Genomic DNA, 72,089 nt, shown 5'->3' with positions numbered 1-72,089 from the left:
GCAGGCTCGGGTATTATCCCACTGACCGATTTTATCTTGGCAGACTTGGGTTTTATCCCACTGACCAATTTTATGGCAGGTTCGGGTTTTTATCCCACTGACTGATGTTATGCCAGACTCGGGTCTTATCCCACTAACTTTTTTTATATATATTTACGTGTTTCAACTCACAGCAGAATAAATACAGGTAAGTATTTGGTGTCTACATCTTTGTCTCAAATTTCTTCGAAACTCAGACAAAGAGTGGCAGGTGTAGACACCAAAATTTCAAATTTTTTTATTATTATTTATTCTTGTTTTATTTGATTTGATTTGATTTTATTTTATTTTATTTTATTAAATTCACAAAGTGATAGTTAGTTGTATTGTTATCATTTTCCTTTTTAAAACATTTTGCATTAAATTTCCGGAAAAAGAAAATTATCACAAAAATTAACCTTTTGATCTTTGCAAATTCGTTTATTTCAAATAAAATAAAAAAAGAATTTACCACTTTAGCTACTTTAACTTTTACCCTTGAAGAGTAAAAAGAAAGTAAAAAAAGGTAAGTAAAAAGTAAAAGCAAAAGAATAAAGTTAGGTGGAGGCCATGCAAGAGGGTTAAGTGTGATGGTTAGACATGAGACAAGTGTCTTTATTTTTCTTTTGACACCACAACATCTATAAGATAGGTGGTTAGGACACTTGGAAACCTAAAAAAATTTGAGGAAAAAAACAAAACAAAAGGAAAAGGAAAACAAAAGAGGAAAAGGGGTTTCGGGCAAAAAGGGGGAGAAGGAGGAAAACAGAAAAAGAAAGAAACGAAAGGGAGGTTTTCGGCTGGAAAAAGAAGAGAGTTGGAGAGAAAGAGGAAAACTGAGAAAGGAAGGAGGGGAGATTGAGGGAGGTGACTGAAACTGAAAAATCTGGAACCAAGAGAGGAGTTGGGGAAGAGAGCTTTGGGCAGTGGAAGAAAAGCAAGAAGGAAAGGAAGAAAGAAAAGCTACGGGGAAGGAAGAAAAAAAACCGAGAAGAAAAGAGGGTTGGAAGGGAGAGGGGCTGCGGGAAAAGGAAGGATAAAAAAAAAAAAGGAAAAACTGAACAAGAGAAGGAGGGAGCTTCGTGGGGGTTAGGTTGGGAGGAAAAGCAAGAAAACAGAAAGAAAAGGGCAAAGGAGGGTTTCGGCTGAGGAAGAAAGAAAAAGGGTTTCGGGAGAAAGAAAAGAAAAAAGAAGGCAGAGCTGCAGGCAACAAAGAGAAAGAGAGGGAAGAGTGATTGAGAAAGGGAAGAGAGATTGCGAGAAGGGATGGCTAAAGAACAAAGGAAGAAAGGGGGAAAATCTGGGAGAGAGCTTCGGGTAGAGGAGTAAACAGGTGGGAAAGGGAGGAAGACTTTCAGGAAAGAAAAGGAAAAGAAGAAAGAAAAGAGGGTTTTTGGAGCTGAGAAAGAAAGAAGGAAGAATCTGGAAAGGGTCAGAAAGGAAAGTCAGGAAAGAAAATGAGAGAAAAAGGAGAGAGAAAATTGCAGAAAAGTTTTCCAGAAACTGAGCCAGGGTTGGCGAAGAGGCCTTTTCTTGGCCAAATTCTGATCTTGTTCTTGCTCCTTTAGGATTTATTTCTATTTCTACATTTTATAAGTTGGTAAAGCTACAAATTTTGTTCAGAAAACATCTCAAAATAATGTCTCCAACACCTTCAAATTTTGGCTTCAAGTTTGCTCGTTGTCAGCCCTTAAACGTTCTTCATCAGAAATTTGCAGCTTCAAATTCGTCATTCGGACGCAATCTTTTCAACCACTCCTTGTTCAGTAGACTCCACAAGACATCAAAGGTAATCCCTTTTGCCTTCTACTTCTCATACAAGCCCAGATCTTCCCTAAATAGGCCAAAGATCTTGCTACATCTTGTTCATTATCCTACTTTGCTGTTTTCTTCCTAGAACAGCCCACTAGTTGGGTTTTGCCGCCTGATTCGTTACCTGATGTTGTATTTGGGAAATAACATTTGATGTTTGATATTTGGTGATATGGTTGCTTTGGTTCAAAGTGGGTTTGGTTGAGATGTTAGTGGTACATTTGGGATTGCGTCTGAGAACTCAGAATTGCAGATAAACAAATTAAAAGCCGTTCTTTTGGTATCCCTTGTGCATGGTCTGGGTAGGAAAATCGTTCGGGGATGCATAGTATATGGTTGGGTTTTGATGCTAAGATGCATAAAGTATTGTTTTGATTCGAAAGATTGCTGTTTGTTTGGATTTTGTTAGCCGCATATGACCTGAATGTTATAGTTACGAAGTTGCAGACGAATGAAGAAGAAAGTTTCTGCGAAGCATGCATGAAATATTTCCAAATATTGCACTTTAACCCTAGTTTTCTAAGTAATCCTGATATGGCCCACAAAATTGGAAAAATCAATCAATCTTGTCCTTTTAAAATGTTATTTTTCTTTGACATGCTTTAATATGATTTTTGGACAGATTATATGTGAGTTTTAGGAGGAAATTTGAAGTCTAATAATTTTTATAGATTTATAATTTTGATTTGGGTTTTAGCAAAAGATTTAGGTAATTCTTTTTGTTACTCCTCCCTCCGTCCCGTTTTGTTAGTCTTGGTTTTTTTTTCACACAGATTAAGAAAGTGTAATTAATTTGGTTGGAAACATAAATTTAGATTAATAATTTCCTAAAATACCCTTATGCTAATCACGAAGAGTGCCAATTAATATCAGTTACAGCTAATGGTGCCAATAAATATCAGTTACCGTCAATAGTGCACCCTGATTGTTTCAATTACCGCTAATAGTGCCAATAAATAACAAAGATAAACTTTTCATTTATCTATGTATTGGAAAAGCTCAATGTATTCAATATAGTGGGTTAGTATTTAATAACAATGTATTAATAACAAGATATTTAATAAGGGTATTTTAGACAATTTGAAAGATTACTACATTCCTTAATGGGAAAGTGGACTACAATTCGGGACAAACGAAAAAGGAAAACAAGACTAACAAAACGGGACGGAGGGAGTATTTAGTTTTAGCAAGTGGAACAAGTGAGTTTTGATTTATTTTTATGAATTTTAGCATTTAGTTTTGATAGACTTCATCTTAAGCCCTTAATTTTATTTTATTTTAATTTAGACCCATAATATTTATAATAATACTGATTTGACCCCTCAAACTTCTTTAATTCTTTCAATTGGGTCCTTATTTATTTTAATTTGTTGAATATGGGTTGTTTACTTTTATTTGAATGCTTTGATTGATTCAATTTCGTGTTTATTTCCATTTCTTGTGATATTTGTTAATTAAAGTGATGCTTTGACCTTTTTCTTTATTTTGGAGGGTAAATAAAAAAAATTTCATTTCATTGGACCACCGATTCAAGAGAGGTACACTCTACTCCTTTATTTTTTATTTTACTTGATCCTATGTACTCCTATGTGACTTTATGTGTCTAATTGCATATTTTTTAAATGTTTTTTATTTTATTTATTTTATTTATTCCTTTCATTTGTTTTAATTTTGTATATTCATTTTAATTTAATTTTTAGTTATTTGAAAGGCATTTAAATGCCAAATTGTAATAGTTAGGTTATTATTTCATTTCATTTCATTCTTTCCCCTTTTAGATTGTAGTTAGGGCCTCCAAATGTAATATTTAGGTCTTTATTTGCTTTATTTGCTTTGTGTGTTTACGTGTTACTCGCTTTTTTAGGATTTTGCATCTAGATATCATGTTTATGTGCTATGTGTTTATGTGATATTATGTGTTTACTTGCTTTTATTATGTTTTATATGAGTTGTTTAGTTATAATAAATGTATGTATGACGTCACCACACTAGTCCAACGCTAGTTGTGGCCCTTTTCTCATTTTCTCGCTAGTCCAACGCTAGTGGGAACTGATAGACATGGATTAATCCAACGCTAGACCCTTAGGGACCATCCACGCTCTAGATCATGTCTGTGTGACGATCACTACATTTTCATGCATATTTTCTACTTTTTAGGATCCTTACCATTTTGCATGATATTTCCCCCTATATTTATATCCCTTATCCCATATTTTCCCTATATATATATCCCACATCCCTATGTGTGAGACATGACATTAGACTTGCATTTCATTTAAGAAAATTAGAACTAGGTTATATCATTTGCTTGATTAAATAGGAGAAATACCCCTTGAATATGGGATATGGACGAGTATGACTTTCTAACTTTAGCATGCTCGTATTCCCTCGATTAAAGGGAAAATTAAAGTCACGAGTGTTAGTTCCCTGCACCCATTATGATGCATTCCCTTAGGTCATGTATATTTGTATATTATTATTTTCTTTCTTTTTTTTTAAGTCTCTTAAGTTGCATATTCGTGACCTCTTTAAAAAATCACTGTTGGGCGTCGCAATTAATGCGATTTGCACCAATCAAGCTATGAAGAGACATATTGACCCTTCCGATATACATTAGGTCTAGGTTTGCATTCATATAGAGACATCCAAAATATGATAAATTTTTAGTTTAAAATAAGAAAATTTTTTACTAAATCACGCAACTAGCCTTGGTTAGGTTGAAAGGGTGCATTGGATTTTATCCTTGCCTTCCCTTTCTTCAACCGTGACTCCCGAACTTTTTTCTCTGATTTGCGTAGACTTGGAGTCATTTAAAAAGGGTTTTCTCTACTTTTTTTTATTTAAAATTCATTTTAGATGATTTGGTACACCTTAACTCAATACCAAGTGGCGACTCCTATTTTGTTTAAAAACCCTTTTTAAACTATTATTTTTGGGTTAAAATCGTCGCATTTTTAAGTCCCATTTAAGCCCATTTTCTTCATTTACTTTCTAAAAATCAAAAACTCATTTTTCACTCAAAAATTAACCAAAAAACTCATTTTTATAAAACATGTATTTTTTGTTTAAAAATGGGGCGCGACACCTAACCCAATTCCAAATGACCCAAACAACTAACCAAATCCAATTCCCCTTTTATTTTACCAAAACCCAACAAACTAATAGGTGAACTAAAAATGTTAAATTCTAATTTCATCCCAAAATCCTGAATTAATTAACTAAAAAGCACACTTAAAACATAACAAAGAAGATTTAAGCTTAAAAGGGGTAAAAAAGATTTATTTACAGAAGTTTTTGGGCTGTAGTGGGATTATCTGGGAGTTGAGAGGTTAAAATGAAATTTTTAAAAAATTCATGCAACAACCCACGATGCATCTTCTTCATTCTTTCTACTGCAACTTTCCTTCGCAACTTTCTTTTCTTTTAGTTGACCAACTACCCGAAGCCAACAGGAGGCTAACAAGATCATGCAATTCATGGGCTTTTTCTCCATCATCCAACATCAAAGATTCACCAACAAAACAAGAAATATTTGGCAAGGAAATCATCCAAAACTCAGCATAGGAAAGGGAGAAGAATAGCTCATCAAACCAGCAACACAAATTTGATTGTTCATGTATCATGGGTTTAAATCTTTGTAAGAAACGTGTTAAATCAGCAAGGACATGAGTTATAGTTACATGACCACCTTATAGGGTTGAAATCGCAAACGGAAATCTGTAGGAAGATGAGCAAGTTCCACCAAATATGAAAACCCAGGTTGCAGCTTTCAAGAATGACGAGGACAACAGGTTTGGCCTCGAATTCGATGATGTTCTAGTGGTTTTTTCAATAAATGATCAGCACAAAACTTCCTCCCAAACACCGTAGATTATCCAGAAAAAAAATCTTCTCAAAATAAGTACTTATGAGTTCGGAAAATGGCCGGGAATGTCCCTGAATCTCCAACCCTGGCTCACCTTTTGCAGAAAATTTCTGCCCTCCCTTTTTTCTTGTTTTCCCTCTTTTTCTTTGTTGTTTTTCTCTCCCTTTGATCTCTCCACCGCCCATCTTCTCTATCCCCTCCCCTCTCTCTTTGGCTGCGTTTTTGGATCCCTTTTATAGGCACCAAATACCCAAAACCCTCACCTCAAAGGTGAGGATGAAGGTTGGTTTTTTTCCAAAATTTTGAGCCATTAGATGACATTTCTTCTAGAAAAATCTTGATAGAGATAAAAGGAATAAGCTGGCAAAGGATTGGGGAAGAGGAAAAAACAAAAACGAGTAGAAATGAAGGCCAAAAATGGCCTCTGCAATTTTGCTTCTATATTGTCCATGGCTTCTGGTACGAAGCCATGGTGGATGATTGAGCGCAATCTTTTTTTTTAAATTGATCTTTTCTTTCTTCCTCTTTTTTTTTTGTTTTTCTTTCTTTCTCTTTTCTTTTCTTTCCAATGAATTAATTAATAAAAAAATAATTTTCTTAATAAAATGGAAATAAAACAAAACAAATAAAAATTTAAACAAAATCAACTAAAATGAAATAAAAATGCCAAAATTTTGGTGTCTACAACCCTCCTTTTTAGTTCTTACTTGGAAGGAAACAAAATTTCCTCCTAATCCCTATGAAGATGATCCTATTTACCATTATATTCATTTATATATTTTCATGAGTAGAAATTTGTTATTGCGCAAGCTTAACACCTGTCATTACTTTTAAGAATTGGATAAAAAAAAAAGTTTAGGCGTATTGACACGAAGAAGTAAACGAAGATGATGCCCAGACCACAAAAGAACAATTTGAGGGTGGCAAAGGAGAAATCAAGGCTATGAAATAACATGGCTTGGACATGTACAAGGCTGTGAATGCCTACTTCAATGCAAATCTTGGGGCATACACAACTAAATAATCCTACCACCTATTCTTCAGATGGTCAATTCATTGTTGTTGCACAAGGACGCATGAAGAAACAAATTCTATTGCAACAACAAAATATACATCCTCCAAAATCTTTGAAGTAACTTTGTGATTTTTTTTAAATGTCCAATTTCCACATTGTGTGAATTTCTTTCAAGCATCAATTGGCCAGGTTGGTTTTTCTTTTGAGTTGAGATTGTGTTTCTTCAAGCAGTTTGTTCCTATAGCATAAATTTCTTCTTTTAGGAAATTTTCATATTCTTACAAGCTCATTTTTTTGGCTCCATCAGAAGAATAATTTTATGGGATAATTTCAGAACCTCTCTTGAGGTTTCTGACTATTACAGGTAGCTCCCTTTTAGTTTAAAAAATTATACCTACCTCCCCTATTATTAGCATTTAAGTAACAATATAACAATATAGATTCAGTATGCTAAACTTGTCCTTAAAAATCCTCAAATACCCTCTCACGAATTTCTTCCACGTTACAACTATTGCAAACAGCATGCATAACCACCATCATAACAACCATCATAACGAGATCAATAAGCCACTTCAATTTAGTCCCCATATTTTCACAATTTTAGCCCATCATTGCCGTCCCAAAGCTTTCCATGCAAATCAACTATGACAATTAAAGTTTACATTTAACCTAATTTTTAGCCTCAATTTTTTTTTTTTTGCCTAAATTCAGTGTTTGAATTGACTAATGTCACTATCCAAACTCAATCTAAAATGGCTGCAACCTTGATGATACTAAAATAATCTAACCCACTAAGAATACCAATACGAAGTAGTAACCAAAAGTAACATTAGAGACCACATCCCATGTCATTAGACAAATATGATTGCATTTTTTTATATCCCAAAATTTATTTGCACGGTTGGCATAATAGCGTAACCTTCTTCAATTCATGTTCCTTTTTTAGCTATCACTTTTATTTTCTTGTCTATACTCTATATCAACACCATCCTTTTCATTTCATTTAGTTTGACAATAAATCTTCCCTGGCAACTTGTCGTTTGGCCATTTCAATTTGACATCACCTACAAAAAAGGAAAATAAAAAAATTTTGATAATACTTACAAAAAAGGAAAACGAGAGAGAGAGAGAGAGAGAGAGAGAGAGAGAGAGGATCTATTTTCATAATAATGAGTATTCGGAATGTATTAGATGGTTGTATAAATGGCGGGCGTGAAAAAAGAGTGGATTATGAGATGCAGAAGAAAAAAAAAATAGGAGATAGAGTTGGATAAAGAAAATAAGAGTTTGTTTTGTGGCAGCCATTGCTTTAGAATGAAAGACTAGTTATAGTTGTAAGATCTTTTTTTAATTTGTAGGAATTATCTATAAGTGAAAGATATTATAATCATTTTACTGCATGAAGGGAGGTTAGTATAATTATTCAAACTTGAAGGGAGGTTAGTGAAATTGTCAGAAATCTCAAAGGAGGTTTCGAAAATTATTGCTAGATTTATTACAGATAATTATTTTGGATTGTTTACCTATTCAAGTATGGAAAAATGTATATAACAACAATTACTAGGAGCTCAAAGTTTTAGCATTAGAGTTGAAAATCCTGAATAAAGATCAAAGGCTTCACTGTAGAAAGTTTAATTTTGAGCATGTCTTATGTATTTCTCATTTTCAATCTTCAATAGGGGTGCCTTCTTGGGGACAAACAAACATATTTTATCAATGACAAATATATGTACCTTTGCAAAGAAATGTACACTTGAATCAATGGGCATGTATTTTATTGTTATCCTGTCTGCCCCTATATCATTGTGTTTGTATTTAGTTGTCATGTAAAATCTAATATGAAACTTACCAAAAGAAAGGAAGGAAAGAGTAGAGGACAAATTGTTGAACTAAAAAGTCCACGGGGTAGATTGCTTAATTATGTTTCATTGCACTAGCTATTTCATATGACTGTGACTACACGCTATAAAATTATAAACTCGTGTAAGCATATTTACATATAATTAATTTGACTCTTTTAAGATGGTTTAGAATGCAACAGCGACCTGTTTAAGTAAGAAATTTGACATTCTTGACTACCTAGACTCAATGTGGCTGACACTTAACTTTGTATCATTTTTAGTGATAGTACTATTTTACTTTGAATGCTTATTTTATTTGTTATGCTGGCTTGTTTATTTTTTTTTCTCGATTTCAATTACTAGAGAATACTTAACGTTTTGAATGGTTATGCTTAATTTGATGTATTTATAACATCCTAATTTTTTTCACTCAACAATGAAAGATTATGGTTATTTTGAAAGGTATCCTCCAAAAAAGCAAGAGAAATGCTATCACAAATATTCAAATATTGAGCACGATATTGTTGAAGGTACCACGTTTATTGTTATAGAGTAAGTTATGATAACCACGTTTTTTTTTCAAATCCATTATTGGTTTTAGTCGAAATAATATGTTCTTTAGTATGATTCAATAATTTCTCATTTTTTGGATTAATTGAGGTTTAATCAATACCACGTAGATACCGTTGTTAAGAGAAATAGAAACAGTGAAACATAGTAGCGTTGGCCTTTGCAAAAGAAACAGAAACCTGGTAGGGGTTGATTATTATAGGGATAATTTCAAAAACCTCCCTTGAGGTTTCTAACAATTTCACCCAACTCCCCTCAGGTTTAAAAAATTACACTTACCTCCCTTGATATAGTAAAATACCTATAATGCCCTCCATTTGGTAGACAATTTTAAATTTAAGACAATAAATTTACAAAATCCAAAAACAAAAATCTATTTTTCCATCTCTTGTCTATTTTCCCCCCTCCCTTTTTTTAGTTCATATAACCTCTTTTTATCATCTTCAATTTTATGGATATTAGCAAATTGAAATTAAAAAATTAACAGAGAGAGTAGATAATGTGCCAATTTAGAAGGAAATGAAGAAACTCGTAGTAATAGAGAAATAAATAATGAAATTGATGATTAAAATAGAAAAAAGAACTAAAGATGTGGAATTTGTCATATTTTGTTTGTTGACAAGAAAAACTTATATAAAATGTCAATAATTACATAAGGATTTTTTCCCATTGGATTAGAAATTTTTTTTTTTTATTTTATTGTGAAGGTTGAATTTATTCTCTACTTTTGAAATATTAATATTTTTAAGGTCATAGGAGGGTTGTAATGGTAGTTCTAAATCAAATTAACTGGTATTGAAAAGGTATTTGAACATTGATATTTAATTTTGGGGTATAAAATTGGTTGTCAATGGAGGTTGTGCGTGTTTTTTTCTTTTTCTTTTGTATGGCAAATATTGACATTGTATATGCAATTTGGGATCCTTTGGATGGTTATTTGATTTTAGAACTTATGTTTGGATAATTGTTAGGGATTAGACTTGTTGATTTGTACAAGGTGTGGAAGAAAATGATTGAGTATACTATATTTTTCTTTCTTAGTTTTGTACAAAAAGGCAATTTAGGATTTTTGTGAGAAAATCTTTCTTATTGGACCTATATTGTTACTAAATAGTAAAAGTAGGGGAGATATATGTAATTTTTAAAATTTGAGGGGAGCTCTCTGTAATTATTAAAAATCTCAGGGGAGGTTTGTGAAATTATCCCTATCTTATAATCAATTTAATTTTGCTTGAAAGTTGGTTCCAAAGCATAGACAAAGGGATGTTGTCATGTGGAGGCTCCATTTTTATGATGTATGAATGTGACATTATTAGATAGAGTATTCTTTCTCTCAAGGAATTGATGGAATATTCAAGGTACACAAAAATAGATTTCCATATAAATGAGAAATGTTAACCGCACTCCACTTTTGTTAGTCACAATCTCACCATTTATTTTAGCATATAGCCTAATACTAGGGGAGGAGTGCTCACGCATCGCACGGGTATTTAGTACCTGTGGTTAGAGAGGATTTTTTATTTGACAAATAATAGTACATTCTTGAAAGAAATAGTCATCAAATATAACAAAACTAATAATAGAACATTCTAATTGCAGCACACACTTGTACACTTTGTTTTATCAATGCTTTTACAATTTTATCATTTCAAAAAGACCCCCACAGATGTCAGTTGAAATCGCCCAAGAGCTGATATAAGTTATTTTAGACAAAGGAGTATCCTCCAACGGTTAGTTATAACAACGTGTTAATTGCACAACGTTTTAATATGTCTTTGTGTTAATTGCAAAATAAAAGCTACACTTCAATTAAATGTGTCTATAACACCATTTCAGTAATTATACCAACACATAAATTTATGTGAGTTGTACTCGATACAAAAATAATTGCAAAATAATTCCATATTTCAGAATTACCCAGATGTCTCCATAAATCAAAACTTTAAATGTACTAAAATGAGGGTATTTCGGTAAATATACATAAACACATGCTGCCCTCAGTTGTATCAAAAGTTTTTAAAAAAATTACACAACATTCCACATTTCCAAACAATTCTTATTCATGCGATTGAAATTCAAACCCCTTTTGACTACAACTCATTCTTATATAGTATAAGGAAATGAAAACCATATGATAAAAGTAATAGTGGAAGTGATTAAAAAAAAGGGAGTGCAATTAACAATCCCATTTTTTTAATTTCATTACAAGTGTAGAACGTGTAGTATACATATGTCAGCAAGGAATTCAGATAAACATTTTAGTGACTTTTTTTTTCTCAATTTTAGATCATGTAAGGGCAGCCAATCATGAGCTTATAGAGAAACATATTATTAGGATCTGTTAATGATTTTTCTTTTGATTGATATGGTTCCTAAACTAAAATTTAGAAGATTACCTTGATTTAGGTAATGTTGCATACTATCGAATAAACTAAAGAGTAGATAAATCCAAAACTTATAATATAAATGAAAAGATCTAAAATGAACCAAAAAGGCAAGTCATAAAGAAAAGATGAATAAAAATTAAAAACATGGCTTAAAGAAATAAAGTAAATCAGTGTCGCGCCCCATTTTTTATAAGAAAAATAAATAAATGGTTTAAAAAGTGAATTTTGATTTGGAAAATGAATAAAAAGCACGGGTTTAAATGGGACATGAAAATGCGACGATTTGACCCAAAATATAGTTTAAAAAGGGTTTATTTAAAAAAATGGAGTCGCCACTTGGTATAGAGTTAAGGTGTACCAAGTCACCTAAAAATGAATTTTCAAAGGAAAAAGTAGAAAAAACCCCTTTTAAACGACTCCTAGTTTACGAAAATCAAAGGAAAGGTTCGGGAGTCACATTTGACGAAGGGGAAGGCAAGGATAAAAATCCAAGGCACCACTTCGACCTAGCCAAGGCTAGTTGCGTGATTTAGTCGAGGATTTCCTTGTTTTAACCAAAGAATTTATCACATTTGGATGTACTACATGAATGCGGACCCTAAACCTAGGGGGGTATCGGGGGGCAAAATTTCTCTTCAAAGCTTGAGTGGTGCCAATCACATTAATTGTGATGCCCTATAATGACTCTTTGGAGAGGTCACGAATAATGCAAAGATATGAGACTCTAAGAAAAGGAAAAGAATAAAATAATTATAGAAATATACATGTCTTAAGGGAATGCATCATGTCGGGTACGGGAGACTAATGTTCGTGACTCAATTTTCCCTTTAATAGAGGGAATATGAGCGTGCTAAGGCTAGAAAGCCAAACTCGTCCATATCCCATATGCAAGGGGTTTTCCCTAATCTAATCAAGCAAATGCACTATCCTAATCCTATTTCTAGAATGAAATGCAATTCTAATGTCATGTATCATACATAGGGGTATATATATACATATAAGGGAAAATATAAGGGAAGGGATATACATATAAGGAAAGTGTCATGCGACATGGTGAAAAAGGCCCTAGAAAGTAAAGATATGCGTGAGTTGAAATGATCACACAATCATGTAATCATGATCTAACGCGCGAAGGGGTCCTAAGGGTCTAGCGTTGGACTAGCCCATATCTACGCTCTCTCACAAGCATTGGACTTGCAAGAGCTCGGGGGGACAACCATGACTAGCATTGGACTAGCCACGGTTACGTGCATTTGCATCCATCATACACACATATAAGTAATGTGCATGATTAAAGCAAGTAGACATGTGAGCACGTAATTCACATAACACATAAGCATGCATATCTAGATGCCAAAACCTAAGAGAGCGATTAAACACATAGCACATAGACATGCAAAACACACAAGGCAATTAATGCCCTAACTATTACATTTTTTGGGGGGAAGGCCTACTACAATCTAAAAGGGGAAATAGAAGGAATAAAACAATTAAATCCCTAACTATTACAATTTTGGCATTCGAGTGCCTCCCCAAATGACGAAATTGAACTAAAATTAAAGCAAAACTAAGCAACTGAAGAAATAAATAAGGTAAAAATGAAATAAACACTTAAAGTCATGCAATTGCACACATAAAACACATATATGCACGTAGGGTCAAATAAAGTCAAGAAATGAAGGATAGAGTGTACCTCCCTTGAGTTGGAGCTCTAATGGGGTGAAATGACTTATTTACCCTCCAAAAATAGAGAAAAGGTCAAGGCACCAATTTAATTTGAAACAATTAAAGAAAAATATGCAAATACAAACTCTCTTGATCATAAAACTCTTAAAATCATGAATTAAGTGCAATTTAAACAAAGTATGGTAGTTAATTGAAGCAAACAAGCAATGAAGTTGTAAAATTAAAACTACCAAGGACCAAATTGAGGAGATTATTCAATTGATTGGGTCATAGCAGCACTAGTTGGAAGCCAACGGGTCAAAGTGAAATTATTGAAATTTTCCATGCACACTCCATGCAAGTAACGTAGGAAAACATTTCACAATAAAGCTTCAGCAACTGATGAAGCTCTCGGCAAGGCTTTGTTGCATATTTTCATGCACAAGGTTCCGCAATTTCAGCAAAGCAGATTCATACAATAGCTTTAAATTACTCCAATTAAACATGGCTGGACATCCCTTAACAATGCCAAAAATTGAAAGAGTTTCATGTAAAATTTCATGCAAATTGTTTACGAAGATGGTTTCTGCAACACTTGCTGCATTTTATTTTCGGCACTTCAAACCCAAAAACCACAATTTCGATCCAAATCCTTTCAGCCAGGCAACAAAACTTTGGCTAAACAACAAGACTCATGACTTCAAATATCCAACACGAGCCAAAACACAGAAAGGAAATCACGCCAAAAGCTGGAGAAAATTGTGCAGAAATGATTCAGCCATCATGATTTGTGTCCCTTCGGCAAGCATTCGATCATGGCTTAAACATTTTTTTTTAGACCCCAAACACACAAACCCGACACCAAATCATTCCATTCCTTGCCCTTTACACCAGATTAGACATGCAACTTAAGTGTAAAGACTCGATGATCAGCCATGGAAAAGAAAACAGAACAGAAAATGCAATTTCTTTTGTTCTTGGCTGCGGAATTTTTGCAGCTATGAGTTTGTGTAGATTAAATGCAGAAACATTGCATAAGACTCACCATTCATCCACCAAACGCACACACATTTTCCAAACATCAAATTTAACAGTGAGGAAGCAAAAACAATGCAGTGAAGAAAGCATCGACGTTCACTCGAGATGTCGAATCAAAAACATCCGAGGAAACAATTCGATCTTCGGACCATGAAGCAAATAAAGAACTAGACATCTACACAGGGAGTTCCGAGATAAACAACATGCAACCATGAAGGGTCATGCTCATAATATGCCAATGGAACGACAGAGATCAATTCCAGACTTTGAGCAAGTCAAGAACCCCTCAGCGACAAAGGAAAAGGCCGCTGCTGCAACAAGATAAAGAACTTCAATTTGTTGCAGCAATTCTCGGCTCCTCATACCAGTTCTAATATATGTAACCCAAACTGACCCAAGTCAAACCCAACTCATTCAAACACGACATGCGAGGACTTGAAACCATGAAAAGAGTAAAATCCGGCAAGCTTTCGGTCACACCAATGCAACAAAATGACTTGAGTGTCTGCTAAACTTGGTCCCAAAAATCCTAGTCAAAACAGCACATACAACAAACGCCAAACAAAGCACAGCTTCAGTCATCATGGATCAAAACAATAAAGCCAGACTCAGAACAAAGGATAGCCAAGACCATCAGTTTCACGACCCTTTCGAATCCATATTTGCTACTCTTTCACACAAGCCCCAAGCCAATCAAAATTCGATTTTTGGGGCCATCAGGGATCAACGAAGTAGAAAAAAAAAAGCGGATGACATCCATTTCCCCCTTTTTTTAAAAAAAAAACTGATCTTCACAAATTCTCCATTACACTAGTTCAAAACACACGCAGCCACTTATAAACAGGAAAAAAAAATGAAATCTTTTGTGAACATGAAACGTAAAGGGAAGGAAAATAAGTAATGAAACTTCATAAGCAAAGGTCTTCAAGGGTCTGTGTTGAAAAAATTCTGGAATTTTAAAAGGAAGAGAAATACTTACAGTGATGGAACTTTCTCGGCGAAGACTGCAGCGGTCGTGAAGTTGCTCCAATGGCTCCTTTGCTCTTCAAGGAAAAGCACCCGACCAGATTTTTCTTCTCTCGCCATTGTTCTCTCGCTCACCCTCTCAATCTTTCCTGTTTTTGCTTCTTTCCCAGCTTTTCCTTTTTTAACCTAGCCCAAACTCTCTCTCAAAACCTAGCCTTTTCTTGCCCATCTGTTTTTCCTTTTTTTGATTCTCAGCCGTCACCCCCAAAAGTCTCTCTCTCCTCTCTTCTCACGGCCTTCCTCTGCTTAGCACTCCCCCTCTCTGGTTTCTTTTCCAATCTCTTTTCCCAGCCGTTCTCTCCTTTTTTTTCTTTTTTATGTCTTTGCTCAGCCTTTATATGAGACACTCACTCCCGAAACCTAGCATCTAAGGCTCGGAAGAACTCCCCTTTTTTTGTATTTTTTACAGCCTTAGATCTTCATAGTTTCTGATAAACCTTGGATCAAGCCAAGTGTTTTCTATTGAGATTATCAGACGGAGGAGAAAAAATGAAAACAAAGGAGCTTAACAAAATATTGCAAAGCCGAAGAAATTGCAGCACTGTCCGCTGTTTTTGTTTTTCGCCTGGAAATATAATATGAAGGAATGGGCTCGGATCCTGTGTGGCTCCTGGTGCATGAGCTTCTTTTTTTTTTTAGTTAAATAAACAATAAACTTGCATAAAATAAAATCTAACAGAGATAAGGCATATTTTTATGACCATTTTTTGGCAACTCTTAACACTGAAAAAAATCTTAAAATATAATTAAACGACTACATGATCAAAAAATGAATAAAAATAAAATAAAACACAAATAATAACAATCTAAAATGCTATAAAATGCTAAAAAGGTGCCTTAAAACAAAAATTATGAGATTAATAAATAAAATAGATAATACTAAAAAATAAAAATAAAATTAGTTAAAAATTTGGTGTCTACAGTTTGCCCCTCTTTGTCTGAGTTTTGAAAAAACTTGAGACAAAAAAGTAGACACCAAATACTTACCTGCAAACTAGTCGAACGACTGCCGTTTTTGAAATGAGAACTGACCCCTTTTAAGGAGACTGACTCAGACGAGAATTTTAAAACGGGACTGACCCGCACAAAAATTTAAACCATGGGACTGACCCGAATGAGAATTTAATCATGGGACTGACCCAAACAAAATTTAAATCATGGGACTGACTCGAATAAAATTTAAAAATCATGGGACTGACTCGAATAAAATTTAAAAATCATGGGATGCACACAGTGGGACAGACCCATGTTTAGTGCCAAAAAAGATGAAATGCACGCTAGTGGGACTGACCCATGTTTAGCGGCAATGCAAATGAAATGCACACTAGTGGGACTGACCCATGTTTAGTGGCAAAGAAAAATAAACTGCATGCTAGTGGGACTGACCCATATTTAACGGCAACGAAAATGAGATGCACACTAGTGGGACTGACCCATGTTAGTGGCAATAAAGATGAAATGCACGTTAGTGGGACTGACCCATGTTTAGCGGCAATGAAAATAAGATGCACACTAGTGGAATTGACCTATGTTTAGTGGCAATAAAGACGAAATGCACGCTAGTGGGACTGACCCATGTTTAGCAGCAATGAAAATAAGATGCACACTGGTGGGACTGACCCATGTTCAGTGGCGATGAAAATAAGATGCACACTAGTGGGACTGACCCATGTTTAGTGGCAATAAAGACGAAATGCACGCTAGTGGGACTGACCCATGTTTAGCGGCAATGAAAATGAAATGCTCACTGGTGGGACTGACCCATGTTCAGTGGCGATAAAATTGCACACTAGTGGGATTGACCCATGTTTAGTGGCAATGAAAATAAAAAACACGCTAGTGGGACTAACCGATGTTTAGCGGCGATAAAAATGCACACTGGTGGGACTGACCCATGTTTAGTGGCAATAAAAATAAGATGCACACTGGTGGGACTGACCCATGTTCAGTGTCGATGAAAATAAGATTCACACTAGTGGGACTGACCCATGTTTAGTAGCAATAAAGACGAAATGCACGCTAGTGGGACTGACCCATGTTTAGCGGCAATGAAAATAAGATGCACACTGGTGGGACTGACCCATGTTCAGCGGCAATGAAAATAAAATACTCACTGGTGGGGCTGACCCATGTTCAGTGGCAATGAAACATGAAATGCACACTAGTGGGACTGATCCAACGGCTAATTGTAAAATAAAAGAAATGCGCACTAGTGGGACTGACCCAACGGCTAGTGGCAGAGTAAAAGAAGCGCTCACTAGTGGGACTGACCCAACGGCTAGTGGCGATGCAAAAGAAATGCACACTAGTGGGACTAACCCAACGACTAGTAGCAGTGCAAATGAAATGCTCACTAGTGGGACTGACCCAACGGCTATTGGCAGAATAGAAGAAATGTGCGCTAGTAGGACTGACCCAACGGCTAGTGGCAGAGTAAAAGAAGCGCTCACTAGTGGGACTGACCCAACGGCTAGTGGCAGTGCAAATGAAATGCTCACTAGTGGGACTGACCCAACGGCTAGTGGCGATGCAAAAGAAATGCTCACTAGTGGGACTAACCCAACGGCTAGTGGCAGTGCAAATGAAATGCTCATTAGTGGGACTGACCTAACGGCTAGTGGCGATGCAAAAGAAATGCTCACTAGTGGGACTAACCCAACGGCTAGTGGCAGTGTAAAAGAAGCGCTCACTATTGGGACTGACCCAACGGCTAGTGGCGATACAAAAGAAATGCTCACTAGTGGGACTAACCCAACGGCTAGTGGCAGTGCAAATGAAATGCTCACTAATGGGACTGACCCAACGGTTAGTGACGATGCAAAAGAAATGCTCACTAGTGGGACTAACCCAACGGCTAGTGGCAGTGCAAATGAAATGCGCACTAGTGGGACTGACTCAACGGCTAGTGGCAGTATAAAGTAAAATACTGGTATGTGTGAAAAAACTGTATAAGACTTGCTCGAAAAATTATCCAAAGATTTGCCCATGTGTGATGAATTGGTCAGTGGGATTAAACCCAAGCTTGCCTTGAGAAATTTTCAAAAAGAATATGAATTTGATTTGTCAAGAAACAAGAAATTAAATTTGATTTTCCAAGAAACAATAACTTGAACTTGATTGTTGATTTTTGACTTTTTCTGATTTTTCGAGAGAATCTTTTCAAAAATAATTTGCCCCAGTGTAGGGCCCTTTTCTTCTCTTTCTTCGGCATCGATCCTCCACATCACCAGATGCTCTTTCGTCGATTTTAGCTATGAATACCTGTACAGGGGGTTTACCAAAATATAACATGCACTTTATTTTAAAATATTGCAACTATTACTCATGGAAAGAACAGCGTGATTGATTTGAAAGTCTTGCTTGATTCTTTGACGAAATTCCCAGGTGTATTAAAAATTTTGCCCCAGTGTGGGCTTATTTTGTGAAATCTTGCAGATAAAAATTTTGCCGCAGTGTGAGCCCATTTGATTGCAAAAATTGATTTGAATGCCTCTCCATTTATTTGAACAAAGTAAGAAACTGTGTTTCCTATATAATGTGAAGAAAATTGAATGTCTTGCTTAAACTCATACAGAAAATTTCATGATGAATTTCTCAAAATAATGCCAAATTACAAAAGATTTTTCCTCACTTTAGCACCGATGCTTTGGGTAATGGGTCACCATTTCCAGTTGGTGACTTTATTTCTGATTTTGAGGTGACTAAGAAAAATGAGAGGTCAAGATTTGTCTTATTCTTGTGCCCAAAATTGTATGTAATCACTTCAATATGACATTTTAATGAAAGCAAAGAGTTTATCACCCTTATTTCTTAAGAAAACCTGGTCAACATATGAGCTTTAAACTTGCAACGTATGGACAGAAACGATAGTTAAACATGTGAAAACTGGTTATATCCTTATGATCACAAATGATCGACGGATTTCTTACGAGCATAATCCTCACTTTGAATTGTCATGAAGGATAAGTCAGCGATGGACTTTATGAGCTGGTAATTTAGCTTGAAAACGATAGTTAAAGAATAAAACTTTCAAGGACATTGCACCGAAGATCGCATTTTTCCAAAATTGCCCCTATTTTGAATTCAAAGATCTCAGACTTTGTTTGCATTTTTCTCATCATTCACCAGGGACTTCAGCGTCGAATTTTCTGCATTTACTTTTCTTGCTATGCTTTTTTTTTTCGACCTTGTGGGTTTTCACATGGTGAGTAGCGTCAACCCCATACCCAAGCAATTCAGAAATACAGCTAAAATTTTCGGCATCAGAAATTTTCTTGACAGGGCCATTGCAAAAAACAGAAGTCAGGACTTTTGACTTTGTAATGGGGTCGGTGGGGTACTTAGAAAAGTTAAGGCTTGAAAGCGGACTTCAAAAGCGGTTTGAAGAATTCGAGATCGCATTGTTGCGCCAACCCTATTTGTAGGGTTAAATCAGAATTTGCCCCAATTTATGCTCAATTGAGGCTTTTTCTTTTCATTTTTCTCTTTTCTCTTTTCGGCCTTCTGCCATTTCTTTGAAATTTTTCAAAAACTTGACCCAGTCTATTTTTGAACTGAGGTTCTCTTTTCTTTTGATTTTGTTGCTTTATCACTTTTCACTTATTGAGGTTTTTCCCTTTTCAACTCAAACTTGCCCCAGTGTGGGGTTTGCGATTCTCAGGGGTTGCTAAACGAAATAATTTATTCTGAAGGTTCAAAAGAGATAACTAGGGATAGAATGTTTGATTGGAAAAGAAGAGGGTCTGACTTGTATTCCATTCCTTACATTAACTCTGAAAGAAAACTTTCATTAATGCGAAATTTCTTGCATGTATCTGAATTAACTGACTGAGGAAGACCCTTGTTCATCCATATCTGTGAAACATAGGTGATCCGTGCGAAAAAAACTCTTCTTTTTCTTTTTTCCTCTTCTTTTTAAAATTGAAACCCAGATATTAATGGTAAAACCAAAATTTCCCCAATTTGCAATTCCCTCTCTTCTTTTGTTCTTTTTTCTTTTTTTCAATCTCTTTCCCCAATGTGGGGTGCGATCATAGGTACTTTGAAAAGAACCACCCATTTTAGCTCAAACAAGGATGCAAGGGATAAATAGTGTTTAGGTTGTGAAAACGATAGCCAAAGTATCATTCTTACGCCTCATGACAACCAAGTAAACGAGTTGCTCGTTGAGAATCCATTCCCTTTTGAAAATCTTCCCAATGTAGGGTAGTGATCATTAAGGCTCTTATTTGAAACAAAATTATTCTTTTAAGGCTCAAATGAGAGAGCAAATGATAAAATCTGTATAGGTAGAGAAACGAATGCTCAAAGTATCATTCCAAATTTTCAAAATAAACAAGAATAATGCACATTTTTGCTTTCACTTAGATGTGATTAAATCTGGTTAGACCAGTGAGCATTTTCAAACAAAGATTGCCCCAATTTGCAATTTATCAATCAATGTGACTGATTTTATTTTGGGATTAATAGAAGTGGGCAAAATATGAATTGTACAGTAAAAGAGAAAAAGGTATCGTATTGGGTCTTTTGAGTGACCTCTTTTAATTCTGAGCACTCTTATTGCATAGCTCGGATCACCAATCTGGTGTATACATTTGTGAGTTTTCAGGTAAGAGGTTGAAAATTCTCAATTTGAACTTATTTCTTAAAATTCACCATGCAATCTCTTAATGAGCTCAATAAAGAATGAAATGTACACGAGTATTATACAAAACAAATAATTGTCTGAACAAAAGCTTCATTATTGCCAATGTTTGAAAAATTTTAAAAGCAATACATATGAAAAACATTCTAAAGAACTCTTTTACACATGTATACACACTTTTCTCTCTTAATAGCCCCCTTCTCCCTTTGAGCAATGAAATCTCTTAGATGTTTTACACGAACGCTTTCAGATGAATTTTCAAATTTACATTATAGGGCCTGTCCAAGAATCAAGTATTACCTTTCAAACTTTATCGGATCAAAATTATTATCAGATATAGAAAAAATATTTCCACCTTATTGAAACATTTTTATGAATGCAGGGGAAGGGAAAAAAATAAAAGAAAAATACCCTGAGTTAGTAAGTAAGAATAAAAGATCGGTATGCATGTCCTATGGGGGAGCCCTTTTATGCCAAGGGTAGGCCTAGCATGAAAATGCAATCCTCTGGGGGTAAGCACTGTACAATACCTGATGAATCCGACCAACTTATTGAGTGAAAAATAATTTTAACAAATTTGGTCAATTGAAGTAAGAAGAGACATTTGTCCTAAAAATGAGGACAAAGTCCGAATGGATGGCCTGCTTTGATCAACGCATGATGTGCCAAAAGGGGTAAAATGGTCAAATGCATTGAATGAAATTTGATTATTTATTGAAAATTGAATGGATAACCCTGAAAAATGAATTAAACTAATCAAATGAATTGAATGAAATCAATTGATCAAACAGACCGAGTGAAATGATGATTTATTCAAAATCGACCGAATCACCCTAAAAGGGGTAAATTGGTCAAATGAATTGAAATTGATGGTTTATTCAAAATTGACCGAATTGTTCTAAAAATTAATGAATTGACCAAATAGATTGGATGAATTTGATGGATAATTTGATCAAATGAATTGAATGGAAATGATGGTTTATTCAAAAATCGATGGAATTATCTCCCCTTTGGTAGTTTCAAAAATGCTTTGCGATGCATTAGCCTATGAGTCTCCTACAATCAAGATTTGGCCTCAATAAGTGTACTATCTCAATAATGAGGAATTATTTGCGAATTTCTTCAAGTTATTGTCCTTTAAGCAAGGGATTTTTACCAACTATATTAAAAATGACCAAAGAATGATTGCGAGATGCTCATATTCTAATGTACCAAAGATCGCCCCAGGGTTATGGAAAGGATCGGATCCTACCTTACCTTTTACACTACCCCTTTGGATGGTACAAAATGTAAACGTGCAAGTCTCCTTGGATTAAGTATCCGAGACACAAGGTGGCTTATTCCTAACACGGGATCCCCTAAATGGCATTCCCTTTCTATGGTTTATGCGTGATGCCATTTTATTAAAGTAGTAAAGTGTGCAATTCAAAATGAAATATTACCTAAGAGACCCTTTATTTGCCAGGATAGGCCTAAAATGATATGGCATTATTAATTTATTGAACGGAATATACCAAAATTTCTTAAACGTGGAATAGCCTATCTACAAGGGCAGGTCCTTAAAGAAGATCATGTCAGACCTCTTATTCCTAACGTTTGTGAATGCAAAAGACAAGAAGACAAAGAAACGTTAGTTGAACACATAATCACACAACACGTTGGGCAATTAAAAGTAAAAAGATAAATAAGGAAAGAGGGGTGGGATCCCTCCCCTCGTGAATGGTGTCCCTAATAGGGTAAGACAGACTCTATCCTGGGTAAAACTATCATGGATGCATGCGGTTGGGGCTCACTAATGCATCTAGACTCGATAGGTTTTAGGTCCCCGAGCCTTCAGACTTGAAAATCAAGGGTCATCAATCCCCAGGTTCTTTGTCGGTGGCTAGAGCGATTCTCCAAACACTGCTACGCACACGTCGTGTCACGGCCACATGTCTGAGCGAATCTATAAAAAATCCTCAACATTCGACTAAAAGCTAAAGGCTATTAACCCAAAGCTTAAAGTGGAAGATTGAGTGACCCCTCGGATCATGCTACGCACACGTCGTGTCACGGTCACATGTCCAAGCGGGTCGCCTAAAATCCTAAGAAGGTGGAGTGGCGTGACAAGCTACTAAAAGAAAAATAAATGAGGGGTACAAAATTAAAGCGTATGCACGTATGCTAGTGCTCGTTTAGAGGGGAGGGATCAAGAACCAACGCGAGACTCTAGGGTAATATCCCCCACCCAAATACAATACCAATCGCGGGATCACATACATAAACCATCCATCCATCAAAACAATCGTACGTGAATGAGTGAGGGAGTGAGTTGATGCAAAACCCTAAAAAAGAAAAAAAATGTAATCCTAGACATCCAAATGTAATATATAAGGAGGTTAAAAGAAGAAAAAGATTGACTAAATCAAATTTGCTCGGACTCTCTAAACTCCCAGTGGAGTCGCCAGCTGTCGCGCCCCATTTTTTATAAGAAAAATAAATAAATGGTTTAAAAAGTGAATTTTGATTTGAAAAATGAATAAAAAGTACGGGTTTAAATGGGACATGAAAATGCGACGATTTGACCCAAAATATAGTTTAAAAAGGGTTTATTTAAAAAAATGGAGTCGCCACTTGGTATAGAGTTAAGGTGTACCAAATCACCTAAAAATGAATTTTCAAAGGAAAAAGTAGAAAAAATCCCTTTTAAACGACTCCTAGTCAACGAAAATCAAAGGAAAGGTTCGGGAGTCACATTTGACGAAGGGGAAGGTAAGGATAAAAATCCAAGACACCCCTTCGACCTAGCCAAGGCTAGTTGCGTGATTTAGTCGAGGATTTCCTTGTTTTAACCAAAGAATTTATCACATTTGGATGTACTACATGAATGCGGACCCTAAACCTAGGGGGGTATCGGGGGGCAAAATTTCTCTTCAAAGCTTGAGTGGTGCCAATCACATTAATTGTGATGCCCTATAATGACTCTTTGGAGAGGTCACGAATAATGCAAAGATATGAGACTCTAAGAAAAGGAAAAGAATAAAATAATTATAGAAATATACATGTCTTAAGGGAATGCATCATGTCGGGTACGGGAGACTAATGTTCGTGACTCAATTTTCCCTTTAATAGAGGGAATATGAGCGTGCTAAGGCTAGAAAGCCAAACTCGTCCATATCCCATATGCAAGGGGTTTTCCCTAATCTAATCAAGCAAATGCACTATCCTAATCCTATTTCTAGAATGAAATGCAATTCTAATGTCATGTATCATACATAGGGGTATATATATACATATAAGGGAAAATATAAGGGAAGGGATATACATATAAGGAAAGTGTCATGCGACATGGTGAAAAAGGCCCTAGAAAGTAAAGATATGCGTGAGTTGAAATGATCACACAATCATGTAATCATGATCTAACGCGCGAAGGGGTCCTAAGGGTCTAGCGTTGGACTAGCCCATATCTACGCTCTCTCACAAGCATTGGACTTGCAAGAGCTCGGGGGGACAACCATGACTAGCATTGGACTAGCCACGGTTACGTGCATTTGCATCCATCATACACACATATAAGTAATGTGCATGATTAAAGCAAGTAGACATGTGAGCACGTAATTCACATAACACATAAGCATGCATATCTAGATGCCAAAACCTAAGAGAGCGATTAAACACATAGCACATAGACATGCAAAACACACAAGGCAATTAATGCCCTAACTATTACATTTTTTGGGGGGAAGGCCTACTACAATCTAAAAGGGGAAATAGAAGGAATAAAACAATTAAATCCCTAACTATTACAATTTTGGCATTCGAGTGCCTCCCCAAATGACGAAATTGAACTAAAATTAAAGCAAAACTAAGCAACTGAAGAAATAAATAAGGTAAAAATGAAATAAACACTTAAAGTCATGCAATTGCACACATAAAACACATATATGCACGTAGGGTCAAATAAAGTCAAGAAATGAAGGATAGAGTGTACCTCCCTTGAGTTGGAGCTCTAATGGGGTGAAATGACTTATTTACCCTCCAAAAATAGAGAAAAGGTCAAGGCACCAATTTAATTTGAAACAATTAAAGAAAAATATGCAAATACAAACTCTCTTGATCATAAAACTCTTAAAATCATGAATTAAGTGCAATTTAAACAAAGTATGGTAGTTAATTGAAGCAAACAAGCAATGAAGTTGTAAAATTAAAACTACCAAGGACCAAATTGAGGAGATTATTCAATTGATTGGGTCATAGCAGCACTAGTTGGAAGCCAACGGGTCAAAGTGAAATTATTGAAATTTTCCATGCACACTCCATGCAAGTAACGTAGGAAAACATTTCACAATAAAGCTTCAGCAACTGATGAAGCTCTCGGCAAGGCTTTGTTGCATATTTTCATGCACAAGGTTCCGCAATTTCAGCAAAGCAGATTCATACAATAGCTTTAAATTACTCCAATTAAACATGGCTGGACATCCCTTAACAATGCCAAAAATTGAAAGAGTTTCATGTAAAATTTCATGCAAATTGTTTACGAAGATGGTTTCTGCAACACTTGCTGCATTTTATTTTCGGCACTTCAAACCCAAAAACCACAATTTCGATCCAAATCCTTTCAGCCAGGCAACAAAACTTTGGCTAAACAACAAGACTCATGACTTCAAATATCCAACACGAGCCAAAACACAGAAAGGAAATCACGCCAAAAGCTGGAGAAAATTGTGCAGAAATGATTCAGCCATCATGATTTGTGTCCCTTCGGCAAGCATTCGATCATGGCTTAAACATTTTTTTTTAGACCCCAAACACACAAACCCGACACCAAATCATTCCATTCCTTGCCCTTTACACCAGATTAGACATGCAACTTAAGTGTAAAGACTCGATGATCAGCCATGGAAAAGAAAACAGAACAGAAAATGCAATTTCTTTTGTTCTTGGCTGCGGAATTTTTGCAGCTATGAGTTTGTGTAGATTAAATGCAGAAACATTGCATAAGACTCACCATTCATCCACCAAACGCACACACATTTTCCAAACATCAAATTTAACAGTGAGGAAGCAAAAACAATGCAGCGAAGAAAGCATCGACGTTCACTCGAGATGTCGAATCAAAAACATCCGAGGAAACAATTCGATCTTCGGACCATGAAGCAAATAAAGAACTAGACATCTACACAGGGAGTTCCGAGATAAACAACATGCAACCATGAAGGGTCATGCTCATAATATGCCAATGGAACGACAGAGATCAATTCCAGACTTTGAGCAAGTCAAGAACCCCTCAGCGACAAAGGAAAAGGCCGCTGCTGCAACAAGATAAAGAACTTCAATTTGTTGCAGTAATTCTCGGCTCCTCATACCAGTTCTAATATATGTAACCCAAACTGACCCAAGTCAAACCCAACTCATTCAAACACGACATGCGAGGACTTGAAACCATGAAAAGAGTAAAATCCGGCAAGCTTTCGGTCACACCAATGCAACAAAATGACTTGAGTGTCTGCTAAACTTGGTCCCAAAAATCCTAGTCAAAACAGCACATACAACAAACGCCAAACAAAGCACAGCTTCAGTCATCATGGATCAAAACAATAAAGCCAGACTCAGAACAAAGGATAGCCAAGACCATCAGTTTCACGACCCTTTCGAATCCATATTTGCTACTCTTTCACACAAGCCCCAAGCCAATCAAAATTCGATTTTTGGGGCCATCAGGGATCAACGAAGTAGAAAAAAAAAAGCGGATGACATCCATTTCCCCCTTTTTTTAAAAAAAAAACTGATCTTCACAAATTCTCCATTACACTAGTTCAAAACACACGCAGCCACTTATAAACAGGAAAAAAAAATGAAATCTTTTGTGAACATGAAACGTAAAGGGAAGGAAAATAAGTAATGAAACTTCATAAGCAAAGGTCTTCAAGGGTCTGTGTTGAAAAAATTCTGGAATTTTAAAAGGAAGAGAAATACTTACAGTGATGGAACTTTCTCGGCGAAGACTGCAGCGGTCGTGAAGTTGCTCCAATGGCTCCTTTGCTCTTCAAGGAAAAGCACCCGACCAGATTTTTCTTCTCTCGCCATTGTTCTCTCGCTCACCCTCTCAATCTTTCCTGTTTTTGCTTCTTTCCCAGCTTTTCCTTTTTTAACCTAGCCCAAACTCTCTCTCAAAACCTAGCCTTTTCTTGCCCATCTGTTTTTCCTTTTTTTGATTCTCAGCCGTCACCCCCAAAAGTCTCTCTCTCCTCTCTTCTCACGGCCTTCCTCTGCTTAGCACTCCCCCTCTCTGGTTTCTTTTCCAATCTCTTTTCCCAGCCGTTCTCTCCTTTTTTTTCTTTTTTATGTCTTTGCTCAGCCTTTATATGAGACACTCACTCCCGAAACCTAGCATCTAAGGCTCGGAAGAACTCCCCTTTTTTTGTATTTTTTACAGCCTTAGATCTTCATAGTTTCTGATAAACCTTGGATCAAGCCAAGTGTTTTCTATTGAGATTATCAGACGGAGGAGAAAAAATGAAAACAAAGGAGCTTAAAAAAATATTGCAAAGCCGAAGAAATTGCAGCACTGTCCGCTGTTTTTGTTTTTCGCCTGGAAATATAATATGAAGGAATGGGCTCGAATCCTGTGTGGCTCCTGGTGCATGAGCTTCTTTTTTTTTTTAAATTTTTCCTAAAAAAAATTCATTTTTAGGTGACTTGGTACACCTTAACTCTATACCAAGTGGCGACTCCATTTTTCATTCAATAAACCCTTTTTAAACTATATTTTGGGTCAAATCGTCGCATTTTCATGTCCCATTTAGACCCATATTTTTCTTCATTTTCTTTGTAAATCAAAAATTCATTTTCAAATCAAAAATTCACTTTTTAAACCATTTATTTATTTTTCTTATAAAAAATGGGGCGCGACAATCAGAAAATTGGTATTTATGCTAATCGTACATTAGATTTGATGAAATGTAATAATCAAAGAGTTTTTGTGAGATTTTTGCTTCTTATACACACCAGTTTTTTGTTAAACAACATGTAAATTTTGTTTTGAGTATTTAATTGTATTCTTGAGCAAATAAAATATAGTTATGTATCACTTTTCAACAAAACTTGAATCATGTTAGATGAAACGTATAATTTGGAGCTCTTATAAGAAAGACAGTAGCAGTGATGATTAAATTCTAAATCAGACTGAAAACTTGATAACCATTGAAAACTAGATCATGTAAGAACAAAAGAAATGCTGATTCTATAATGAAGAAAATAGAAAAATAATCTATCGAATCATTGAATGTTAAAGATAAAATAATTATGAACTGACTACTACATTTTTTAATGAGAAAATGAGTACAATTTCTTCTAAAAGTAATTAAATGAGAGTATATATTGTCTGTGGCCGAGAGGATAAGTATCACTTTACCTATTAATCACATAAAATTACTAAAAAAATTTCAACATCAGGTAAACCAAAGAAAGAACTCAAAAATTAAGGTTGGACAGATAAGGTTGGACAGTTTATTATTAAGATATCTTAAATAGCTTTTACTACTTAACAGACATGCCATACCAAAAAAAAAGAAGAGGTAATACAAAAAAGGCTATAAGAAAAAAAGTCTTTTCGATTTCGATCTTTCTTCTTCAATTCTATTTTTTAAGGCAAACATGACAAAAGGTTAAAGAATCCAGTATTTAGATTCAAGATAAACATATGCGCCATACGTGCATATTATTAGTATCTACATTAAAAAAAAGGTGTTTTAGTACTATAAATTGAAACGGACCCTGTAATATCTATGGTCAAATTTGAGGATCCCTTGAGTTGAAACCTTGCACACACCTAGAGCTAGAGGTACCACAACAAAATCAGTATTCAATAAGATATTAAACTCTTAAAATTTCAAAAAAAATTTTGAATCTAAATTCCTAAAATAGGTACCTTGTTTGGCACTTCAATTTTTTACCAAGTTTGTCTGTTACAAAATTTTTAAAAACTTTAGTTACGGTAACCTCAAAAAACTTTTCAAAAATTTTAAATTATACACTTCAAAATATTCAACATTTACACACTTCAAATTTTTTTTTAAAAAACTTCTACGGTAAATTACAGTAAAATTTTAGATAAACACCCAAAAAAACTCACTTGTCAAACGAGGTCCTATGCTTAGTCCAAGTTGCTTGATAGTATCTCGTGACAGCTCGAGCAAAACTTTGAAATTTGAAATTTGATGGGATATAAAGATAACATCCAATAATATCCTACTACATAGTAAGGGCCACTCATTAATGACTTAGGGGGCGTTTGGTAAGAGGGTATCGGATTCGGGGAATGGAATGAACCCCATAAATGGTGTTTGGTTCACTGGAATGGGAATTGAAATCTTGGAATGATTTCTAAAAATTTGGTGTTTCTCCATTCCCTAGTATTTTGGTGGGTTTTGTCCGATTCCCAAGTTTGATTCCAAGAAACAAATCCAATTACATATTATAATTATACAATGATATAATTAATATTTATATATATTATATTTATTATATATTATAATATATACATATATATATAATATATTATAATTATAATATTAGTACATTATATAAATATATATATAATATATATATAAATTTATTAATATTATGTAATAATATATTTATAATATATATATGTATATTTAATAAATGCATATTATATGTGCATATGATTATAATATACACATGTATATAATATTAATAAATTATATAATTATATTTATTATTTTAAATACAATAATATATAATAATTACTATATCTAATATTAATATGCATTATACTTATATAAAATATGAGTACAATTAATATTTATATATTATATAATTATAATTATGTACATATATATAATATATTATAATTATAATATTAGTACATTATATAAATATATATTATAATTATTCAGTTAAATATAATTATATTTATATAATATATATAAATTTATTAATATTATGTAATAATATATTTATAATATATATGTATATTTATAAATGCATATTATATGTGCATATGATTATAATATGCACATGTATATAACATTAATAAATTATATAATTATATTTATATTTATATTTATTATCTTAAATACAATAATATATAATAATTACTATATCTAATATTAATATGCATTATACTTATATAAAATATGAGTACAATTAATATTTATATATTATATAATTATAATTATGTATTTATTTTATAGCGTTTGTATAATTATAATTAATTATATATATAACATTTAATTTAATTAGTTACAAACTTATAATAATGATGTTATTGTATTATATAATTATATATTATAATTATTTAGTTAAATATAATTATACTTATATAATATATATTATAAATTTATTAATGTTATATAATATTATATTTATAATATATATGTATATTTATAAATGTATATTATATGTGCATATAATTATAATATATACATGTATGTAATATTAATAAGTTATATAATTATAATAATTATTATTTTAAATATAATAATATATAATAATAACTATATTTAATATGTAATATATATTATATTTATATAAAATATTTGTATAATTAATATTTGTATATATTATATAATTATATATTTATATATTTATATTTAATTATATATATAATATTTAATTGAATTAGTTACAAATTTATAATGATAATATTATTATCTAAATTTACTAATACATTTATACTAATATATTTACTAATACATTTATACTAATATATTTAATTAGTGAAAATTTCTTATATCTTATTTACAAAGAGCCAATAATTATCATTTACGATGTGGTTTATAATATATTTATTATATTCCATTCCGAAAGAGTCGACGAACCAAACATCAACTATAGTAATGATACACATTCCAGGTACTTGAACCAAACAAATATATTGGAATGAATGACCTCATTCCAAACCCAAGATATCCGATTCCGAATCCGAATCCGATTCCGACGTGCGAACCAAACGCCCCCTTAATCGTTCAAACAGCTTAGAGCTACCCGCTTGATTCAACTAAAGTTAACAGCATTTGAACATCTTTCACACATTCCTACTTTCTCATCCTGGTTTCAATTCCAATCACTTTTGTATGACAAATTTTGTATACCTGTATCAATCCCGACTTTCACCACATAATTTGTAATTGCATCTCAAAATTGTTATGAATTCTTCAAAATTATTGGTGCATTTTCAAATTCAACCGCTGAAATATGCTCTTTTCTATATTGGGAAACTATCAATCTCACTATATATTTACATGAAACTCTTTCATGAGTCATATTACACCGACATAGAATTCTTTTAATCTCACTCTGTAATAATTTTTTTTTTTTTTTGAAATGGCAGAAGTTTTCACTCTAATATATTCACATGAAACTCTTCCACAGACCATGAAACAACTACTAAAATTTTCAGCATTTAACCCAGCACTTCATTATAGAGGTCCTCATTCCTATTGCACGCCTCAGTTAGTTCTGTCCGGGCAAAAACTGAAGCTGTTCTAGGATGTAGCAGGCACACGACATGACTGCCTCCTCGGCCTGCCTATATTTCAGTTATCAAACCTGGCCTGCAAGTAAAGAATGGAAGTCAAGATACCCCATCTAACTCCAGCGCCTCAACAAAGAATTCTGACACCTCCCAAAAGAATCCGCTTTCCACCCAACAAACCAACCTTTAAAAAAATTGTCACAGTGCCGACTTCTTCTGCATCCAATTCCTCAATTCAAATTCATCTTCCTCTTCGACGACCCCAACACAAATCCACCCAGAAAACCGAAAAAAATTCGAATGATTGTAAACCCAGCAATTGTTCTACTGTGTCAGACGTTTTAGGCTTGTTGGACTGCCTTAAAATCCCCGTTTCTCTCGACCTTTATGCTTCATTTATCGATGAATGTACAAAGAGTGGTGACCCCTTACTAGCAATTGAACTCCATAACCATATTAAGACGAGTTGTCTACGCCCTTCGTTGTCGATATTTAATCGCCTGCTGCTGATGTATGTTTCGTGTAACTTGATTGGATATGCACGGGAACTGTTTGATAAAATGACTGTGAGAAGTTCTTGTACTTGGGCTGTAATGGTTGCTGGGTATTTCGAAAATGGTGATTATGGGGAGGTTATTGATCTGTTTTTGGAAATGCAGTGCTCGGAGCGAGCTAAAGTTGATGGTGATATGGATGACATAGTGGCTTCTGCTATAGTTGTGTGTGTTCTTAAGGCTTGTGCTAAAACAGTGAATATGGAACTTGGCAAACAGGTACACGCTTGGGTTGTGAAGATGGGTTATGGCGAGAATCTGGTTTTCAGTGGCTCTTTAATGCGCTTTTATGGGAAAGCAGGGTTTCTAGAAGGTTCTGACTGTGTTTTTTATCAGGTTCCAAATCGGAATAAGGTGATATGGACAACTAAGATTGTTAATCATTGCTACGAGGAGCAGTTTGATGAGGCATTTGATGTGTTTAAACAAATGGGGAGGGAGGGTGTAAAGAAGAATAGTTATACTTTTTCAAGTGTTCTTAAAGCATGTGCGAGTATGAGGGATGGCGGATGTTGTGGTCAGCAAGTACATGCAAATGTCGTCAAGTTAGGACTGGAGCTTAATGAGCATGTACAGTGTGGGTTGGTTAACATGTATGGTAAAGGTGGGTTAATAAAGGATGCGCAGAAAGTTTTCAAGATTTGTGGGAACAATAGAAGTGGTGCTTGCTGGAATGCAATGCTTACTGGTTATATACAACAAGGGCTTGGCATTGAAGCCTTTAGAATCATATGTGATATGAAGGCAGCCGGCTTGCAACCCCAAGAATCATTACTCAATGAAGTGAGGTTCATTTGTGGGAGTAGTTTGATTGAGAATACAAAATGATAGATATGATTACTAGAGTGATGATTGCTATTGGTTTTTGAAAGCAGATTAGAATCCTGCTTTGCACATATTTATATCAAGCTAATGACTTTATTGTAGCATATCATAGCCGGACTATTGATGGAAGATGTTTTCTGATTCCTACTGATATTCTCTGAAGAGGATTTGAATACTATCTCCCTGAAAGATATCCCATGCAACTAGCACAAACATGTGCAGAGTGTCTTGCCTAACTTTCATCGACTTTAGTGGGACGTGAATCCGCTTATTTACATGTAGATATATGGAAATTTCTGTTCAAGTACCATAGTCATTTCCTTTATGGGTTAGTTTACAGACACATCATCACTGTAGAGACTGACGTAGTGATTGGATCAAAGCAATGAACTGCTCAATTTTGACTGATGCAGGGTCTCGAAGCTTCTATGTCTGCCCGTAAAATGGTGTGGGCTGCCACACTTGGGTAGCTTTCTTCTTTTCCTTTAAGCACCTTTGATATATAGACTGGCAAAATTACTCGGTGTAAAATTTGTTTGTACATGGTTGTTGTAGTTGTGCTGCTAAAACATAATACTGATGCCAGAGTTTAGTTATCTTTGTTGTTTGTGCTCCTGTACCCCAATTCAACCACTTTCTATGTGTGAAGCAAGAGTCAGCAAATGCTCACTCAATGTGATTCCTCTACAAAAGTGCTCTCGAAGTGGCTATGCCGCTCTTCTTATTTGTCAAGAATTTTTTGTCTACAATTATCTAGATCAATTAGGATTAGGCCAAGGTAGTTGATCCAGATACTTGTAAAATTCCTCCATGACCATTTCCGCCCTTCAGATTGCTGCATAAGAACAGTTTACCAATGTTTAGATGTGGCAGGATCTACAAAACACCTTATTACTGAGAATAAAGATACAGTCTGGGTATTTGAATGTCTGTCCAGATCTATTGTGTAACTTTTTAAAGTAACATTTATACCTTCATTGATTTTCCCTTTCATTTCTACACATTGTACTGGTATGCTTTTTTCCTGAATTTGGAGATGAATTAAGCAGCCCAATCATTCAGCAACTTTGTTTCTGAGTGTTTCTGCATTCAGTAAGAATGATAAGAAAATTCACCAGAGCGCTACCAAGCTAGTTGAATCTTCCTTATTTTTTGAGCATGTTTGCACCATTCTGCATTTATTTAATGATGAGTGTAGCCTGTCTGTATTTGTTGGTCGATCTTTCTGCAAGGGAAGGCCTACAATTAAAAGGACAGTTCTAAGTACTTTGATATTGAAATCTGGTTGATTAGCCAAGGTACTGGCATTTGCATTTTAGTTGTTTTTTTCCCTGTAGCATATTGGTGAATTTACATTGGGACTTGAGGATCCAGTGCAAGTATATGCTATGCTATAGCCCATATCCTTACCATTCAACTGGAGAAAAAGAGGATAACCATCAGGAAAGCAGATAGAATTGCTAACTAAATTAAGGTGACTAATCTCTGGGTATTTTGAAAGGAAGTAAGGAACCAAGCAGAAAAGTTGTTTAAGAGTTCCTTGTGTTCTTTGTTGGAAGAGAACTCACTCTTGTGTTTTATTTGATCTTTTCACTATTAGATTTAGTGAAATATGAAATTACATCCTAGCAACTTGTATTTATTCCTGTGTTCTTCTTGGGAATATCTTATTTTCTCTAAATGGTATTTGGTCAAATATTGCGGACGGCTTTATGATCTGTACCAGTTATGATGGTAAAGTATTTCTGCGCTTAAACAATTAGCAGCTTCTGATGCTGGACTCTGTTGATAGCAGTGACTTTAGCAACTTTCATGAGTAGCATCTATCACTCTTGCTTTTAGAGAGCCTAGCTGCAGGAGCATATCGGGGCCTTGGCCACCTGGGAACCCATCAACACCATTGGTAAGCAACTTGTTGGCTGTTCAACAAGCTGCTGCAAGGAATACTGCAATTCCTGAACAAAATTCAACAGAGACTAAGACTTCCAACTTGGTAGGACTGCAAACTACTGCTCATGCTACCCTGAGAGCTGAAATATCTTCATCCAACTTGCCAGTGCCCACGCCACCATCTCAAACTTCTGCAATGCTGGTTATTGCCCATTCTTCAGTTATCTCGCGAACTGGGACCAACGCTGCATATTCCCCATCTTCGCGGAAACTAGCAATGACCGATTCCTCTGAGACCCTATCAGGACCATACCATCCATCAGTGCTTTCAACCAGTCATTGGAGGCCACTCTATCCCAAACATCTGTTTGTCAGAAAACTTCAATGTGGGACGTGGAGTAAGGGCACCTGCTGCACATCTACGACACAATAAATGCTTCAGTAGTTGTACATCCAGAGTCCAGCCCTAGATGACCATAACTTCAGTCATCAATAAGGTGTCACCATTCAGCGTGCAGGTGACATGATTTGTGCTCAATAGACCCCAGAATTGCTGAAATGCTATATCTGAATCACCTGGTAGGATTATCCATCGGTGAGACTGGGGGGTTGTCCAATGAATGATGAATCCTTGGTGGATTTAGGTTAAGATTTGTAGGGATTCTTTTATAAGATAATCACTGTTGCTTCTGTGCTTTCTTTTTGGGCACCGGATTAATTTTTTGCTTCTCTAGGTGGGTGGTCATTGATGTCTTGCTCACTAAAAAGAATACACGAGGAAGGAAGCGCAACGCAATTTACTTTTGTTGCTGCTTATCTAATTCCTTGTTTATCTGCATTGGTCGCCGATTGGAATATTCATGGCAAGACAAGTCAAAACAAGCATTCCAGACAAGAGTTGTCCATTGCCTGGAAACCTGATATTTTATGATGCTTAATCCTTAAGGTGCTTATTGGTTAAGGACTAATATTCCTGCTGATTGCCAACTTATGGCTTAAGCTCCTTGGCGACGTGGAGGCAACAACAATCAATTGTCATACAGAATATACTAGCAGAAATATACAGTGCTTAAGCACGGTGAAGAATTAATGTAATGCCCACCAGGAGCATTACAGAATATGAATTTAATAAAGTAGTATAATTTGTAATTGCAGTATGTTGTGTAAAAATTAGGGGAGATAATTATAAAGATGAAAAAAAGGATACACAAGCCATTAATTCAAACGATACCGCCGTTTGAATCAAGAAGGCAAAAGTTAGTAGAAATGTTTTTTTTACCATGTATAAATTAATGATATGGAGAACTTGGCATTAATTAAAAAGTGGATAATTAAGGTAGAATGTAATAAACGTAATTTTTTGTTCCACCCTCAGGGTAGCAGATTTTTAAAAAATTGTAGGGAATTAAAGTGGACAGATAACTGTCTGCATGCAAAATAATTTCCTGTAACTAATAGAATTAAAGAGAATTAATTTGGGTGAAATTTCCCAAATGGTTGAAATAAATGTGCGGCACGTTTTAGATAAATTGCTAAGGGAAATTTGGTATGGGAAAAAAAGGACAATAAAAGCTGGCATTCATATGCTTAGTGAACATATAAGAAGGACAACGTTTCTCCTAGAACAAATGTAAAAGAAGCTGGCTAAGTTCTACTGGTTGGTGCATCAGAGAAGATGCAGAACTTGTTGTACCAAGGGAATAGCTTTTCGACTCCACGCTTGTCGAAGATTAGGACAGTATAGCAGAACTCTGTTTCAGGGATAAATACTAAAGCGTCGCCAAATTGTAGCTGATGCTCAAAACAAAAAGTGTTCCAATTTGTTGTAAACTGTCTTTGACGCATTCCAAGAGTGATTGTCTTGTTTCCAGTTCTTAGGGTGATCAGAGGAGCTTTGTCACCATGTATGAAGAAGGATACAAATTTGGGCACTTTCTGTTGCTCAAGGAAAGGAAAAATTATCAGTGGGAAAGAAAGCAGTGAATGAAAAAATAGAACAGGAGATAACTGAAGCTCACAAAATGATGTTGGTTTTGCTCAGTGAAGATCTCACAGAATGATAGACCATTAGCGAGGTCTTGAACGAAATCTGGTTTCATTGCCGATGCTATTTTCTGACACTGCATTCTTTGTTCTGTGTATAATAAAAAAAGGTAAGTGTACAAAGCTGACAAATAAAACAAGAACGATGCTAAAAATCTGGAAGTGTTTAAGCATGAGAAAAACTAACTTTTTAGGATAACATGCTCTGGAGTATCTAACAGACTAGGTAGTGGATGAGTACAAGGTAAGTAGTCATGCGTTTTTGTTGCTGAGTAATGGAGCACGTCGAACATCAAGTTTCCAGAATGTCGAAGGAACATTGTGTCATCTTCTCGGATGATATTATTCTCGCAGAAGTCTTGCCAGCCTTCTCCAAACCAACTTTCTAAAATGCTGATAGTCCATGTTCTATAGCCTTCTCGAATAGTTATGGTACGTTGTTGGTGGTTTCTTAGAAGCAGCAGAAATTGAGCAGGGAAGATGTAATTATTTTGAAAATCTTTGGTTATAACCAAAGAAATCATATGGCACGAGGAAGCAAAACTATATAGAAGCAAAATTACCTGCTTAGAACTGCTACTCCTAAAGAAGAAGCAGCATTCCGTCCTGCCGGTAATATCTGGTGGAAGACTGGAGGATCCAACGCTTTCAGAGAACTCCATGTTTGTTTGTTATTATTATTATAACTATAATGGCCTTCTGAGGCTGTAGATTTTAGTAGGTTGTTCTTGTCATATATATACAGGTTCCATAACAAGAAAAGGCAGCAATAACTAGTTTGTAAAAGTATCTGGTAACCAGTGAATTCATTTAAAGTGGTTGAACTAATAGCTGTAAGATCATTAATGAATGCAGAAAGGCAATCTTGGAAAGGGTCAATGCGGTTTGATGTTTGGAGGCAACAGTTAATTCATGGTACATCATTTCACATTATTTCATGGCACATTATTTCAGAAGAAATGGACTGGAAAGTGAAAGCTTTGATAAAAATATTGAATGGGAAAAAGTGTTGCTGTTGGCAATAAATGTTAGTTTCAAACAGCATGAAGGCACGCAGAATATGCTACTTTGAAACTAAGTTGCAAAAGGCATTTAGATTAGTAGGCAATGCTTAACAGTGTGCATAGATACATACTTCAGCCGCATGGATATTTCGTAGCATTTCATAGGCACATTAGCAGCATGACAGTGCTCAAAAAATGTGCTAAAAAATGACAGATAACAGAGAGTCTTTAACGACCCCACTTCCCCCTAAGGCGAACCAAAGGGTTGGCAGGCCGTCTGCCCAGCTCTCGCCAGGACTCACGCAAGCATTCTAACCCAAAACCTTCCGACGATTAACCTAAGCTATTACAAAAATGATTCTTCCGAAATAAATCGATTTCTATCACCACATTAATTTCAAAAATAACAGCATATAACTTAGCCAATCGACGGCTCTTAAACACTTTGCGCGTCGCTCGCAAGGGTTAAGGACATACTATACCAATACAACATACATACCGAATATTAGAATTAGGGATTACACTTTTCCAGCTTCAAGTGGCAATCCAAAATGAAAGGTACAATACTTAGCTCAGAAGTCATTACAAACCGAAAATTAAATTCAAGTTGTTCAAGTACAACCATAGGAAATATAAGCTGCTCAAATACTTTCAAACTTCCCATCCTGTAAGGAAAACAAATAAACATGGGGTGAGCTAAAGCTCAGTGGTGCCCCAAAACATGCAATCACATAAGGCAAGTAACGAGTATTTAAATTTCACACTTAAGAAAAGCAGGTAACAGCACAAGGTAGGATACAGGGGCTCTCAGGAGCCATTTGCCTCGCTTGATCAAAAGTTATCGTAGCTGACCCTCCGTCAACTCTCACTACTTATAGTCCATGTAGATCCTCTCATTTTTACTCCCAACCCGTCACCGTACGTATCCCTGTCCCGGGCCCGAGCACCGACTAAGGAAGCAGTATATTCGAGATATACCCTTAGAAAATTGGGAGCAGTATACGTGAGTATACCCTCAGGAATTGGTCGAGGGATTCACCCAGCGACGTTATGTCCAACACGTGGTTACTAGGTCAGGATAAGAGGCCCTCCCACCTTTAAGGTGTGGTACATTCCCCTGCCTAGTGATTTAGTACTTGAGATAGGATAAGAGACCCTCCCACCCTCAGGTGTGGTACATTCCCCTACTCAGTACTTAGCACATGAGATAGGATAAGAGGCCCTCCCACCCTCAGGTGTGGTACATTCCCCTACTCAGTGCTTAGCAAGTATTCCAAGGTTTTAGCAATTGAGATAGGATAAGAGGCCCTCCCACCCTCAGGTGTGGTACATTCCCCTACTCAATGCTTAGCAAGTGCAAGCAGGATATTTCACGAAAACATTTCAAGCAAGTCACCACTCGAACGGCTAATGTGGTAAAGTACACGTAGCTCACTTCGATGGATCAAAACCATATTTCCAAATATCACGTATCAAGCCGAGAAAGCGCATTAATCAGGTAAGCATAGAACAGGCAGGGACACTCACCAAAAGTGAAGCTCACAAGTCAAGTTGGGAATCAAAGTCCGCGTCCTCGTTAAACCCTAGAAATCCAAGTTTTAAAAACTATAAGTTTTACTAAACAAACCCTTGTTTTATATATAAAAGGTTATCTTATATAAACTAATCTAATTTTTTTCGAAACAAGTCAATAAATTTCTAAAAATCAAAGCTAGAAAAGGAATAGAGTGTTTCGTGTAGTTTCTTTAAAAGTATTTCCCCTCTAGAGGCAAACTAGAACCAGATTGGTTCAAACGGGTTTTCTTGCTGAATAAGTTTTCTATGCCTTTTATTTGAAATTATTCAAATCTAATATTTTTTTTTTCAAATTTCCTTTAAAACAACTAGTCAAGAATAGTTTTATGGAACTTAAGTTTAAAAGTTAAATACAATTACTCCCTAAAGGTAATGAAACTAGCTTAAGCAAAATAAAAGAATTAACTAGTCGGTAAGGTTTTAAAAGTCCCAATATCTAACTTTTTAATAATACATACTAACCTCAAATTCTATCACTTGATATTAAAGCTGAGTATTCCCACGGAATTTGATTTTGAAAGTATTCAAGTTCAAGAAAACCAAAACGGTCTTTACAATTCTAGCTCATTTGCACAATGGATTCCCAAGTCACCAAGATTGAAACATTACGAACCAAATATCAATTTCACTAGGGCTTCATCAATCATTAGCCCTAGGTCTCAACAAATCCAGTACAATTAAAATTCAACAAAGGAAATCCAAGGTACTAAAGCAATCCCAAATCATAACCCATGGACCTTCCAAGTACATTCAAAACAAGAATAAAACTACAGCCAACTTGAGTTCCAAATGATTCTAAGAATTCAAAATATCCATTAAACCTTCCACTTTTACTTGCTAGAATCACTATACATATAGTTTATAATCTGCTCAACTTAAACTGAAGCAAACAATACACAATCCAGAAAATAACTTACTAAAATCTTGAACTAGCATGACTCGCAACTATATACAAATTTCCAGCAAAGATATACCAAAAGTTTCAACAAGAGTTCCATCCTTAGCTTGCTTTAATCATTAGGCACTTAACATGCATTTGTCCAACATGGAACGAGTTAAATGATCAATGATTTCAGCAAGTTATACCACCAATAAATTCCCCACAAATCTGTCATCAGCTAGGATAAAACTTTCCAGCAATTGATAGCTCGAATTTGAAACTTCCTCCATAATTCCTCTTTTTTTTTTTTCCTTTTCAGCTCAACATGCAAAGTGAAATTCTCACGCTAAGAAGCATCTTGTACAATAGTATAAGATTTACAGCCAAGGTTTTGAAGGAAGGGCTAGATAAAAATTCTTTCCCTCGGTTGAAATTGGAAACGAAAATTCCAGCGTGTCCCCTCATACGATCTCAACCCAAAATTCCATCCTTTACCCAAGTTTCCTTCAACTAAATGTCACTTAATACTTAAAGCTATCAAACTACAAGCATTTCATAACGTAATTTTCTATTTAACAGCAATCACGGTCTCAAACAAACATGAAGTCCCTCGACTACTAAAGAAAATTTCCAGCAGCCAAGCTAGCCGCAAATCTGTTTTCTTTTTTTTTTTTTTTTTATCAAAACTCCCTTCAACCAAGATTATTAACCACAACTTAAAACCAACATGCAACCCATAATTAGCTACATGCATGATCCAATAAACAGCTACCTATCAGATTTGATCCAAAAATCAAGTTCGGATGTAATACAAAAGAAACCACCTAACCAGATCTGGTCCAAACTCTCTCGGTTGACATATAGGTGACCAGAATTTATTTTCCTTCAGTTTTCTGGCTTATACATAGCTAATTAACCACATGCATAACTTAATCATCCCGTTTTTTTAACTAACTAAACCCACAATTAAACTCAGATCATCACAAAATAACAAACTAAAGCTGAAATTCCAGCTCAACCACTCGGCAACCTCAAATTTTTTTTCCAAATCAATTTTCTTGTGACTTGATTTTGTCATCCAACCGCACAACCCCACATGCATGCTTATGATCAACTTCATTAACCCATAAACAACCCATCTAAATCTAGAAATTACCTCGGTTTGAAGCTTAGCACACTCGGCCAGCAGCAGAAATGTTTTCCTCCTCACGGCAGCCCAGAAATTTCAGCCCGCTAGCTCCCTCTCTCTCCTGCTCAAGCTTGCAATCTAAGATGGAAGAAGTTTGGCACTCAATCTCCTCACCAGCTCACGGATGGAATAGATACAACACAGCAGGTCTCACTCTTTTTTTTTCTCAGCTCACGAACAGAAAAGAACGAAGCAAAGAGTTCGACTCTCACTCTTTCTCACTCTCGGATTGTGGCAGACAAGGGAAACAGAAGTGCTGTGGTAACTGTTGTAGTGAGTTGGGAGTGATATAGTAGTGTGCATTAGTGGATGTGAGTCGGCTTAGAGCTGGAAGGTGCTGGAATGTGAAGTGTAATTGAAACCGGCAGAAATAAAGATGTTTGTGAGTTGAAAGCTGGCCAATGCAGCTCGGATGAGTGTTGAGTTAGGGAAAGTTGTGCATTGGCCGAATGGAGAGGTGGAGCATGAGGTTGTCCGGCAATTTGGTTTTGGAATTGCATGGTTGTTTTGAGATTGTATGGAGGGCATTTTAGTCCTTTCACGTCTCTTCCTAATCTCCACTCAAAACCTTAGTTCTAACTTAATTCCAAAAATTATCCTCAAGTGTGATTTAATTGCCTAATTATACACTAGTCACGCAAAACTTTAATTATCGAAATACAACGTCCTAAAAATAATTATTAAGAGCTTTGACTTAAAACGACTCGCCTTGATTCTAATTTCGCCTTAACACCTATCGTTATTAATACTTAAAATTAATTATTGGAACCAAAGAATTAAAATAAAAACAATGGCACACTCAACATCAAGAAAAATTACCTTTACTTGGCAAAAATTCAAATAATCTAATATCTTGCACAATTGAATTATTTGTAATCTAAACAAATTATTTTTGCACACTTATTTAAGACCAGATAATAACAACGATTATTAATGATCTAAAATGTACCTACAACACCTACATATATGTATATTTAAAATTTCAAGGTTTTTTTTTTTTACGCTCTAGGCGAACTTAGTATACTTGTATCGATTTTATCTAGAATTTACCAAATTCATCTTATTGCTAAGGTTCCTATTAACACTTAACATTATTAACGATTAAAACTAGCTATCGGGATTCAAAGAAATTAATTGTTAAATCAATGAAATAATTTACCTTCGAAATATAAATTTAATGTAACTAAACTAGGAAATTTAATAGTTTAGCACAATTCTTTTATTTTGCACATAAAATTTATTTCTACACACTTATTTTAAAACAATTAGATTTAATGCTAAAATCTATTAAAGAATTATAAATGCAAATGAAATATGCACTAATATTTATATATATATTTTCAGGGTTCTCACAGAGTCCAGCAAAAACAATATGCCTTGTTTGGAAAAGGAACTACTCTAAGCTTGTCTGGGCTTTTTCCTGGGGCTGCTCTGAAGAGCTTCAGAGCTTAATTGCATATTTTCAGCAGACGCGTCAAGTTTTTGAAGGAGACAAACTTTAGCTTTGGAAGAAGACGTTTCGCCTGCTGAAAAGCAGTAACCATACCTGACTCAGTGAGGTGTCTCTTGCATAGAAAAACAAATATGTACATAGTACAGATGAAATGTAATACACTTCTTATTTGTAGAGTAATTCATTCACATGTTAGGCAAAGATGACCAAGCATAGGTTATAACCTGCTGAAGGAGAAATCAAGGTCTGTTCACTGGAGTCTATAATAGAAACTTGGTCATGAGAAACTTCTTTATAGTATACCATTGTGAAGCGTTGTTTTGCATCAGCCAAGGGAACTTGTACAGGTCTTATGCAGGCAAGGAATTTTTTTGATTTTATGTCCTCATGCAAAATTTCAAGCGGTAAGGCTGTATTCTGCAATTTACAAAATAAAATAATATATATATAAAGACATATATATACATATGTACTGATGCGGCATGGTAAGAGCAAACCTGAAAATAATGCTCCATTGCTTCTTTTGCTGTGAACGTTAGCAGTTTTTCAGCTAAATCACCAAATAGTGTGGCTGTGACTATTCCAGTGTCATCAGAGAGGTCAACATCAAATTTACACCTATTAAGTATGCAAGCTTTATATAAGGCACAGCAGAGGGAAAAAAATGATTATATAATGAGCAATAGCAGCAGCAATGACAAGTAACAAATAAATTAACGATCATTATACCTTGGTTCAGCCTTGTGCTTTTGTTTACAAGTATTACACATGAACTGAGCACCATAATCCGCAGACGTGGAGCCGAAGCATTTTTCGCACCCGATGTACCAAAATTTTTGGAAGATGTTTTCAAATGAAAACGATGCTTTGACCCACACATTCTAAAAATATAGTCAGTACATGAAGTAGTCAAAATATTTGTAGGCTGAAAGCTACTGATGAGGCTGCAATCAGGACAGTACCTTGTGTTTTGAGCTGATCTTTGATATATCAGTAGTTTTTTGATCTGCTTGGCAGGAGATATCAGGATTGTATCGATTGTAAGTTCGCTTTTCGACAATGTCTGCAAGGCATTTGGCATTTCTACTTGCCCTGTATATAGGATACTAAAACGGTCAGGCAAATAGGGAACATATCATTTCTTTGTATGCACCTGAGATCGAAAATTATAAGAGTGAAACCAGCTCTTAAGTCTTTCTGACTGTCAAACAAACAGATGAATTATAAACTCTATAAGCAGCAAATACTGAAAATTCTAAGAGCAAAACCAGTTCTTGAGCTCCATTGCTTCCTGAATAGGTGGATTCACAAGGACTGCTGAATCAAACCAAGTAGAAAGAGCTACGCCTATAAAAAAGAAAAGGAGAACCAATATGTGATTTGGAAAAATGCACAGATAGAAAAAGGTTATACATTCAGAACATGTAAGTGCCAACTGTTATACCGACCATTGTAATTTTGAACATTTAGCCTTCTTCCAATAAGAACAGGATAGTTCTGAATGTCCGAGATAATCTTGGAGCCTTCATTATCAATAAAAGCATTCCACATAGACAGCATAAGTGTCTGCAATCTGAAATATTTGAAACAGATCAAGTGTTTATGTTTTTGTTGAAAAATGCCTTAATCCGTAAAAGCAGATAGTGAGTGTATACAAAGATTAAGCCTTCTTACTCTTCATTAACAATGACAAGCTTCTGGACTCGTGCTTCTTTTGAATTAATTGTGACATTCCTTTCATCCAACGCAACAATAACAATTCCCATAATATCTAGTGAGAGGAACTGTAAAAGTAAGCCTAACAGCAAATAATAACTAAGATAGATCAGTTATGATTGCAAAGAAAGATACCCACCAACAGAAATGTCCTTTCGATCCATGTACTGTGCCAAGTCCCTAAATTTGGTATACGTAAACTTTGCAGCTATAACATCCTCATCGTCTACAATCTCTTCAATAATAGTGCGACTGGTGATTATCCATTGCTTTGTCAGCTCAGTGGTTCTAAAGTTATCTAGGATCCTTTTCACCTGAGCATTGGAGATGAGGTATTTTTTGTAAACCTCTATTCTGGGGCTCATTATAGCAATGTCAGAATTAAAGATGATTCCTTCAACCTTTGATCCCTGAAAAATAATCATCATATTGGTGGACAAATGAGCAGTATGTATACTACTAAGTTTAGCAGATAGCATTACGAGTATAAAAGGTAAATTGCAATAAATACCTCAAAATCAATAAAGATAAATTTTTGGTTCCTAGTTGGTGTGCTAATCGATGAGGTAACCTGCTGTTTCTCCTGGGCAGTAACCTTCGCTGTCCACTTCTCCATCCCGACCTCAACATCAGCGATAGATAATACAGTGGCCATCCTATAATCAGTAGCAATAATAAGAATAAATAAGCAAGGAATTGCTGCTTCGAAGGCAAGAGGAAATTATAAGTTCTGAAACCAACATATAACAACAATTAAATGTCAAGATACCTCTGAAGAGTGCAAATGATCAATTAGACAATTGCAATATTTCATCAAACACAATATTCCTTGTTTTACAGTCAGTTTACTTCAGCAAAATTCCCTGGAAGTATGAGAACTTTAACGACATCAGCAGTTTTTGCTCTAGAGAGTGCAATGTATAATTGGCCATGAGAAAATACGGGTTCCTTTAGATATACACCAACATAGTCAAGAGTTTGGCCTTGAGCCTTGTTAATTGTCATTGCAAAACAAAGGCAAACTGGAAATTGTGTTCTGATGAATGGAATGCCATTTTTTTCATTATCAGGTGTCTGCAATGGAATTCTGGGAATGAAAATCTGTTTCTCTTTATACTGACCAAAAGCAATCTCAGCACAGATAGTGTGCTGTTTTAGCTGTCGACAAATAAGTCTCGTGCCATTGCACAATCCTTCAGCTGGATTTAGATTCCTGAGCAAGATTAAGGGACAGCTTTCTTTCAGCATGAGTTTGTGTGGAGGAAGACCCTTTGGATTTTGAGAATTTAAAAAATCCTCATAATCTGCCTGAAATCTCTGATCAACAGTTTGGACAGAGCTTGTATAAGTAAAAAGTTGTCCAAGAAATCTCTGAATCATCACATCATTGATGTCTTCCACAGAGGTGTTTTTTGGGGTTAAAATACATGTACTGATCATTTCATAAGGATCAGATGAATAGAGGTTCAAATCTGGAAATGTGTAAGCTACCAACCTGGTCATAAAAGTTTCTGTTAACAGTTTGTCCAAGAATATGTAGTAATACTTACGAAAAAAGGTCAGGAGTATGCGCGAAATACAGGAAGTATAGAGGACCTGTCAAAAGACTCTTTCATGTTGTGGAATGGTATAACCATATGACTTGGCAAGCAAATCTGGTTATCTGCATCAACAGGTTTTGAACCTTCCCCAACTGCGAGCAAGAATTGTGAAAATGCAGGATCTAAGACAGCCCTCATGTTTTGTGTTAACTTTATTTTGTGCATCTTAGACCATAATGAAGAATGCAGGAGGCTAGCCTGAATTAACTGGTCCTTAGTAGCTCCTTAAATGACAGGAAGAGTTTGGCGAAAATCACCCCCAAAAACTACAACCTTGCCTCCAAAAGGATCGGCAGTCTCCATTAGATTTTTTAGTAATTCATCAAATGCTTCAATAGTCTTCTTTTTTGCCATTGACGCTTCATCCCACAAGAACAACTTGCATTGAATGATTAAATGAGCCATGCTGCTTTGCTTGCTCAACTGACAGGTTTTATTCCTGGAAAAGTCCAATGGAATCTTAAATCTGGAGTGAGCAGTTCTTCCTCTAGGAAGAATCGATGCTGCAACCCCTAAAGTTGCTACAGCTATTGCAATGTATCCCTGTGATCTAAGTGTTGCAAGAAGAGAGCGATATAAAAATATTTTTTTCGTCCCTCCCGGGCCATCAATGAAAAAGTTCTGCCTTTTGGACTAAAAAACAGTCTGCAATATCAAATCATAAGCATGTTTTTGTTCTGCATTTAACTTTGAAGATATCAAGAGATCTTTCGGCGACACCACAATACTCTTTTCACTGTCAACTACCTTAGTCATGCTCTCATGACAGCTAAGAGTAATATCGTCTGCTACTAACCTGTACTCACTGATATGCCTCCTGATATGTTGGAGCGATCTGTTAATATCAAACAAAACCTTCCGTCTTATCTCAACAGCCGAACAATGAGCCTATACTTGCGCTCGTTCAAAGTCCCTAGAAAGTTCCACTTCAAATTTTTCCCACAGAAGACTTGGATTTGTTGGAGCACAATGCAAAAGCAAAGTAGCAAATAAAAATCTCAGTGAAGAAGGCATTTGAAAACCAGCTGCTTCTTCAAGTGTCGCCTCAATGTAAGAATCAGAGTCTAAGAGGCCAAGTTCTAAAGCAGCAGCTCTAAATGAAGCTAGTTTACATCCATTAACAGTCAACAAGTCATCAAATGAGGTAGGAGCTCGAACATGTGAGAGAAGAAGCCTTAAATAATACCTATCACCTTCGCTTGGTTTAACAGTGACTAACCTGCCAATAACTTTCTGCTTACTTCTTTCGGTCCATTTTCTTTTAGCAGGTGTCCAAACAAAGTGCTGAGCAAAATCTTTATACAAACATTTGAGGTTTTGAGCTTTCTTGTTGACATGGTTCATTCTAAAGTACTCAGTTAACATAGTTTTTGAGAAATCAATTTTTTCTAAGAGCTGCGAAAGATCAGAATCTTGATTAAAGGAAACATATTGGTGACTAGGAAGATGCACCTGAAGACTGTAAACAGCAGGGGTCATTTCATTCAATCGAAATGCATAAATTCGCCACAAAGCTTCCGGAGGAGAAACCCATCGATCTCGCTGAAACTCCTTGGTCTCATCAACATCTTGAGGTGTTTCATCAGCTATGATGTGGAAGTTGACAAGGTCATGACCTTTAAATATGTATTTGTATAAGTACTTAACTAACTTGATAGTTGAACAGATTTCCACGTTAATGTGACAATCGATCAAGGCTAGCAAGTATGGAGTATATGGGATGATCCACCTATTATCCAAATCATAGCCTTTGACTCTAATTTTTTTTCATCCTTTCGCCTCCGATAATTTGGATAGCTATCCTCACAGTGAGTCGTATGTTCAGAATACCCCTTTGGATAATGATTTTTGCAAACACCGTTTTTCATACAAGAACTATTTTTGTTTATTTGTCCACAAGGTCCATGTATCATGTGCCTTACAACAAGAGAATAAAGATGAGGATGTTCTTTACGATCAGGCAGCTCAGCGGAAACAATTTTATCATATGCTTCTGGATTAAGAGGCTTAAACTGCGGTTTCAATATGAGCAATAGGTGAGCATGGGGAAAACCTCTTTTTTGAAATTCAATGACATAAGCATAGGCTGCTACGTCCCCAAATATTTTCTTTGTAATGATCTCTGCTTTCAGCATTTCAAACTTTGCCCTGAACACTCTAGCTAAAAGATCGGGTCTGTCCTGAGGTTTTTCCTTATATTTCAGATTTTCCTGAATTTCTGGCCATAGTGGATTGCATGTCATGGTCAAAAAAATGTCAGGCTTTCCATATTTTTGCACTAAAGCCATTGCATCAAGATATCTACGCCGCATATCCCGCGGCCCTCCGAGAAAGAAAGCTGGCAAATATATTCGTCGGCCAACTTTAGAACCCGAGGTTTGGCCTAAAGAGACACTATCCATTATTCCTTGGAGAGCTTCAGTCCGAATCGTATTTTGTTTTCTTCTGTGAAAATCAAGCCTAGATGTCTCTATCTTAACGTATATATCAACAACATACTACTGTAAAATCTCAAGGCATGTAACAACATGGACTCATCATCAGTTCTCATTTGAAACTTATAACAGTAGTATTCCCTAGCTGTGACATTAGTTTTCTGTTTCTTGCCACGATCAGCGGCTAAAATTAAATGGAAGTACGTATTAATGACATGAGGCAGAAAGACAATGAGTTAGGAAAAGATTAGAAACATGTTTCCAAGGTGTCTAGCTTATACTTGCCTCTTTGTTCCAGATTAATCAGATCAGATGGACCACTGATAGAAGCTGGATCAATAGGAATATCATTCTCACAAACATGACGTGATCGTTTCCTATTTTCAGACGTAATCCTCTGAATTCCATGATGCCATCCAGACTCACCACGAGGGAATAATAAAGGGTACTGCAAAGAGTCATAGCAAGCATAATAATGCTTAATCATATGACTTTGATCGGAATGACTATAAACCTGACTATGGACAGACTTATCTACTGATTCATCATCAGTTTCAGTCCATATAGCAGGAACTTGAGAAGCTGATGGAAGATTATATACACGCTGATCAAGAGATGGATTGCAATTAAGCACAATTCTATGGTGTTCGAGATCAGGAACATGACGCAAATCCTTAAAGAACCTGGCATAATGATTGCTAGCTAAAATGCGCATAAGCAATTTAAGGGTGTTTTCGCGCAGCCGAGAGGAAGCATCAAGCCTCATTGCAAGTTCCTCATCGGTATCAAAAAAGTACAATTGAATACCAGATGGATTGCGACGGTGTGACACCAAGCTATCAAGAAAGTGATATACTTGGCCCAGCACGCGAAACGTATAAACACCGTGCTTATTTTTCGTCAGTTCTGGATCATACTTTGCAGCAAAAGTAGTGAAAGAAACATTGTTATTGTATGTACGAGCATTCTTCCTGAAATGGTCACATTCTTCATCATCACCGATGAAGAGGCGGCGCAGATCATAAGGCACTGTTGAAGTGACAAGCGAAACTTCCCCTCCTGAACAGCAGAAATTGGGAAGTTCTAAATGGAACCTTATAGCTCCACAATACTGACAACTTGGAGATTCAGGGAGAAGCAAAGAACGGTCAGGAATCCTTTCTAAACGAGAGCGAATAGTTTTCCTAGAGTTTCGCTGATGACCTGGAAGAAAGGGTACTCGTTGACTTTTGCTGTTCTAGGGAAAAGTAGGACAAGAACTAAGCTTGAAAAGACAATGATAAAAGATTTAACTGGACACAATTAAAATGCAACCTGAGCTGGATGTTTTTCTGGTCAGCGAAGCACGTTTGACAGTGGTAAAGCAAGCTGCATTTCCTGTGAGTGAAAATGAGCTAAGCATTTTAAAAAAGAAAGAAGACAGAGAGAAGTTGTAGGTTGTAAGGAATGAGTAACATGGATGGATGGTGAAGGGAAAAGAGGCAGAGATAGATTGCAGGAGGTGTCTAAAAGACCAAAGTAGAAGGGAAAAAGATGAAGTGTAACAGATGAATTCGAAACAGCTAGATGCTAGGGGAAAAAATAGTAATTAGGATCAGTAAAGTGCACTTAAACGCAAAGGAAAAAAACTAAAGCTAAGGTCTACCTTGTTGACCATTAGAAGGAATGGAATTTGCATGAACAGAGGAGGAAGCATGTTTTTCACACTCCAATGAAGTATTTGTAGAGCTGATCAGGTGCGGTAATGGAGCACCGTCTAACACGTCTTTTGACTGAATGGCAAATGAATGTGAGGCTCTACTAGCTAGCTCATCACTGACCAGAGGATCAGCATTTTGAGTACTGGCTAACTCATCACTGACCAGAGGATCAGCATTTTGAGTAGGAGCAGGGTGTATAGAAGCATCAGGAGTACTAATGGCTGTCCCTACAGGAATTAACGGAGTTTTTTGAGTGTTACCTGGACGTTTTCTCCTAGAAGTGTCGGGTTTTGACACACAATCAGAGGCAGAAGGGGGTATTTTCTGCTTCTTTGAAGCATTAGCCTCCCTCACGGTGTAAAAGAGCATCCTTTTTATCCTGTGGCATTTGTGCGTAACGACGTGGGCTAGCTGCCCTTTGGCAGCGTAAAAGTTCATCCTTCCTTTCTTGGGGCATCTCTGCATAACGTTTGCAGCGTTTTGCATTTCTATCCATGGTATGGTATGGTACGAGATTTGCGAGAGGACTACATAAACGGACCACAGGTATTTCCAACGGAAAAAGAGGCACATCAGACAGGCAGTAAAAGCAGAAGAAGCTAACGTGGCATATAAACAGAAATGGAGAACAAAGCAGCTAATAAATGTTTGCTAAAAAGAGACACAGTTCGACGGAGCAGTAAACATAACAACTCAAGCATTCTTGGGAAAAGAAAACATTAAGTACCTTCTGCTGAAGCAAGGAAAGTAAGCAGCAACTTCCAGCTACCAGAACCTGGAGGTAATGAAGATGGGCACGAAAAAAAATAGCAATAAATGTCAGAAAGAGAAAGTGTAGAAGCAATAGTAGCATACAAATGAAGCTGAGCAAGAAAGCAGGTGAAACATACAGAACAGAGGCAATGGTTTAGCAGGAAAGAGGATAAAAAGGAACAGAAGCAACAAAAATCAATAAACGCAGCGGTTCAAATACAATATAAAACTCAGCGGCTCAAGTACAACAAAAAGATGAACAAGAAAGCATACAAAACATATAGAACAGAGGCAATGTTTTAGCAGGAAAGCAAAATAAAGGAATAAAGACAACAAAAAGCAGCAGACACAGCGGCTCAATTACAATTACAAAATGTTAAGTACCCCTACCTGAAGCAAGGAAAATAAGCAGCAACCTGCAGCTATCAGAACATGGAGGAAATGAAGAGGGCCACGAAAAATAGCAATTAACGACAGAAAGCTAAAAAGTGTAAACAATAATAGCATGCAAACGAAGATGACCAACAAAGCACGCGAATCATATAGAACAGAGACAATGTTTAAGCATGAAAGCCGACGAAAAGGAACAGAGGCAACAAAAAACTGGGTACAACCGAAAGTAAAAACGAAAAACAAAACAGCAAGAGATAACAATGGAATGAAAATGGAAACGGTAGAACAAACAAAATCGAAAAAAAAATGCAAGATGAATAATAATAGCATCGTCATGTAGAACAAAGCAGCAAGCATGATAAGTGCAAGAATAGGGGGGAAAATACAAATAGTACTACAAGAACAAGGATAGCGAAATTGCAGCAGCACTTACAGCAGATGTAATAGCAGGAAAGCAGCAAGAACACTGATTGAACAAAGACGCACAAGGAAACAGAGGCAAGGAAAAGCTGGAGGAAGAAGAAGTGCAAGCAATGCATGTAAGGAAGCAAAAGAAGAAGGAAAGGAGGCCGAAATGCAAGCGGAAGAAACTCAAATGATTACCTGGAAGCTCTTGGATGCATGAGAACCTGGGAAAGCATGTCTAGAGACGTGCAAATGTTGCATGGAGACACCAAAAAATAATGAAGTGCAGGTTGCGTACGCTGAGAGGTGACTGCCGACCAATAGAAGAAACGGGCAAGACGTCTGCTTATGCTGGCTCGACTACTAATGTCTTGTGTTCAGCGTGATCAGACTAATCTATCATTAGTATTAGACTTATAATAATAAGTACTGTTATCATTATGATTAGTAATATATTCATGATAATATAGATAAGGTATTATACTAATGTATCATTAGTACCAGGCTTATAATAATAAGCAGTATTATCATGTTGACTAATAATTTTTGTATTACAACATAGGTAAGACAGATCACATAAGAAAATGTGTTATAGAAATTGGGAAAAGAAAATATACGAAAAATTATTACGCAGAAGGGAAAAAATAGTCAGCCAGTAACAACAAAAGAATAAATATAACAGTAAAGATGGAAAAACGGGAGAAAGGAAAAAATAATAATTAAAAGTATAAAAAAGTCATACAAATACAAAAAAATTATTTTAAAGGAGGAGAGGAAAAAAAAACAGCATGGGTACCATATTTAAAAAGAAGCAAATACCGAATAGTGAAAAATATATAAAAAAATTATAACAAATATAAAAAGTATAGACTAAATAATAAATATAATAGAAGATAAGTATATATAATAATATGTAAAATAATATAATATATAATACATTAAGAAAAGCAAAGAAGGAGCGGAAAAAAAACAGCATGGGTATATAATAAAAAAAAGAACCAAATAATGGATAGTGAGCAAGCTGAATTCAGGGGGGGGGGGGAAATAGAAGCAGGGATGCAAAAAATGACGATGGATGACGATGGAGGAGCAAAAAGGCAGCAAGCCACTCAGGACCAGCAACATGATTTCGACGCCACGTGATTTGCACAGTAGTAGAGGACGAAAGATCACCAACAATTCAAGTGGCATTCTCACTTTATATAAAGTTCTTTATATATAATACTTCCAAAGTTAAAAAGTTCTTTATATACAATACTTCCAAAGTTAAAGAAGGTTCAGATAGAAGCTTAGAATCCCACTTCTGGTATTTATAAGTAGTGGTATAATTCCCTTCAAATGGGTTAACCTACAATGCAGCCATTCTGTGCCTTTTGAATAAAATTCACAGGTCGAAAGCAAGGAACCCATCTAACCCAAAACAATATGGAACAAGATTTAGATTTCTATAAATCTATAAAGATGAATGTGTGGGATTCGCGAATTATCATTGTCAGGAAAGCACTTGGGGTTGTCAGAAAAGCATTTGGGTGAACATCCTCGAGTGAGAGGACGAAACTACATTGTGACAGGTTTCACTTGATTCGTTCCCATCCTACCCATTTACTTTAAGGCCAGAACAATGAAAGGGAAAAACGCACTACATTCAACAAACCAGATGTTAATCATTTTCAAGAAACAGCTCATACAGTTCACTATAATAAACCCTAGCAATAATCCACCAATATAGTGTTTCATTATAACAGAGCTGGTTCCATTACTATGGCCATCAATAATAAACATAAAATTTGTGCAGGCAGAATAAACACATAGCGCCTTGGAGGGCAAATTTCTCGAAATATTGGTAAAATAAAAAAAATATCACAAAAGTGGTGCAAGTTGAGAGAGGTTTCTACATTAAGGGTTGCCACAAATCGGGTTAGTGATTTCATCAAAAAATTGTTTTAAATTTCATTTTTTTTTCGGGAACAAAATTAAGGTAGCGCAATTTTTTATTTTTTATTTTTTTGGAAAAAGCTTCACCGCTTCTCAAATGAGCGGTGAAGGCGAAATTTTTACAGGCAGAATAAAAACATAGGGCCTTGGAGCCCTCCTTTTGACAGAAAAGAAATATAAAAGAAGTATAACCAAAACACGAAAAAAAAAGGACATTAAACAACAGATATTTACTTACCATAGACCGTACATACCAATAGTAAGTGTCAAATTAAACTTCATTGTCACAAGATTAGCATGACAGTTGAATTTAACCTCAATTTCTCCTTTTAATAGGCCATACATACCATTGCAAAAGATCGTGAAAGAACCATATCAAGAATTTTTGTTTCAGAGGTAAATAATAACCAGCGATAGCCCGGGAATACAGATTGTAGAAGCTGTTCTCTCTGATGCAGTCCATTTGAACATACTCTTGCCACCCATTGTGAAGTTTTACAAGGAACTAAATGCCTATTATGACAGACACAGCCATGTATTTCCCCATTCAACTGAGCTTCTGTGCATGGAAATACATAACTGGACAACCAATCTTCTTTAATGTGGTCTGGTTCTTCAAAAAGTAATAGCCGTTAATCATCCCTCTTTAACAAAAATACACCACAAGGAATAACAATTTGTTGGATTAGGGCAAAAATCAAATACAAATGTGAAGCCACTGTTTAGAGATGGTCACATATTGCTTTGGTAAAATCGGTTGTCGACGAGCTACCACCAAGGTCAACAGTTCAGTACTTGCCTCTGCAATAGTATTCAGGAAGGCGTCCTGGATACGCTCTGCTTTATCATGTAGCTTCAGATGTCACAGCATTGTGACAGCACTTAAAAGCAAAGCAGTTGGATTCGCAAAATTCTACAAATGATGAATCAAGAAAAAATGGCAGTAAGCAGCTAAGATACAATAGACTAATTATGTTTATCAGAACCAGACAGATACGTCAGTTAATAGTCAAGGAAATGAAAGAATTAGATATATCCTCTAAATGTCCAAAAGAAATGCTTAAATTAAGAAGCTAAAGAACCAGTTCCAAAAATACAGGCTTCAGAATCTTGAACATGATAGCAATTGCAACTTAAATCGGATAACAACAGTGCTAATACATATCACGGGAAAAAAAAAAAGCAAAGAAAGAATTCAAAGTTGGATCAGAACTTGTTCAAGTTTGTCACGTCATTGATCAATGGACCGCAGAGAAGCAAAAAATCAAGCAATTTTTCATGCTAGTTGTGGTGAATGATGCTACCACAAGGTCGCTGTAAAATATTTCTGTTAGTAATACAGAAATGTCAAAGTAGGAGATCCAACGTCAGGCGATCCCACTGCTGGAAGTGGTCAAACCTTACCGCAGCATGTAAGACAAGTTCATTCTTTCAAGCCACAATAGATCAATCTTGCATCAAATTAAGCACCATCAGTCTAGACAAATTTGGAAGACTAAAAAGAAAAAGATTAAATAGAAACCAAAAATCAGAAACAAGCTGCATTATCAAATTTAACTATCAAGCACAAAAGAATATGGAGAAAATTTAGGAACCTTTCCAGCAATATCTGGCGCTGAACCATGTACAGCCTCAGCAAGAGCAATACCTCCCTCACCGATATTACAGCTGTATAGGACATCAAATTTCAAATGGTATTGTTGTGTAAACTTCTTGTCTAAAGCAACAGAAGAATAATATGAAAATCTTAGCATGCCAGATTTATTAACTCACAAATAAAAAATGTACCTTGGTGTTAAGCCCAAGCCTCCAATCAAAGCAGCACAAAGGTCACTAATTATGTCTCCATAAAGATTAGGCAATGTACCTTGGTGTTAAGCCCAAGCCCCCAATCAAAGCAGCACAAAGGTCACTAATTATGTCTCCATAAAGATTAGGCATCACCCAGACATCAAAAAGTGCTGGATTCTTCACAAGCTGAGCAAGAAAGAAACAGTTGGTTAGTCCGCATATTAACAACTTCCTTATTCAAGACGACTTCAGTGCAGTTGTAACACTCTCCAATGCGTGATGATAAAAAAGAAAAAAGAAAAAATAAAGTATTGCTGCATGTTAAGATCATATGAATGTCCTTCACACAACCATCCGATTGCACAAGGAGACAATCTAGATTGACAGAAGTAATTTGCACCATCATAAAGCAATTTTCAATAATAACAACTACCTCATATGCAATCTCAGGTTACTTCTCTCCAACCTCGTGACAACACTGGAAGGCAAAGAGAAAACATCAGCACAAGGGTGCATTAGTAAGTAAACTGTGACAAGAATCGAGCATAACACTTGCTTAAGGAAGTGGCCGTCAGTTTTCTGCATGATATTGGCTTTGTGAATGGCAGATACTCTCTGCCTTCCATGGTTCTTGGCATAGAGGAAAGCATACTCAGCTACCCTCAAACTCGCTTGCCGTGTGACAATTTTGAGGCTTTCAACAACACCCCTTACCACCTAACACCCACCAGATGCAAAAGACTCACATCAGCAGTCACAAATATTATAATGTAAACTAATTTTTTGTAGGCATGCAAAGAGAGTGGTGAAACAAACTCACTTGATGCACCAGACCACTGCACCCGCCTTTGGTGTTTTCCTGGATGGTAATGACTCATTACCATCCAGGAAAACTTGACAAAGCAGCTGAGAATTTGAAACTATTTAAGGCTGATTTGCTGGATTACAACTCCATTTCGGCGGCCAGCAGGGGCTGTGATGGCGTATTTCATGTAGCTAGTCCTGTTCCTTCAGGCTCTGTTCCCAATCCTGAGGCAAGACCATTTTCAATCTTTTCAATTGCTATGATATTTCTTCCTTTGGTTTCCCCAGAATAACATTTTTAACATATCTTTTGTTTATGGGAGACAAGTGTCCTTCAGATTTGATACAGCCAGTATTTGCCGCTGCTCTGTCAGCTGCCTATTGTTATTAAACAAAAAGAACCAGATGGTAAAAGACCTCTGGGTAGGGACGATAGAGAAAAACAATTCAATTCCTTAATCAAACCACAAAAAAAGGAAGCAAAGAGCCAAATTACTGCAGAAATTTCTCAATGAGACAAATTACTAGCAACTATGAATACTTTGAAAGAAAAATATTGTCCCTAAAAGTATAAGATACCCTATAACATGATATTCCATTCCTGTATCCTGTCCAAAGAGGGCATTTTTGTTTCACCAAAAAGGGGTAAAGGAAAAAGAGTTTCCTTTAAATTGGTTTGGCGTTGGTCTGCCAAAAACATTTGTAAACAGAGATGATGTGTATCTATTAGGAATAACATCAAAAAGCGGATTATGTTGGATCACCACAATTCCCTAGTGTAAAAGTACTACAGAGCATCTAGTGTTTAAGACAAACCATAATGATTTGGCCAAAACAAACAACTCAACCCATAGTGAGAACTGAGATCCCCAGTCTGGTCATTTGTGCAACCAATTAGCAATGCGACACATCCAGCAATGTGACAAATCTAACAGATAAACATCCTGAACATCTCTTTGCAAGGATCAGCATTTTCATTCTTTGAACTGCCATCATACAAACACACACATAGATTCACACGAACAAATAGCATGGATTCATTTACGCTCAGCTAATGTTAGATTATTTACCTTTTCGGAGAGGTACTTAAAAGTCACCTTTTTCATAAGCAGTCATGAGTCTTTAACTTTGTACTTTATAATACTACCATGGAACTTTTCATGCACAACAAACATAGATCAGATTGCAAAATTGAAATTGCAATCTAGATAATTTGTAGTACTGTGGCTGATGTAGTGTTGTGCTTCATGAGCTGATGCAGCATAAGTTTCTGATTCTAATCGTATTGCTCTAGGTGGTTGTAATTTTTTGGGTTGTGTTCATGCTATTTAATAGGTTCTAATGGATCAACAAGGTAGTTTAGAACCTGAAGATGACTATAGTCAAGCAAGCCATGCAAGTTCTTCTAAGCGAGGAAGATATTCTAAAGTTTGGGATATTTTTTAAAAAAAGGAGGTTGATCCTGATGGAAGACAAAGAGCTGAATGTATGTTATGTGGTGCTGTATTACTGGCAGACAGAATATCAGGTACATCAGGAATGAACCGTCACATATCTAGAGGATGTTCAAATAGCAAGGAACAAGTAGGACAATACTTGATGGTTAACCATGACATGTATCGAGAGCATATATCTTTGGCAATAGCACGGCATAACTATCCTTTTAGCTTTGTAGAACATCAAGTTATAAGGGACTTGCACAAATTTTTGAATCCAACTGTCCAAACTCTCTCAAGAAATACAGCAAAGTCTGATCTATTAAAAGTATACAATAGGGAAAAGGAAAAATTAAAAAGGGCATTAGAGATGATTCCTGGTAGGATTTGTTTAACTTCAGATTTATGGAGTTCCTGTGACAGGGCACTATATTGATGAGAGTTGGACTTTGAGAAAAAAAGTATTGATTTTTCGCCACATACCTCCCCCACATAATGGTCCACTTTTAGGTGATCAGTTGATTCAATTTTTGAAGGAATGGGGTATTGAGCGAAAAATTTTTAGTGTCACATTAGATAATGCAAGTTACCAAAGTGGGATAATAGAAGCACTAAAGGATCATTTTTTGGTGATGGATTCTTTAATATGTAATGGTGACCATCTTCATGTGCGTTGTGGTGCACATATTTTGAATTTGATAGTTCAGCATGGTCTTAAAGCTATTGATTCTTTTGTGGTCAAGATTAGAGAGAGTGTCAAATTTGTTAGAGGTTCGGAGATGAGAGGCATGAAATTTGCTGAATGTGTGAAATATGTTTCCTTGGATGCTAGCAAGAAATTACAACAACATGTGCCAACAAGGTGGAATTCCACTTATTTGATGTTGGATAGTGCGTTGCCTTATCGAGCAGCATTTCATCGTTTGCAAAGAGTAGATGGACTGTATGAACACTGCCCATCAGATTATGAGTGGATGAAGATTAAGAAGGTTGCTGAATTTTTACAACCTTTTTATGAAATGACATTACTCTTTTCTGGGACATATTATCCTACTGCAAATTTGTATTTTCTCAAGGTGTGGAGAATAGAATTGTTGATTGAAAAAATCTTCACAGTTCTGATGATTTTATACATGGTATGGCTGAGTTTATGAATGAGAAGTTTAAAAAGTATTGGGACTGCTACAGCGTCATTCTATCTTTGGCTTTTATTTTGGACCCGAGTTATAAATTACGCTACTTGCAATTTTGTTTTGAAAAGCTTGATCCTTTGACTGCTGAGGCAAAGGTTAAAAATCTTAAAGACAAGTTAGAAGCATTGTTTGAGGAATATTTACAAGGTCAGTCTCTTGCTTGTTCACAATCCCAAGATAGGATTGCTAATGCTGAAAATGATGGTGAAATAAGGGATGAGTTAGATTTGGAGTTTGATTCCTATAATAGCCAACATGAGGCATCTATTTCCAAGTCCCAATTAGATATTTACTTGGAGGAGAAATTACTTCCAAGAGATAAGAAATTTAATATTCTTGATTTTTGGAAAGGAAATATGCTGAGATGTCCTGAACTTTCCTTATTAGCAAGAGACATTTTGAGCATTCCCATTACAACGGTTGCATCTGAATCTGCGTTCAGTCATGGAGGTCGAATCCTTGAAAAGTTTCGAAATGCACTTTTGCCAAGCAATGTTGAAGCATTGCTATGTTCTCGGGACTGGATTTATGCTGGTGAAGGTAATATTGATTTGAAATTTCAAATGTCAAATATGTTTATTTTCTTTTCTATTAATTTTGGTTCTTTTTAAATAATGGCAGGTTACGATGCTTCTGAGATAGAAGAGGATGCAGAAATGAGTGTGGATGTTCAAAGATTGGTGGCTAAACTTGGTAGTGGAGTATAAGGTACAACATGACAGTTTGTAATCTCAGAAGTTTATATTGCATGTTCTGATCCTCTTTTAGTTTTGCATTGCGCATCAGTTTCTTCAACTAAATCATGACAGTTAGCTTTGTGTTTACCTCTTATTGAAAGACTTCTTTTAGCCATATCCTTTGATAGGGCAAATGGTCATTTTTACCAATCCAGCTGAGTTCCTTGTCTTTCCCTTCCTCAAATCTGTTGCATGTTTCTTGGTTATTTATCTCTCTCTAGTTTTGGATGACCTGAAAGTTAATCTTGTCTCTATCAAACTGTTAGCATGTTTACTGGCTCTTCTGAACGCATGTACACCTCTTCCTGGTGACTTTTCCACTTCCCTTGCATGCCATAGTAACCCTTGATGTTTTACATGCAGGATTTGTGTGCATTCTTCACAGATTTCATTGTGTCTGAATTATGGATTCAAACCTCTTAGCATATCAGGTTTAAGATTTCTGGTCATGATCTCTATCTTTTCATCATCAACGTGTGCTTATTTGATACTATTAACTTGGACTTCTCAACTAGGTATTTGCAGAGAGCCAAGATTATGGTATATATGGAGAACGAGTTAGGAAAGCTTGTTGGGGTTACCTATGTCAAAGTGGTGCCATAGGACTTGAGGAGGTGACAACTGCAAATGCCTGTAACACCGTGACATATGATGTTTAGAGAATTTTTTTCTTGAACTACCTTTTGAACATGCAGCTTAATTCCCTAACTGATGTATATTATTGGATTGTTGAACTATCTACATAGATTTCTATATGCAACCCTGTTATCAATTTTTAATAAAAATAAAAAATGAATTAAAGAAAAAAAATATGTAGAAAATAGATTTGGGTATTGGGCGGGATCAATCTAAACCCGTCCAAAGTGATCCCGTCCAAGTTAGTCCCAAAGCACATGTGTGTAAAGTTGAGTCCAAACCCATATGACTCGGTTCCCTCTCAAACTCAAGCAAATCCGCCCATTTTGCCAGCTCTAGTAATGAGGTCAACATCATCATACCGGGTCTTTTAGTGAGGCAAAATGTAACAAGGTCTGCTAACATTGGCATTTAAATTCAGCTCTTTCCTCAACGTAAGGTTGAGGGAACAATGACCTTTTCCAATGGGAGTTGCCATTGGCCCTTTCAAACCAACCTTATTTCGACACACAGATTCAAGACTTTCCCACGTCAGAAAACTCTGAGTTCTAGCTACATAATGTTCTTCCCATTCAATTGGTACTTCAGCAGCTCTAAATACCTACATAAACAACCATATTCAACATTCCAACAATCAAACCAAAAGATCATAGAGCAAGAAACTCGCGTCAAACTTTGTTCATACCAAGGACATTATAGTCAAATAAATGAAAGAAATAAAAAAATCCAACAATGGCAGCAAATTGTTATAGTTGATAGGTTATCAAGAAAATCCAATTACGCAAACAATTAATTCAACGAAAAAATTGAGAAAAAAAGGGTGCAAATACCCGCAGGAAATAAGAAGATATAAATACAGGGGAAGAAATGCAGAGAGACGGATGAGGTGAGGGAAAGGAAGCTTACCTCTTTGACGGAATCTGCAATCTCAGGGGGCCGATGCCATCGCCGGGGAAGAGAGTTGCACGAATGAGATTGGACTCTGAGGCAGACTCGCCGGAGAAATTGGGATAAAAAAACTCTACAGAAGGAGTTGTCCGGACGATCTGCGAAGCCATTCATCCTACGGTGTTTCCCGCGTTTTCTTTTCTTTTCTTTTTTTTTTACGACCATAGATTAATTATATATCAACCACTAGCGTTCTAACACGTGCTAATGCAAGGAATTTTCTTATTAGTTATTTAACTTAAGTTCCGTTTGATAAAACTGAATCTGAATTTTGAAGTCTGAATTTTGAAATTTAAATATTGAAACAATTAATTTGCTAAATTTCAAGCATTGAAAAAAATATATGAATGTCTGAATTTTAATGCTAAACTTATATATACTGTTTGATAAACATTTATAACTGAATGTTTAATAAGTTAAATTTGACAATTGTGCCCTCATATCTTTCATCCAAAAAAGAAATAGAATCTATGATTTAATTTGCTTAAAATTGTTTGGTATGAAAATCACAATATTTATTTTTAAATCAAATTAATATAAAAAGATGAAATATATTATATGAGAAGTATGGAGAAAATATGAAAGCCATTAAAAAGGAAGAAAAGAGTAATAGAAAACCGTTAGATAGAGAATATCAAATTGCTTGGTTAGATAAGAATTTTGAACATAATTAACAAAGAATGGTAGATTTGGTAGATAAGATAAGGTAGTTGAAGTAATTTTATTGATTCTTATCAGAATTAAGCATTCGGTTAGGATTCTTGAACTGAAAAAAATGCACACAAGTTCAGCACTACTTAACAACTTCAGCAGATGAATTTTCATTTATCAAACACTCAAAACATCTGAATGTCTGAAAAAATTCAGTTTCAACACTTTGTTATGTTATCAAACGGACCCTTGGACGAACATGAATAATTCATTAAAAATATATTAAAAAAAGGTATTCCTACTTTTTAATTAACATATATTTTAGAAAATTAATACGCATTCTAGGTGTTAACTTATCATAGCAATATTTAGAAACTTCTACAAATACATTTATTATAATGAAATAAAATTCAATAAATACTCCAAGGTACAACAAAAGATTAATGGAATTTTTAAAGATAATTATTAAATTTTTACAATGATTATAAAACTAGAATTATATATTTATGTTCAATCAAGAATGCATTTTATCATGAACCAATATTCAATTTCAGGCAACGATAATGAATTTATGATGTGACAATTAAAATTCACTAAGTAAAATTACTCCATTTGAAAATTTCATAATTATTAAAAAAAGATAAAATTTTTCAAAAGAGAGAGAAACCATTTAAAATTGATTAAAGAACAGTTGAATACAAAATGAGCAAAACCCAAATATCCAAATAACATACTAATTCTTTTAATTAGATATGCTACCTAAAAAAGCAAAAATGAGTAGTTGAATCAAATGCTTTCACACAAACACCCACACACATATGCACACATGTGTATTTCTCAAAATTCTTTTTTTGGGTTTTCTTTTTCTGGGGAGGGGTATTGGAATTTATTTACAAAATTTGACACTAACATTTTACTTGTTTCTATATTTTTATTGTTATGATTCTTAGTATTTACATCTAACGCAATTTCGATTTATTTCGCAACTCATTTCATTTTAAAACCTTCAATATCACTATTTGAAACTAAAAAGGATTATGATGGCACAAACTCCGAACATTGGGAACCAAAAATGTGAAGTCAAAATTATAGACTACCAACCATTAATATTAGTTTGGTTTATTAGGCATTGTAGGATTCTTGTCAATTGTCCTCAACTTACGTCAATATAATCCAATTATCCTAAATTTATCTAACACCAAAATTTTAGACATTACATTTGTTTTGGTCGAAAGTCGAAAATATTAAGAACCACTTTAACACAAATGTGAAGCAATGGCACGTAAAACTGCATATCACCCTTCCCAAGTCCAAATGCAATTGGACTCAAAAGTACTTTTGTCATTTCAACCGAAAAGTTGATTTGGAAATGATAATATATTATTTGCACAAATTTATTTATTTATATTATCAACATATTTTTTAATTATTTTTTTATCTTATATATATTATATAAAAAAAGCATTGGAAAATTTTTTTAAAAAAATTTATTCCAGGTAATCTACCGGCCAAACACACTCATTGCCATTAGTTACACAAAAGAATATAATGCAGAACTGGAATGCTCAGTCCGTCATATGATTCTTGGTTTTGTAAATTTTCTTTCATTTCGCAGTGTTCTTCTACACCAAAACACACACTACACACACTCATCGTCTTTTTAAAGCCTCGAGTATAAGGTAAGATCCTCTTTCTTTTTCTCCATCTTCCAAAGCTAGAATTTTTCGAATTTTTTCTCTCTCTCTCTCTCTCTAAAGCTACATGTTTACTGTTTAAATTTACCCTTTTTAACCCAATAAACCCCCTTAGTGGTAGGGTCAAGCATAGACACATTTTACCACACAGTACTATAAATTTGTGATCCATTTTTTTGGAATGAAATAATCCATAGGGCAAATTTATGGAGAATTGTGTCATACTATGACCCAGTAATTTTGCATTTTGACTCAATGGTTTTTTTTTTGGGTGGGGTTTGGATATTATTGGATGGAAGATCAGTTCTTAACCTTTTTTTTTTTAACTTTTGGATTTAGGAATTGATCTTTCTGGGCTCATTCTACAACCAGTTTCAGGAGCAAAGAGGTAATATTTCAGTGTATTTTTTGCCCCCTCAATATCATTTTGCTATTATAGCATTTTTTTCTTCTCTGTCTTTTACTACAAAAGTTTTTTTAGGCAAATGCCTGGCACTTCGGTTCAACCACTTCATGGCATTGTCAAGGAAGAGGTACTCTAGACTTTTCCATCCTTGATTTGTTATGCACTTTTGTTAACTTTAAATGAAGAAAAAAAAAAAAGACATTGGATTTCTTTTGTCTCTCTCTCTCTCTCTCTTTTTGCGGGGTATTGGGTATTTATTAAAGGGTTTTTTTAATGGGCGTTTAATGGGCATTCATTAACACACTTAAATTTCACACGAATAATTAATAACTTCGATTGCATTCATATACTTTATCAAATTAACTTTACCTTCCAAAAAAAAATCTAAGGTACATTTTAACAAATACTTAATGGATATCCGTTAGATGGATCCTTATTAAAGATGTGGATGACTTAAAGTACATACATCAAATATATGGTCATTAATATTTATATTTCATGTTGGTTTCCAAAAACAATGGTTAAGCAAAATTGAATACGGAAAGGAGAATTTATGGGGCCAAATAACTATATTAAGGAACAAAATTTGTTAATAAATTATACTACTAGATATCTCAAATCATTTGATGTAAGAATGATAACCATATAGTTATTTGTTGTTGGATGCTTCAAGGTCAGGGAAAAAGAAAATATAGCTCTTGTTATTAGGTGCAAAGAAAACAGGTGAGGTCAAGTTGAACAGTGAAAGGAGGCCAAAGGAATTGAGAGTAAAAGAAAACATTGTTTGATGGACTCAAAACATAGTAGAACACTGTGTCATCAGAAATGTAATATAGATCAATTATCCCACTAGCAATCTTGTCATATATACTCAATCTATCTTCTCTACTGAATTGATTTCTGTAACTAATTTAAAAATGGTCTTATTTCTATCAGCCCTTTAGCATACTTCCGTATATTGATGAGAAGCCATGTTTGGACGCGATGAACACAAACTTTGTTTCCAATAGACAAAGATCAAAGTTTCAACCTGGATCCAGCAATGGAACAGCTGAAGTGGATGATATTGAATATTACACAATCTCTGGGATGAAGCCGTATTTTGATCTGATTCTAGCAAAGACACATGTCAATCATCCATTTCGAGTGGTAATGGCTTTCTTAGTTTATGTTGCTTTTAGTTAGATGATTACAGAAATTGGTTAGCAAACTATCTATTCATCCATGGGGAGATGACTAGATGATTAGATGAAGTTTTGATGATTTCTCAGTTTCCTGTGGTGTTAGTGGCTGAATGATAGTTGACATCTTGTAAATAGTCAATCAGGCAACGCAAAAGTAAGATAGTTTTTCATCAAAAGCGTATCCAGTAATTGTAAAGAAGACTGATCAAGAATTTGTAATTTCTTGCTTTCAGAACCTCCCAGGCAGGATGGTGCCTGAGCTTCCTTTTGAATTGGTCCCTATGGTTCTCATTTCTTGTGGCAAGAGATGGGAGACGTTTTACCATGGAGACGGCTCAGCAAAAAGATTTGGCTGGAAAAGATTTGTAATGGATAATGATCTGAAAAAAGGAGACTGCTGTTTCTTTGAGCTCATGGAATGCAGCAAAACGAACATCGTATTTAAGGTTATTATCCTTAGAGGTTCCCTGCCTTTTGGTGGAGGACCTGAAGATGGTGACACTCCAGAGACAGCAATCTTTATTGAATAGATCAATTCATTGGATTATACTTGGAGTTTCTATTTACTGATTAGCATCCTATCTTGATGCCAAACATTTCAGGCATAACTTTGTAGAAGGACTTGATGAATTTACTTGTTTTTGTTGTCTGTTTATACTAAATCATCTGAGAACAGTTTAACACTTGCTAAGTCATGATATGATGGTTTGCTAAATCAGTGGTTCTAACTTCTTATATTGCAAGTGCCTTAGGTTGCTAATTATTCAGCAAAAGAATTCCCAACTCATGATTTAAAGGGCTCTATGTCTGATGACTTTGTTTTAGCTCCTTGGAGCTTCATAACAGGGGAAACAAAAGGGCACATGCAATTGTGCTAACAAGATGATGACTGCTATTCTACATTGGCATGTTTTCTGAAATAGACTACGAATGTGCCTTGAATGTTGCCTTCGGAAATACATGTGTGAAGAAGTTGTTCTGAATGTATCAAGTATGCAATTTTCAGGAAAATGGAGGTTATCTACTTATCTACGGATTAGGGACCTCTCAAGTTGAATTTTATTATGTTGGATGGGAATGATGTAATTTTTGCAACTTTTGGTGCAAATTTGAATAATTTTAGTGTAATCATGAGGTCTGCACTAGTTAAGTTGTATGAGTGAAAAAATTCACATGTATACCAAAATTGTACCGATTTACTCCAAATGTTACATGGATTTCATAACTAGACAGAACTGGAGGAACTGGAGAGGCCTCAATTTAGTTTATCTACACTAATTGGGAAACATTTTTGCAGATAGGTTCCTCTCTTCTTCCCCTTCAAATACTTATTTACTACTCAATTCTTCGACTTTTTGGTTGTTATGTATGATTAAAATCTTCATCATTCTGAATATTTTCATCATTCCTGCAATGGATAGATGCTTATGTGACGTTTGGATGCAAGCCATATGATTTTTGAAATCCTGGAAACACCACCATTAATTGCTCACGATTATTGCATCAAATTGCTCCTGAAAATTGAAAAGGATCCTTCGAGTTAGCAATGATACCATCAGTGTTGCAGCTTCAATAATTTATATGCAAGTAAGAATGTCATATAATATAACTCAGGTACAAATTGCGATCACCTTTCAAATACTTTGAACTTAATGAATTCTATGTCCAATACTTTACTCTATTTTTATTTAACAGAATTACTTGGTTGATCTAATACTATTTGTTACCTCATCCCTAAATTTGAAGAAAATATACCCTGTTGTTGGCAATCATCTAAAATTTCATTTGGGACAGTGAAAATTAAAGGCACCTAGATTAATTTCTGTGGGGGCTGCGGCTTTTCAATTGCAAGATTTTGATACTACTCTCATTGAAACTTAGAAACGCTGACAAAGTGGGTTTATTTATCTATGGCCAGACAAGGGCTCTAAGAGTCTTTCCTATTATTAGATTTAGGATTCGAATCTTATGCTTGATAATTCAAGATGGGAAGAGTATGGGGAGGGATAAGAAGGTGAAAAAAAAAGTTATTTATCTGCATATTAAAATTTTTATCTTTCTCAGGAAGCATTGCTTTTTTTTTTTTTCTTGCATGCAAAATGTGGACTTCGTTTTGTGCTTTGGAGTAAGGGTAGAGTTGGCCATATGAAAGCTTTTTAATGTTTGAGTTAGTATTTCCTGAACATTTCAAGACAAAATTTTAACCACTTTCAACTTCCGAGGTGGTGGTAGAGTAATCTAACTACATTGATGCAACAAAAGTTTGCAATTTTATAATATCAGAATAATTGCATGTGCACGTAGAGAAATAAAAAAAATGTTTAACCTTTTCTTATTTTAAACTTTGTGCACATCCAAATGAATGCGTATAAACATCTTTGTTATTGATGTATACTTATTTTTTAAATTTTTTAATATTTTTTTAATATAAATGCAATGACTCAAACTTGGGATCTCTCATTTATACACTTTCCTCCCGAACCATCCACTCTATCCCTCCCCTCGATGTACATTTATTTATTTATACGTAGGTGTGCATGTGAATTTAACAAATTGACTTAAATAATTTTGTGTGGCCACACACCCAATCTCGCATAATATGGCATTTCATACCTTTCAAGCTCCAAACTCTCTTTCACATTAATTAGAAGAGCATCAAAATCTAGATTCCCAAGTCTTATCTGAAAAAAATATTAGATGTTCAGAGTGTGCCATATTATTATATAGTATATCAAAATAAATCACTATTTCATCAAATCAATAGTATAAGTAAGAGTTTCTCTAAACTTTGTTTTTTTTAAAAAAAAAAAATTGCTTTTGACCTGACGTGCACAGTCAGTACGACAAGCATAGACATAGAAAAGCCCCAATTAGACCCGTATTTGCACCATTTTTTTTTACTGGTTTCTTCTTAAACGAAGAAACAAATGTATTCTACTAATGTTGAAAACCAACGTAAAGGTGACAAATAGATAGTGGTGGGCCAGATGAGTCAACCAAGCAAACTTTTTAACCGGTTGAGACAGGGGTATGTTACCGGCAAAATAATTCGTTGTGGGACCTCTCGGAATTAATAATATCTTTAGTAAGACCTTCTGTTGGCGCCAAAGAAATTCAATGGCGTGAAAAGTAAGACCATCTGACAATTAAGATCTTTCCAAATTTCCCGCATGCCAATGGTTAGGAGGGAGATTTGTTATCAAAACTTGGGCGTTATTTGATAGCTTTTGGATGCCTAAAAGGCGTGCTCTGCCATTTTGACAGATGGCGTGCTTTAACTTTTGTCATAACTACACGCTTTTAAGTTATTACGATTAATTGATGTATATGAGATCATATTAGTAACTTTAATCAACTATGTTCAACTTAGTTGACCATGAACAATCATATAAATAGTCCTAATTAACAGTTGTATAAATAGGCTTGAGTAGTTATAATCATTGGAATCCACTATCCGATTAATCGCTATTATGAGTTATTATCATCTTAATCCAACAACAAATTGAGAGATTACAAAACGAGATGATCCATATCTACCACCATCTTATGAGCTAGCACCAAGGAATCGACAATTAGATTAAACCCTTAATTAGTTATAATAGTCGGAATTGACTATCCAATATAATTGTTATAATGAGTTGTTATCATCTTAGTTCAACAACGAATTGGGAAATTCATAACAAGATGATCCATATCTACAACCGTCTACTTATGAGTTAGCACCAAGGAATGTACAATCAAATTAGACACTTAATTAGTTATAATCATCGGAATCGACTATCTGATTAATCGCTATAATTAGCTATTATTGTCATAGTCTTACAACACATTGGAAAATTCATAATGAAATGATCCATATCTACTACCGTTTACTTATGAGCTAGCACCAAAGAATCGACTATCGGATTAAACGTACATAAGATGGATTAATTATAATCGTCAGAATCGACTATCCAATTAAGTACTATAATGACTTGTTATGATCTTAGTGCAATGATGAATTGGGGAATTCATAAGGAGATGGATTATCATCTTAGGATGTTTAATCTTTATTACCTTATTTTCTTTCATTTTAGGAGTTTTAATCTTTATTACCTTATTTTCTTTACATGTACAATAGAACCGGTATTCGTTTCATTGAATGTGAATTAGCACTAGTACTAGTACTAGTTTTCATTACACGTGTACCATGTACTAGATTTAGCATTGTTACAAACTAGTATATGTGACAGCCCCACCTTCCCCTAAGACGGACCAAAGGGGTTAGCGGACTGTCTGCCCAATTCTCGCCAAGACTACTAAGACGGTTAAACACAAACTCAAGTCGTTCCGGAATCTATTGGCGCGCTTAACCAAACCACAAATCCATGAAACAGAAAACGAAAACGAAACGAAAAACGAATAGTGACTACCACGTCACAATCTGACCAAGACCCAATCGAAGACAAGTAACTTCATATAATCCTTGAAATGGATTTATACAAACCAAATATAACACATGAACATGAGTACACACTTTTACAAAACCACATTCGTATATTTACACATCAAAAGGCAACATTTGAATCCAAACACAATTAGGGTTTCCAACCATGGAGGAGCTATACAAAATCTCTAAACTAGCTCAACTCATTCTTCAAAAGCAAAAGTCCAAAAGATAGTTCCCTGTAAGGAAAACAAAATTTAACGGAGTGAGCTTTCGCCCAATGAGGTACTATCACGTAAATATACCAGAATCACATAAACTCAAGAATATTCAATCCAAATAAGTTCATCAAGTGAGCAAAAATAACACCACACAACTATAGAGAATAAAAGGATACGGACGGCTCTCAAGAGTCCTTTTCCTCTTTTGCCATACTTGATCTCATCTCATTGACTCTTAGTCAATGTATACAGTGTAATCATAACCGTAGACTCCTCTTTACTCCAATATTCCGTCCACCACACATTCCCCTTAGCGGGCCCGAACACCAAGCAGTATAGAATTGGTAATACTCGAGTATACCGGAATCAAGGGTCTCATGCCCAAAGACTCCCAAATACAGTCCCCATGGCTTGTCAAATTTCCTCGACCAAGTCCTTACCGGCTCGAATCAATCGACTTCCAATGAGGTAGAGCTCAGAGTTAACAGTAAATGTCCAGAGTTAACAGTAAAGGTCGTTGGATACACGTCCAAACGACACCAAATCAAGTACAATCAAGAGTATTTCAAGTGATATAGTAAACAGTCAAGTAGGCCAGAGAGTACGAGAGTGGTAAAGTACACCCTCGTCTCACCTAACCTAAACAATAATCACAACTAGTCCAATCACGGAATTCAAGTACAAGAAAGCCACGGAATAACAAACATGTGAGTTGTACACTCACCAAGTCAAACAAAGCAATTTCACAAGTTTTCGCCCGACGTGAGTCTCAGATCACCGGCACGCCCTATAATAATCAAGAAAATACAATTAAGACTCGAACACGAGTCGAATACCTTTTTAAATAAACTATCAAGGCAAAAACCAAAAATAGCTTGGAGATGAAAAACACATAACTTCTAGGGCTAAAAGTAGAAACAAACCCCAAAACCTTTCATTTCTATCCAACCTCAACCCAAACTCACAAAAATCTAATACCCTAGACATTTGGACAGCATTTCCCCTAAAATTTCAGCTTTTCCATCCTACAAACCAACAATTAAAATGCATCCAACACAACCACAAGCACCCAAACAATTCATAGGTCATTCAATACACGTCATTAAGGTCACAATACCCCTTAATCATAGCCAATTAAAGGCTCAACAACCAACCATCGAAAACCCCCAATTAGAAACCCTAAATCTGAAATTTTTCGCACAAGCGGAAATTTTCCGCAATTAACCGCAATTAACGCACAAGAGAGCTATTTAACACCATTTAGAACCATCAATTCAAGCCCAACCATATCCATCATAGGAAAACAGAAAAATTCTCACAAAAATCAGAAAATTAGCTAATTTCACTCTAATCCATAAAATCTTCCATAAAATCCACTAGTTAGCTACCATAAGGCACCAATTGGCCATTATTAGGAACAAAGAGTGAGTTCCAAGCAAAATACCTTAACTCGTCAAGAAAGGTAGTAGCTTAGGGGTTTTTCTTTCAAACCAACTCCACCAAATCCTTCAAACTCCCTTAGCAAGTCGATTTTGTGGACTAATTCACGAAGTAATCGGTTGATTTCAAGATTTGTGCAAGAATAGAAGATGAAAGGTTGAAGCTTTCTTTTCTTTTCTTCCTAGAGAGGTTTGGCCAAGGAGAGCATGAAGTGAGGATGATTTGGGTCAAAATTGGTCTTTTAGTAAAGTTAAAGAAAGTTAGGCAAGTCAACTCCAATAAGAAATGGACACTTGGCACTTTGTTGTTGTTTGAAGTTATTTTCTTGTCTCCCCATGGTTAATCCATTTAGGTAACCTCTAATTACCTCCTAACACCTAGGAATTAAATCCCTTTATGCAAAATTTAACCTAATTGGCCGACTTTCTCTCACTTAATGCACTAGCGGGTCTCACGTCCAATATACACTCCTAATTTCTCATGAACTAACTTATACTAGGAAAATGACTTAAAACCTATATTTACTGATAAAATGTTGATAAAAGTAATATAATAAAGAAAATAAAAGAAAACGGGTGCACATGAATACAATAATACCTAAATTAAAATTTTTTTTTCTGGGTTCTCACACCCTCTCCCCCTTAAAGAATTTCACCCTCGAAATTGCTCACCTGGGTTACTAAACAGCTCAGGGTATTTCTTTTGCATCTCCTCCTCCACCTCCCAAGTTGCCACTTCTATTCCATGATTCCTCCACAAGACCTTCACTAATGGAATTTGTTTACTCCTCAATTCCTTATTCCTTCGATC

General features: G+C 35.5%; 5 protein-coding genes and 1 pseudogene across 5 annotated transcripts; 2 read left to right on the top strand and 4 right to left on the bottom strand.

Annotated features, from left to right (window-relative positions):
- The first annotated feature begins 31,921 nt into the window (after positions 1 to 31,921).
- Positions 31,922 to 35,063, top strand: LOC113780290 (pentatricopeptide repeat-containing protein At1g31790). The gene is made up of 3 exons (XM_027326105.1): positions 31,922 to 32,698; positions 33,154 to 33,206; positions 34,583 to 35,063. Exons 1-3 carry the CDS (start codon positions 31,922 to 31,924, stop codon positions 35,061 to 35,063), a joined length of 1,311 nt encoding a protein of 436 aa, XP_027181906.1.
- A 7,656-nt stretch (positions 35,064 to 42,719) lies between these two features.
- LOC113780289 (replication protein A 70 kDa DNA-binding subunit B-like) lies at positions 42,720 to 45,145 on the bottom strand. Its single transcript, XM_027326104.1, has 11 exons — positions 45,002 to 45,145; positions 44,630 to 44,900; positions 44,449 to 44,572; positions 44,223 to 44,347; positions 44,043 to 44,121; positions 43,928 to 43,975; positions 43,737 to 43,866; positions 43,504 to 43,655; positions 43,272 to 43,392; positions 42,999 to 43,191; positions 42,720 to 42,844 (listed from the first exon to the last, which is right to left on the bottom strand). Exons 1-11 carry the CDS (start codon positions 45,143 to 45,145, stop codon positions 42,720 to 42,722), a joined length of 1,512 nt encoding a protein of 503 aa, XP_027181905.1.
- A 185-nt stretch (positions 45,146 to 45,330) lies between these two features.
- LOC113780288 (ATP-dependent DNA helicase pif1-like) lies at positions 45,331 to 46,229 on the bottom strand. The gene is made up of 2 exons (XM_027326103.1): positions 46,087 to 46,229; positions 45,331 to 45,985 (listed from the first exon to the last, which is right to left on the bottom strand). The coding sequence occupies exons 1-2, from the start codon at positions 46,227 to 46,229 to the stop codon at positions 45,331 to 45,333; spliced, it is 798 nt and encodes a 265-aa protein (XP_027181904.1).
- An 87-nt stretch (positions 46,230 to 46,316) lies between these two features.
- Positions 46,317 to 48,493, bottom strand: LOC113780287. The gene is made up of 4 exons (XM_027326101.1): positions 47,962 to 48,493; positions 47,035 to 47,707; positions 46,734 to 46,926; positions 46,317 to 46,634 (listed from the first exon to the last, which is right to left on the bottom strand). Exons 1-4 carry the CDS (start codon positions 48,491 to 48,493, stop codon positions 46,317 to 46,319), a joined length of 1,716 nt encoding a protein of 571 aa, XP_027181902.1.
- Positions 48,494 to 54,136: 5,643 nt separating this feature from the next.
- Positions 54,137 to 61,367, bottom strand: LOC113781513 (annotated as a pseudogene).
- A 2,128-nt stretch (positions 61,368 to 63,495) lies between these two features.
- On the top strand, positions 63,496 to 65,850 carry LOC113781665 (B3 domain-containing protein Os04g0386900-like). The gene is made up of 5 exons (XM_027327636.1): positions 63,496 to 63,587; positions 63,942 to 63,990; positions 64,084 to 64,135; positions 64,945 to 65,157; positions 65,426 to 65,850. Exons 3-5 carry the CDS (start codon positions 64,088 to 64,090, stop codon positions 65,720 to 65,722), a joined length of 558 nt encoding a protein of 185 aa, XP_027183437.1. The 5' UTR covers positions 63,496 to 63,587; positions 63,942 to 63,990; positions 64,084 to 64,087; the 3' UTR covers positions 65,723 to 65,850.
- Positions 65,851 to 72,089: the final 6,239 nt, after the last annotated feature.

The sequence above is a fragment of the Coffea eugenioides genome, chromosome 8 (assembly GCF_003713205.1).
Source record: "Coffea eugenioides isolate CCC68of chromosome 8, Ceug_1.0, whole genome shotgun sequence".
Taxonomy (NCBI): domain Eukaryota; kingdom Viridiplantae; phylum Streptophyta; class Magnoliopsida; order Gentianales; family Rubiaceae; genus Coffea; species Coffea eugenioides.
Note: the sequence above shows the minus strand (reverse complement) of the source record. Positions and strands in the feature narration are given on the sequence as shown.

What these genes read in the sequence shown, in the direction of transcription:
- LOC113780290 (XM_027326105.1), top strand. Translation starts at nt 31,922, where the DNA reads ATGACTGTGAGAAGTTCTTGTACTTGGGCTGTAATGGTTGCTGGGTAT. An exon ending in AAGAATCATTACTCAATGAA is followed by an intron (nt 32,699 to 33,153) that starts GTGAGGTTCATT and finishes TGACTGATGCAG; the next exon opens with GGTCTCGAAGCTTCTATGTC. An exon ending in GTGTGGGCTGCCACACTTGG is followed by an intron (nt 33,207 to 34,582) that starts GTAGCTTTCTTC and finishes TCTTGCTTTTAG; the next exon opens with AGAGCCTAGCTGCAGGAGCA.
- LOC113780289 (XM_027326104.1), bottom strand. Translation starts at nt 45,145, where the DNA reads ATGGCCACTGTATTATCTATCGCTGATGTTGAGGTCGGGATGGAGAAG. An exon ending in TCGAAAGGACATTTCTGTTG is followed by an intron (nt 44,573 to 44,629) that starts GTGGGTATCTTT and finishes ATTTGCTGTTAG; the next exon opens with GCTTACTTTTACAGTTCCTC. An exon ending in AAATGTTCAAAATTACAATG is followed by an intron (nt 44,122 to 44,222) that starts GTCGGTATAACA and finishes TCTTTTTTATAG; the next exon opens with GCGTAGCTCTTTCTACTTGG.
- LOC113780288 (XM_027326103.1), bottom strand. Translation starts at nt 46,229, where the DNA reads ATGAGGGCTGTCTTAGATCCTGCATTTTCACAATTCTTGCTCGCAGTT. An exon ending in ATGAAAGAGTCTTTTGACAG is followed by an intron (nt 45,986 to 46,086) that starts GTCCTCTATACT and finishes TTTTATGACCAG; the next exon opens with GTTGGTAGCTTACACATTTC.
- LOC113780287 (XM_027326101.1), bottom strand. Translation starts at nt 48,493, where the DNA reads ATGGATAGTGTCTCTTTAGGCCAAACCTCGGGTTCTAAAGTTGGCCGA. An exon ending in AATAAACAAAAATAGTTCTT is followed by an intron (nt 47,708 to 47,961) that starts GTATGAAAAACG and finishes ACATATTTAAAG; the next exon opens with GTCATGACCTTGTCAACTTC. An exon ending in CCAACAAATCCAAGTCTTCT is followed by an intron (nt 46,927 to 47,034) that starts GTGGGAAAAATT and finishes TGATATTAACAG; the next exon opens with ATCGCTCCAACATATCAGGA.
- LOC113781665 (XM_027327636.1), top strand. Translation starts at nt 64,088, where the DNA reads ATGCCTGGCACTTCGGTTCAACCACTTCATGGCATTGTCAAGGAAGAG. An exon ending in ATGGCATTGTCAAGGAAGAG is followed by an intron (nt 64,136 to 64,944) that starts GTACTCTAGACT and finishes TATTTCTATCAG; the next exon opens with CCCTTTAGCATACTTCCGTA. An exon ending in TCAATCATCCATTTCGAGTG is followed by an intron (nt 65,158 to 65,425) that starts GTAATGGCTTTC and finishes TCTTGCTTTCAG; the next exon opens with AACCTCCCAGGCAGGATGGT.